Source organism: Ptychodera flava, chromosome 20 (genome assembly GCF_041260155.1).
Source record: "Ptychodera flava strain L36383 chromosome 20, AS_Pfla_20210202, whole genome shotgun sequence".
Lineage (NCBI taxonomy): Eukaryota > Metazoa > Hemichordata > Enteropneusta > Ptychoderidae > Ptychodera > Ptychodera flava.
Window position 1 is genome coordinate 28,817,982 of NC_091947.1, and position 72,089 is coordinate 28,890,070.

Genomic DNA, 72,089 nt, shown 5'->3' on the forward strand with positions numbered 1-72,089 from the left:
TGGTATCATATTAGGTCCAATGACCAGGGGTAATAATAATTGTAAAGCGCCTTGATCACATCTACTTGTGGATATGTGCGCTATATAAGAACCAAATATTATTATTATTTATTAATGTTCAAGTCTTTCTATTATTCCGCAAACGAACTATATACCTACCTACCTACCTGCCTAGACCTATCTACCTACCTGCCTACCAACCTACCTATCTGTACTTACCAAACTACCCAACTTTTTTTTAATTCGATACAAGCGTCGATCCCATTACGAGAAATATCGCTACAACCTGCATGGCAAGTTTTTCAGCTGCTGATTGGGTTAGCATCAGTTAGCATTCCTCATTTTAGCAAATTAAAGCTGAATAAAGCCCGCTCATGTATTTTGGGTTTCGTTCATACAGTTTTTGCCTAGTCATGACAGTCAAAATTCTATTATTAGAGGAAAAGAATAAAACATATATTGCAATACGGGTACACCTATCAATAATTCAAGCAATATATTGTTGAAACATTATTTTACAAATTATTTATTCTTGTTTAATCAAACTTAAAGTTAATGACTCAGCAAAAACTAGATGAGGCAAACCCAAAAATACACGAGCTGGTGTTGAATACTTCTGTAATTGTTTTTCCATTAAAAGAGATTTGTTGATAACAACTGCCTTTGGACGAACTTTAAATAGCAAACACTCATGATCTAGTCTATCATCGTCTTTAACTTTAATGACGTCATATGTTTCGCCGACGCCATTTTAGCTGCGCGTTTGCCTCGCTCTGTGACGTCAGTGGCAAGCATGGTATTTCAGGTATTTGATGTAAACAATACGGGCTTCTCTAATGTTTATAGTGAATGCAACAAGTTACAGTGTAACAGTAAACTGTACTTGAAGAATCGGGTCAACCCGGTGATGATTCAGACTTCCGTTGGTTGGTATTATATTTTGAGTTCGCGACCATGATACATCCTATATTTAGGTACCGCATTCAATTACGGTGTTTACGTTAGCTACACTGAGGACCGTAAGGACAACGCACCACGTATCGAAAACATTCTAGGCTCTATGCGTCAGCAAAAGTCAAACCAACGTGTAAATATTTCCTCCGTTAACCTCATTTTTCACATTGTCCCTTGCGATTCTTCGTCACACATCAAAAGTTATTTCATGAACATTATCAATAATCTGTTGTTAACTCCGTCAGATAAGCTTATTTGCGCCTTTTGCAGGGCAAATGTCGTTGAAAATCGTCAAACAAATTAGTACATGGGTACAATCAATGATTACGCAAGCGTCTTGTTGTCAATACTGGCTTTCTGAGAGTATTACCGAAGTCGGTCAATATTTGAGAACTAAACCACTTGTTGAATATCTACGTGTTTATACGATTAGGGACACGATCACTGATGTTCTTTGCCGTCATCGTTGTATTTTATTACCAATGAATATTATATATGTCTGATTTTGTCGATTAGATTCGTAAAGCACTCTCAGTTATTGGTAGCAGAGTGCATGTCGTAGAGTGGAGAGTGCAAATAAATGAAAATGCAATATGGGCAAAGTTGCAGGGACTTTTCCACAGGGCGGACTGGTGGAAGCAGGCCTAACTATGGTATGGTCAATGAATTCAGACGGATTTATGGTAGTGTCACTACGAATATATGTCGCTCTGGCACTTGTATGGCAAAGAGTGTTTGACAGTGGCCTACGTTGTGACATGGCTGTGTTGAAGGTAGCTTAGAAACCGATTATGCGGGTATTGTAATAGGAGGACAGCGCCCTGAATGCTTTTCTTGTCGACAATGACATTGGCAGTTGTAAGATTAAGTATTGACAATGCAGCCGCTCGACTGTCCATGGAGTATAACATTGCTGACATTGGCAATACAAAATTGTAATACTGTGTCTGGATGAACAATAATATATCTTTCCGGTGTTATTCATTCTTTAATCTTTCTAAAGCAAAATATCGGTTAAACAATGATGCAATACCGAGAGATCAAGATTGGTAAGCGACTGAAACATTTTATTTTGGTATTTTTATTGGCGAATACAAGATAATACATCCAAGGTGCACGGACGCGCGGTTACTGACAACATTGCGACGTCATCATGTAAAGATTAATATAGAAATTTAAGAAGGGCCGTCGACTGCAAATATACTCAAGCAAATGCCCTCATTTACGTGTTTGAACAAACTTCCCGCCATATCTAAAAAGCAATCACGTTTTTTTTTTTCAGGCGTTGTTCAGACGATGATATTACCGTCAACGAAATAAAAACTGATCTCTTTTAAAAGCTAACGGAGCCAAAAGAACATCAAAAATTCTGTAAATTAAATTACAAGAATCTTTTGGGTGCGGTAGCGAGCATGGCACGGTGCCAAATTTGGAGTTAGGTGCGGAATTGTGTCTTTTCCTGAAAGCCATTTCTAAACTACGTGTATTCCCTATGGGGGCTAAACTAGCTAAAAACGATAAACACGGCAAAAAAAACGATAATTATCACTTTCTAAATAGCGTTCTAAGTTTAGAAATTAGCTGTAGTTTAGAAAGTTTAGAAAGTCGGGCCTTAGGTTGAAATTTTTTCCCAAGGATATATCGGATAAAAACGATAATTATCACTTTCTAAATAGCGTTCTAAGTTTAGAAATTAGCTGTAGTTTAGAAAGTCGGGCCTTAGGTTGAATTTTTTTCCCCAGGATATATCGGATAAAAACGATAATTATCACTTTCTAAATAGCGTTCTAAGTTTAGAAATTAGCTGAAGTTTAGCTGAAGTTTAGAAAGTCGGACCTCAGGTTGAAAATTTTTTTCCAAGGATATATCGGATAAAAACGATAATTATCACTTTCTAAATAGCGTTCTAAGTTTAGAAATTAGCTGTAGTTTAGAAAGTCGGGCCTGAGGTTGAAATTTTTTCCCAAGGATATATCGGATAAAAACGATAATAATATATCACTTTCTAAATAGCGTTCTAAGTTTAAAAATTAGCTGTAGTTTAGAAAGTCGGGCTTGGAGTGAAAAAAGTTTCCCAAGGATATATCGGATAAAAACGATAATTATCACTTTCTAAATATCGTTCTAAGTTTAGAAAATAGCTGAAGTTTAGAAAGTCGGGACTTAGGTTGAAAATTTTTTTCCAAGGATATATCGGATAAAAACGATAATTATCACTTTCTAAATAGCGTTCTAAGTTTAGAAATTAGCTGTAGTTTAGAAAGTCGGGCCTTACGGTTGAAATTTTTTCCCAAGGATATATCGGATAAAAACGATAATTATCACTTTCTAAATAGCGTTCTAAGTTTAGAAATTAGCTGTAGTTTAGAAAGTCAGGCCTTAGTCTTAGGTTGAAATTTTTTCCCAAGGATATATCGGATAAAAACGATAATTATCACTTTCTAAATAGCGTTCCAAGTTTAGAAATTAGCTGAAGTTTAGAAAGTTTAGAAAGTCGGGCCTTATGTTAAAATTTTTTTTCCAAGGATATATCGGATAAAAACGATAATTATCACTTTCTAAATAGCGTTCTAAGTTTAGAAATTAACTGAAGTTTAGCTGAAGTTTAGAAAGTCGAGCCTTAGGTTGAAAATTTTTTTCCAAGGATATATCGGATAAAAACGATAATTATCATTTTCTAAATAGCGTTCTAAGTTTAGAAATTAGCTGTAGTTTAGAAAGTTTAGAAAGTCGGGCCTTAGGTTGAATTTTTTTTCCAAGGATATATCGGATAAAAACGATAATTATCACTTTCTAAATAGCGTTCTAAGTTTAGAAATTAGCTGTAGTTTAGAAAGTCGGGAATTAGGTTGAAATTTTTTCCCAAGGATATATCGGATAAAAACGATAATTATCACTTTCTAAATAGCGTTCTAAGTTTAGAAATTAGCTGAAGTTTAGAAAGTTTAGAAAGTCGGGCCTTAGGTTGAAAATTTTTTTCCAAGGATATATCGGATAAAAACGATAATTATCACTTTCTAAATAGCGTTCTAAGTTTAGAAATTAGCTGTAGTTTAGAAAGTCTGGCTTGAAGTTGAAAAATTTCTTCCAAGGATATATCGGATAAAAACGATAATTATCACTTTCTAAATAGCGTTCTAAGTTTAGAAATTAGCTGTAGTTTAGAAAGTCGGGGCTTAGGTTGAAATTTTTTTCCAAGGATATATCGGATAAAAACGATAATTATCACTTTCTAAATAGCGTTCTAAGTTTAGAAATTAGCTGTAGTTTAGAAAGTCGGGCCTTAGGTTGAAATTTTTTCCCAAGGATATATCGGATAAAAACGATAATTATCACTTTCTAAATAGCGTTCTAAGTTTAGAAATTAGCTGTAGTTTAGAAAGTCAGGCCTTAGTCTTAGGTTGAAATTTTTTCCCAAGGATATATCGGATAAAAACGATAATTATCACTTTCTAAATAGCGTTCCAAGTTTAGAAATTAGCTGAAGTTTAGAAAGTTTAGAAAGTCGGGCCTTATGTTAAAAATTTTTTTCCAAGGATATATCGGATAAAAACGATAATTATCACTTTCTAAATAGCGTTCTAAGTTTAGAATTTACTGAAGTTTATGGCTGAATTTTAGAAAGTCGAGCCTTAGGCCAGGAAGAAAAAATAAATTGTTGCATCGGAATCGCCGCTTCTACTTTGGCGTATTTGGAAATTTTTTTTTTTTTTTGATTGCGGCAAATTCTTACTTCCGCATTACAAATATTTTTAGTACTGCCGCTGGTGGCGCCCTACACTTTGTCGGGTTTTCGCGGGCACGGGATTTTGAATGAGACTTCCGACGTAGTTGACCGGCCAACACGTTGTTGTGACGTCTGAATTTGGCGAATCACGACGCAAAGTGGGTCGATTTGGCCAGAAATTTCCTCGTTTTGTAAAGGTTAGTACATGTCACATCGTGAGTATTAATTTGATCGCCAACATTCGACGTGATGGCCAACAGTTAGTTCCAAAGACGCTATTCAGTGTTTGTCCTGATATTACGTTTGGCGATTTATTCAACAAGATCGTGACAGCAGATGGACGGTGCGTCCGATTGAATGAAAATTGCATCGAAAGTATAAAAATTACGGCAATGACAAAACACATGGTTGCGTCGATGTTAAAGTACGATCTGAAAGATGACTATATAACTTCACTCCGATCACAGTACAGTGTTGTTAGACCATCGTGTAAAATGTGTAGAGACAGTGGTAAAGAGGCCAAAACATGGGGCCAAAGTAAAATGAAAAAACTCAGATGCTAGGTCCCACCAGGACAATATTAAAGGACAATACTGAATTGTTGGATTTCAGTAATTTGCTGTACATTTCAGTTTTATTCTGAGAGAATGTTGAAATTCTTGACCGCGGAGTGACGTCACTTTCACCTATTGCTAGCGAGTGAGGTGAATTGGGATTTGACTATACAGGACAGTGAACAATGCAGAAATCATGTGACAAAGGACAGAACTTAGTGTTTATCATTGACATAATGTTGAAACTTTGAATACTGGTGTAAAGGTTGAAAAATTCACACTTCAATATTTTGTTCTCACGGCAGTGTGACGCAAAAATGACGTAAAAACCGCAAGTTCCCGGATGTCCGCGGTCAAGAATACTCAGAATATGTTGTGCAAACACTAACTGTGAATGTAATGGCCTATGTTATTGTTGGGAAATATAGTATTGAATTCAGTTACCAGTATCAGTGTTTCTTGTCTGAGATATTTCTGGTAAAAAGGGAAACAATTATCTTGCCTTGTCTGCATCTGTGCAAAAATGCCAAAGGACCGCGTTTACCTTCGGCCTAAAAAAAAAAAAAAAAAAAAAAAAAATTTCGCTCGCCGCTCCAGGGACTTGGTCCAAAAAATCCGATGAACAAGATTTTTTTTTTCTCTGGCCTTAGGTGAAAATTTTTTTTCCAAGGATATATCGGATAAAAACGATAATTATCATTTTCTAAATAGCGTTCTAAGTTTAGAAATTAGCTGTAGTTTAGAAAGTTTAGGAAAGTCGGGCCCTTAGGTTGAAATTTTTTTCCAAGGATATATCGGATAAAAACGATAATTATCACTTTCTAAATAGCGTTCTAAGTTTAGAAATTAGCTGTAGTTTAGAAAGTCGGGAATTAGGTTGAAATTTTTTCCCAAGGATATATCGGATAAAAACGATAATTATCACTTTCTAAATAGCGTTCTAAGTTTAGAAATTAGCTGAAGTTTAGAAAGTTTAGAAAGTCGGGCCTTAGGTTGAAAATTTTTTTCCAAGGATATATCGGATAAAAACGATAATTATCACTTTCTAAATAGCGTTCTAAGTTTAGAAATTAACTGTAGTTTAGAAAGTCGGGCTTGGAGGGGAAAAAGTTTTTTCCAAGGATATATCGGATAAAAACGATAATTATCACTTTCTAAATAGCGTTCTAAGTTTAGAAATTAGCTGTAGTTTAGAAAGTCGGCTTGGAGTGGAAAAAGTTTTCCAAGGATATATCGGATAAAAACGATAATTATCACTTTCTTAATAGCGTTCTAAGTTTAGAAAATAGCTGTAGTTTAGAAAGTCGGGCGTTAAGTTGAAAAATTTCTTCCAAGGATATATCGGATAAAAACGATAATTATCACTTTCTAAATAGCGTTCTAAGTTTAGAAATTAGCTGTAGTTTAGAAAGTCGGGGCTTATAGGTTTGAAATTTTTTCAAAGGATATATCGGATAAAAACGATAATTATCACTTTCTAATAGCGTTCTAAGTTTAGAAATTAGCTGTAGTTTAGAAAGTTGAGCTTTACGTTGAGAAACAACTCACCGGATATGTCGGATAAAAACGTTGGTACAGCATTTCTATTGTAATGTTTTCCCAGTGTTTCAAGGGAAATGTGTGAGTTTGTAGGAGTAGTTTGTAGAACCAGGAAATACTATTAGTTTCCCCAAGAAGTAAGTTTTAAAATGCAAAGCTCAAATATGACTTGTCCAATAGACCCCGAGAGAGCATACGTCCTATAAAATTGACCATTGCGTTTGGCAAGAAGTTGAATATTACGAAGTAGAGAATGTGACAGTGAGTCAGCATAAACACAATTTGTGAAGAGAAATTGTAAATATTTGTTTTGTCCGTCAAAAACAAAGTCTGTCAAATAACCACCCGGCTAGACTACGTGTTATGAAAAATAAACCAGATATTTGACGTGGAGACGAATGTACATAAAAGTAACCATACTGCCACAGTTCAAATGACCGAGGTGTGTTGAGATTATCTTGATCGCGTCCATTTGTGCAGATTAAGTAATGGTGCAAATTAATGCTAATGGCCTTATTAAACGTGTTGCCCCTGTGGTTGCCAAGGTGTGTTGAGATTTGTCCACAACGATCGCGTCCATTCGTGCTGATTAATGCAAATTTATGCTAATGGCTTATCAAATGTGTTGCCGGCCAGGCCGCCATCTTCCAGCTGCGTGCTCACAGTAAAAGATTGAATCATTCAGAAAATGGGGCCTGAAGTGAAAACAATTTTCCTTGATATATCGGATAAAAACGATAATTATCGCTTTCTAAATAGCGTTCTAAGTTTAGAAAATAGCTGTAATTTAGAGAGTCGGGGTTGGAGTGGAAAAAGTGTTCCAAGGATATATCGGATAAAAACGATAATTATCGCTTTCTAAATAGCGCTCTAAGTTTAGAAATTAGCTGTAGTTTAGAAAGTCGGAGTCAGTGGAAAAAATTTTCAAAGGATATATCGGATAAAAAGGTTGATTCAACGTTTCTGTTGTCATCTGTATATTCCCAAGTGTTTTTATTAAAGTAAAAAGTGTGAGTATGTAGGAGTTTTCTTGTAGAACCCGGAAAATACTATCAGTTTCCCCCAGAACTAAGTTTTAAAATCCAAAGCTCAATGAGCTTGTCCAATAAACCAAAAATGGAACAATACTACCACAGTTCTGATGACCAAGGAAGTGTTCAATTACGATCGCGCGCGTAAATTTGTGCTTCAAGTTAATGCTAATGAGGCATTGATAAGGCTATTAGCATTAATTTGCACCACAATGGACACGATTGTCGTGGAACTATCTGACCCTCTTCTTGTCTGTGTCTGAACACACCTTGGTCACTGCGAATTGTGGCAGTATGGTTATTTACATTCGTCTTCATGTCACACATCTGGTTTATTTGTCATTAACACTAGCGGTGCTATTTGACAGTCTTTGTTTTTGACGGTCAAAGAATAAACATTCACAATTTTTCGTCATCGCTCACTCAGAGCCACATTTTTCTACTTCATGACATTCAATTCTTGCCCGTTGCAATGGTCAATTCAATAAGGGGTGCTTTTCTCGCGGGTTTATGGAAAAAATCACATTTGAGCTTGGATTTGCCGCTTGGCAAAACTGATACAGTATTTTCCTGATTCTATCCGACATATCCTCGAACAATTTTTTTTTCACCCAAGGCCCAATTTTCTAAACTTCAGCTAATTTCTAAACTTAGAACGCTATTTAGAAAGTGATAATTATCGTTTTTATCCGATATATCCTAGAACAAATTTTTTCACCCAATGCCCGACTTTCTAAACTTCAGCTAATTTCTAAACTTAGAACGCTATTTAGAAAGTGATAATTATCGTTTTTATCCGATATATCCTTGGAAGACATTTTTCACCCAAGGCCCGACTTTCTAAACTTCAGCTAATTTCTAAACTTAGAACGCTATTTAGAAAGTGATAATTATCGTTTTTATCCGATATATCCTCGAACAAATTTTTTCACCCAAGGCCCGATTTTCTAAACTTCAGCTAATTTCTAAACTTAGAACGCTATTTAGAAAGTGATAATTATCGTTTATCCTTGGAAAAAAATTTTCAACCTGAGGTCCGACTTTCTAAAATTCAGCTAATTTCTAAACTTAGAACGCTATTTAGAAAGTGATAATTATCGTTTTTATCCGATATATCCTCGAACAAATTTTTTCACCCAAGGCCCGACTTTCTAAACTTCAGCTAATTTCTAAACTTAGAACGCTATTTAGAAAGTGATAATTATCGTTTTTATCCGATATATCCTCGAAAAATTTTTTCACCCAAGGCCCGACTTTCTAAACTTCAGCTAATTTCTAAACTTAGAACGCTATTTAGAAAGCGATAATTATCGTTTCTGGCTAAACTTTCTAAGTTTAGATTTAGATTTAGACATTCTAATTTAGCTTTCTAAACTTCCAGCTAAACTTTCTAAAAACGATAAAAACACAATTCCCGCACCTTAATGCAAATTTGGCGAAAATTAGCCTTCATTATAATCGTCTTCAACGCTACGCTTTACTGTACGATTTGAGTCCGTACAAAGAGGGCATATAATATAGGGACTATTTTGTGCACCAATGTTTTGTGTGTAAATTTGGAATAGCCAAACCTGACGCTAGTTTCTTCAAATCTTCATTTCTATTACGTCATGCAGTCAACGGTCATTAACAACTGAGTCTAGGACATTCACCCTTATTGTACAGGACTGGTTGTATTCGTTTTCATTTAAAAAAAAACTAGAGAGAAACCGGAAACGTGTTTTCTTGGACACTATAAAATCACCGTCACAACAGTTTCTTCGTCATTTGAATTATTGTTTAAGGAAGATGATTAAAAATTGTACAAAACAAGGCGATCGATTCTGAATTGATGTCCAATCAAGAAATTTATTTATTTTTTTCCACGAATTTGTTCACGTCCGTCAATGGTGAAGGTTTTATTCTGTCAACTATCAATTGCGAGGGGTTTTCCATACTTGTATTTCGCTAACATTTATAAATTGTGGATAACGGACGGAAAAGATATAAGCCGGTTTTCTCACAAACTTTTGTACGAAGTCACCGGTCGACGTTTAGTCGCTGGACTAGTGCTCGGCTGGAGATGGGTGTTTGTTTACTTGCTTGGTTTGGTCGAGCGTACATGTTGTGTGCCACCTTTATCGATCCATCTCGTTACGATCACTACCACGGAGAGGGACTTGGCAGTGACGTCAGTTGATCACGATTGTTGGATCGATACATGAATAAGGGATTGTTACATCATAGACTGTGGAGGGAAGGCACACTGTTCAGGTTGCATGGGTGTTCAAATGTGACATATTTAAACAGCACTACACTGCAAATCCTAGGCACTGAAGTGGCATTTAATTTTGTCGCATGTCTTGTTTTGTTTTGTTTTGATTTTATTCATGTTGCCGTTAATACCCCCTAATAGCTACTGATTAAATGGAGATGCAGCGCGGACAAATTGATTGTTTCAGTTTCATCCGATCAAAGATCATAGGTTGTCTAATTGGCTTTATATCTGTATAACTCGCGCGCGCGCACACACACTCTCTGTCTCTGTCTCTGTCTCTGTCTCTCTGTCTCTCTCTCTCTCTCTCTCTCTCTCTCTCTCTCTCTCTCTGTTATCAAATGAAAAAGGAGATAAATAAGTATATGCAATGTACATATGTGTACTTTTGAAATTGTACGGCTGAGAACATCTAAATGTTATAATATTTACAAAAAAGAACACCGATGTGGTCGTCTCTTGCGTCGATGTTCACTGACGTTTTACATTACGATGGAATTGTGATTGTTTGTCCCGTTTTTACACTTCAATAAATACTTCAGTATTTTGATGCGCTGCCGAGATGTCGTGGATCAAAGCCAGGTAAACTATATCAACAAATATTAAGAAAGTTGGTGACGTAGTACTATGGCCATACATTGGAAAACTTCCGGTAGTTATTCCATGAATGATAATAGATATTATATGGACGCAATAAAAGTAGGCCTTTTTAATTTGTGTATTTTGCATCGTGATACTAACGTTGGGGTAGATAAAAGCGAGTGCAGAAAAACAATTTCCCCCAGAGATTGGCATCAACGACATGACAACATCAATTGCTCTTCAAAAATGTTAAAGGGGAAGTTCACCAAGGATGATTTTTACATATGTGGTAGCTCTGTGGTCATTTACCCAGGAAAAACTATTTTAACCATTTATAACTCGCAGGATTTTTTACAAAAAACGATAAAATAGTACAGGAAGTTGCCCATGTAATTTGAATCATGGGAAAAAAGCTCCAAACTTGGAGCTTGCATAATGTGATATGGAAGGGACCATCTTCGGACGGGTATGGTCCCCACATTGTCCACTCACAGTAACACAGTAGTAACAGCAACACAAATCTGACAGTGGACAGTTTATTATAAGTGATTCATTGTTATGCAAGGATATTCAGTATAAACAAAAGTTATGTAAATACGCACAGACTGGTTTAAGCATGGATGAGTAGACAATGCCATACCCATGGCAAAATGGTTCCTTCCATATCACATTATGCAAGCTCCAAGCTTGGCGCTTTTTCCCATGATTCAAATTACATGGGCAACTTCCTGTACTATTTCTATCATTTTTTGTAAAAAATCTTGCAAGTTATAAAAGGCGAAAATAGCTTTTCAGGGGTAAGTGACCACAAAGCTAGCACATATGTAAAAATCATCCTTGGTGAACTTCCCCTTTAATTCTTAAGCGGTGTCAAAACAATGATAAATTCACGGTCCCTATGTGATATAGGGAGCCGTGATTAATTCAAGGGAACCCAACGACATTTTCACTATTCTTGATTGGGGCAATGACCTCAACCACGACAAGTGGAAACGCCTATCTCCCACGGTTCAATACTCTACCCCAACTAGTAACTGTATTCAAACTTTGATTTGATGACCGAGTACTCCATGTTCTACGAAAGGAACACAATGGCAACTCGGTAAACACTTGTTCAGGATGAGATTAATCCAGAGTAAACCATTTTGATCTGCCAATAAATTTAGTACGAGATTTATGATTAATTACGTGTATGGGAAGACTCACTCTTCGACCAGGCTTTGTAAACTACTCGGTTGTTGTGTAAACATCCAGTCCTTTGCACTAGATCCGTTATGTTTTATGGAGTCAATGGCCTTTAATAGAACTGTTTGCACTTTAATTGATCTTTTTATCCATTTGATATCTTGAGCGTTGGCAGGGATCAGGTGAACTAAATAGAGCTTTTAGAGCTCTTCTTCCGGGAAGTTTGCCATGTCATGATCCCGAAGGTGTGTAGGTGATTTGCATAATCGATATTCTCTATGGAGTGGTGGGCCCCGTGCAGTGACGTGCATGTAACAAACGACCCCACCTCGTTAATAATTAGCGGCCAGCGGCAAGACGATAAAAAGACACCCAGGTAGCGACGGGAATCAGTTGAACAGCGATACTGACACGTTGGCAGGACACTTCTGAAACACTTCAATAACAAAGTCAAGTACGTGCAGCACTTTGAGTGGTGCGGCTGGAAACATCAGCAACATGGCGGATGAAGTAAGTGATGTGAGTAAGATCAAAGTGATTAAGTCCAATATTTTGGTTAAAAAACACGCTGAAACCCTCCAATCTCACATGGAACACGAACACCTAAAATGGAAGCGAGAACACAAAAGACAGGCACAGAAAATGACAGAGAGGCTGGAAAGACTTGGGCGGGAAAGTTTAAGACACGTCGATCGGAAAGATTCTGGTGACAGCCCGAGTTCACAGAACAAGGGCCTGGTCAACTCGAAGGAAAGCCGACTCACCGGTGCTCGGCGATCGCGTCAGAATGTAAACAGCCGCCACAAGAGAACCCTACAGAGCACGAAAGGACATTAACTGAATTTGAGGGGTTACTCTCAGAGGTTGGCCCAGGCAGCAGAAACTGCATTTCGAATCAACAGGTGTCAGGGAAGGGAAAAATTCCTGGGGAAAGCGAACCGCAGAAGACTGGAGAGAATCAACACAGCGATAAAAACGACCCCTCCTTGGATCTGACTAATAGCTACATCGATCGATTAAGAAAGTCGTTTGATGATATCGGACTGGATAAAGAAGTAGCCGGAACGATGTCTCCTTCATCCTCATTGCCAAATTCACCTAGGCTTTCACGTCACGATTTCCGCAAAATGAAGTCCTTGTCCGTAGACATCAAGAGAATATCTGGCATGAAATCCGACAGCCCCCCTGTTAGAAGCAATGCACTGGCCATACCAGGTTCCAACGAAAACGGTGTGTCGCCCGCTACCTCTCGATCGCCATCTCCGGCGCCTTCGGCCTTCTTGGCTTTGCCAGCGGACAGGAGTCCGAGGTCTAGATCTCCATCACCTTCTCCGAGGTCGAGATCGGACAATGACAGTCATGCGAAAACAACAAACGGTGCAGATTCACCAAGACAGCGACGACACGGATCTGAGATATTGCCGCTATATCTCAATACAAGCGACACCTCGCCGTCGCGGTCCCCGTCTCTGTCACGAAAAATCTCCACTTCTTCGTTGTCGAGCAGTCCGCAGGGATCAGTTACGCCGGTGCCGAGTAAAAGTCCTCTCCTCCACCGAAAAGCTTTACAAGAACCAAACCTAAAGCATTCTTACGACTCCCTTTTGCCTTCCAACAGTTCCAATACGTCGCTGAATCTTCTATCAAGGCAACAGCGTGTTCTTTCACGGTCTTTAGAAGTTCTCAACAGTGACAAAGATGCAGTGCGGGTCGCCAAAAGGAGCATTTCTACGGTTACTCCGCCATCACTGACACCATCAGCTTTATCACCGGCCACGTCTACCTCATCTCTTCATTTTAGCAGGTCAGGGTCTTTAGACAGATCTATCGACGGTCAGATTAACACGCCGCCACGACACACCCCTTCGTCCTCACCGAAAACAGAGCGCAGGCCGTCCGAGTGGTCAGACATGCGCAGACGGTCAAGTTCGTGGGGAACCACACGAAACAAGCCAACAATCGTTGTGGAAAACGTCACCGAGAAAGTGACAAAAATACCGATGCACAAGAAACACACCGCCGCAACCCGAAAGAAGAGTATTGGGCCGGCTCATTTTTTCATCCAGGCGCTGGATCTCCAAAGCCCCGCCGAACCGAAAGTTGCTGAGGAGCAGTACCCGCCAATGCTGTTGCCACCTGTATACACACAAACAACGCGTCAACTCACACCGCGAGACTTCAGCATCAGGCCGGTCACTCCCACATTTACTGGCGAGGAGATGGAAAACATGAAAGGTGTCCGATATTTACGTACACCGAACAATGGCGAATCGGATTTTATTGACCCCTTTGATTTTAGTGTGTAAATGAATCAAGAAACTGGAGAAGTATCATACTTCTCCGAAAGCAAGTGTACATTAAATGTAAAAGAAAAAGCGGATGAGTTTACATTTGCAGATTGAACAGACATTACTTTATCATCCAATTATCCCAAATTAGTTCAATCGTGTTTATGAATTTCTCGATAGCAAGTCTCACCCAGTAAACTACTGAGCATGTTGTCTTTGCTTGCGAGGCTAAATCGACTGACATTATGAATTTTGCATTGTTTTTAATGCATTATTGTACATATTTTATTTATTAATTTGCTTTGGGTGAACTGTCTTTTTGCAACCACGTTTTGCAGTGTGACTGTCTGTGACTCGCGATATTTAAATATTTATTCTTTTTATACCTGACCGAATAATGTAACAAGATTTTTTTCGTTGACATTACGAATAAATTATTCTTCCACAGAACCTCGTCACTATGCTCTTGATATTTGAGCTTTTAATACTTCAAATTTGATTCATTACCCGTGATACTGTTTGCAGGTCTCTTGAAAACCCAGACCGAGCAATTAATGTCTGGGTGGTAATTGGATGTAATGAGCGTCAACGCGTACTAAAGAATAGCCCAAAATGGTATTTTAACGTCGCGTTCTAAAAGCCATGTTTAAATACTGAACCAGAGTGCCAAGGACTTTGTCTTCTATTTGTAAGTGATCTTTTCGAAAGCAATGGCACAGAATTTACGTTTTAAAGCGGGGTATTTTCCGTTAAGGAGAGTGACAAATGCAACCAAGACTTTGAAATACTTCGTTCTCTCAGACTTCTCAGATCCTTGTGCGCATGTTTCATCTGAACGTCGTCATAAATTGTTTATAGTATGTAGTCGTTATTTGTTATCATGGCGTTCGCCTGCACTTTAGAAGATCAATTGATCAATTTTGTCTGGAATAATTTTCTGGCTGGCTTTCTTCAGACTTCTTCCCGACTGCAGAGCTTATTTAATGAAAATTCCAAGCCTTCACTCAGCGCTCCGGCGAAATGTCAGTACTACCTTGCCACCCCGTCCACACACCGAAAAGAAAAGTGAAGATGTGTGAAGGGGATATCCATGGTCACTTAATGCCATTTTTGCTGTGGGAAATGTAACTATGCTGTTCGTCTCTTAGGTGTCTGTGTGTGACGGTGAGCGTCAGACTTTGTATCTCACCTTCAACTAAAAGAGGTCCCAATTTGAGACCATTGTTCGGTTTTACGTTCTCCCAAAGAGCTAGCTCTGCGCAATTGTATAGTTGTTGAGAATTCTACGATCAAAACCGCCGTCGGAGGACAATTACATGTGATTAACTCAGGAATGAGAGATGCTTACCATAATGGAAACATCATTGAAAATGATCGAAACGTGGTAGGAATATTTGAGAACGAGGAGCCTATGAGGCCAAAAAAAATAATTCTTCCGATAACATGCATGGTTTCAAAATAGGGTAGGTAGGTCGACGTCGGCAGGAATTTTTTTTCCAAAATATTTTTATTTTTAAAAATGCATTTTTTCAGGGGTCTAGGGCGGTCAAATACTGGCCACAACATTTCCAGAAAAATGTATCATATATATACAAGGAAAAAAATCATATAAGACATCCTCATTCAAGCAAAAACCAAATGCCAAGTAGGCCTAACGAACGCCTGATTTTACTGGTTTTTTCTTTCTTTTTTTTCCTTCCGTGTTTACGTAGCTCTAAAAAGTTTAGGGTCGGCAGGTAAAAATAGGGTAGGTCGGGTTATTGGAACAGCACTTTTTTTTGTTCGGCCTGATATGAAAGTAGGCCATTTGACGTGAGGCCCGATAGTACACACCACGGTCCCTCCACAAACGTGTACATACACTAATAAAAATTTGCAAACACATGTGCATGTAGGTCGTATAAAGTTTCCGATCCGGATGTTGAGGATTTTAGCAAATAGAACGCGTGGAGGCTGAGCATGAATTACTCATTACAAAATGTTGCACGTTACGGCTTGCATATTAAAGACACTTCGTATGATTAATCCTTTCAGCAATAATAAATTTTGATCAATATAAATCTTCACTGAGTTTAATTAAGAATGCCAAAGATATTGATAATAGAAACAAAGGGTCTTGTTTGAAGGTATCGGTCACTTTATGTTACTTCCGAAAATATATTACGATCTTTGGCAGCTAGGTTATAATGTGTTTCTCGTAAAGTTCATAATCAAAGGTCTCGCAACTTTGTATAGATCACGTAATCAGTGTTTGATTGGCGTGACCTTCACAATTAGGCTTCATATGCACAAATTAGAGTTTTAAGACTTAATGATATAAATCTGTAAGTGTAAAAAGGTGTAAAAGTGGACAAAGTTTGATGAAGCTTCCAACAGATATTGATATTAGGACATGATGTAAAATATTCCATTATACCCAGTTTTGGCATTCTCAATACCATTTTCTGTTAATCTGTCCATTGTACAAAGATTTAAGAATTGAATATCTGCCACAGAGAGTTTTACTGAGCCAAACTTTGGTAAATTTCAGAGACTTGTAAGTTCTGTAGACTCGGAAATATTAATTAATCTTTGTAAATTTGTATACAAAGCAATAGACCTACGAAACTCAAAGATATGTAGTGTATAGACTTACGTATATATTTACTTATATAGTATATATTATTTACTCGTTAGCTTGCCAACATGTGTTCAACGTTTCCTTCCTTTTCACTCATTTATAGTCTTCAATATTATAGTTATGTGATTCTGAGCGTTTAAGTGAACTTAGAATTGTTCCCTCTTCTCTTTTCCCCCCTTGTATATGGGCTGGTGGCCTTAAAAAAAGCAATAAAGTTATTGTTGTTATTGTTGTTAGTATTCTCAGTTTCAGAACCGATATAATTTCTTGAGCTTTGCTCTTCTCACTTGTAGTCCACACAAGTTCCCCCCCCCCCCCCTCCCCGGACAAACGTGAAAAGGGACCTTTCATGTTGATATATCTTGCAAAGCTTTGATGTTTTACCCAGGAATCGGTATTTCCGGGCTCTGTCTATATCAATTAACAGCCGCAAGAAATAGCGGAAGGGATCCTATGATATGAGAGAGAGAGAGAGAGAGAGAGAGAGAGAGAGAGAGAGAGAGAGAGAGAGAGAGAGAGAGAGAGAGAGGGGGGGACAGACAGACGGACGGACGAGGGAGAGAAAGAGAACGAGATATTGTTAGGTTGAACACTATAGGCAAGACGGCGTAGAAAGGTGGTTACAGACCAGGTAAACGGACCGAAACAGAGACTGACAGACAAAGTCTCCTCCCTCGACTTGCATTCTCGATCGAAACCATGACATCCATGATCGAAACAATCGAACACATTTGACACAACACCCTTGAGCATGTGGGAGAGTCATACGAATAATTCTGTAGCACGTAAATTTAGTCTTATGAACTCTGTAAAGTCTTTGTAGTATGGGAAAGCATGGATTTCACACATCGCTTTCTAATTTGCGCTATGATTGTTTGTTGAAACATAGACCCTAGTTTCTTTGGAGACGTTGACTGTCATTAAGCTTAACGATTACAATTTACATTATGCCCTTTCACGTGCACTAAGTCTGTTTGTTATGGTATCGCCGTGGTTTCGCCCGCGTACACATCACTGCCAACCACATCATCCGGAAGAGAAATCGAAGGAAAGGTGTTTGTACAAGTCACAGATCACTCGACTTGACAAATCTCAACAAACTTGATAAATTTTTAAGCGTGTCCATTGTTTTCGTCAATCTCAACATGGTTTGATCAATTATTAAATATTTCCGTTTTCTTTGAAGTTGTTGTCCCTCTACCTCTGACGTCACCATCGGAAGATCGGGCGACATCTCTAGTTATAGATCGATAGTTTCCCCCCGGACATACTTTACCTTGCTCCACTTTCCGGTGTTTTATTCATACAGGCATTAAATTCCTGTAGTTCTAGAAATTGGTTTGTCTTTCGAGATCAAGACAATCGCCCGGAAAACAAGGCGTCCATTTTAACATTTCTCCCCTCTTTTCTTTCATGATCATACACTTCGTGTTTCTCGGTCGATTTTCCTGACTTTTTCACAGTCTCTATTTCAAACAATATATCAAGGCAGTATGCGCCTCGAAAGTGAAAGACCTAAACTTTTGCCCAAACTTTCCTAAAGGAATATTTCAACGATTTTCTTTCCAAATCAAGAATAGAAATTGGGGTTCACCCTTCAAATTTTGGTACTAACACGATTGGAACTACTTTGGGAGAATTGGATTTTTTAATTGTTCAAATTTATCAAATGGGTTAGGGTTCCTACAGCTGAAAGTTGCAATATTACAAATTACCCATAAAAACAAGTGTATTGCAAAAAAAGAGAAGCAGATCAGCCTACATTTGCAGATTAAACTAACATTAGTACTTAATCCAATTATCAAATTAGTTCCAATCGTGTTTAATAGCGAAACAAATTACTTATGATTTACCGAGATTTGAAATTCAATATGGCCGCCATCCCTGTGCTAACTCTATGGAGAAAAATAAAAATTTCAATTTTCGACAACTAAGAGAGTGAAAAGTTTTCTTACACCGAAAGCTTTAAAATGAACCCCAACAAGTGGTAGATATACAGAGATTGTAAAAGTTTGAGAGTCTGAACATTGAGAGTTCCCGAGGTGCATTCTAGCTTAAGGTTTTGTTTCGATGGCATTTTTGAGCATTCACAAATGTAGCACAGACGCGGAAAAAATGTTTGATGAATTTTATGAACGAAGCATTCCTGAGTCGCTTCATCAGAAATATGACCAGAGAAAGAATTTAAAATACGATAAAACAAAATGAGAAATCTCACAAAAGTGGCACTAAAGCGTTGCATCCTTGAGATTTATGGCATGTACGGCGAGACAGCATAATTAGGACTCCTCGGGTTATATCATCAATGACAACTGTACGCACGATTTTTTTTCCTGGTCCTCAATACCCATATGGGGAAATACTGATATTGATCCATTGCATCTTCCCATACTGCTTTGGTACGAGATTATAGCCACATCAGCTAAAGAGACTGTAACGATGAGTATATTTATGAGTAAGAAGGGCAGCTCTACATGTACGGTGTATTATTTTTTCAAAATACAATTTCATAAAGAATTTGGGTTGAGCGTTAGCCATTTATTTGGGAATGCTGAGGTGAGGATTTTGTTGAATGCCCAAATGATGGACAGGAATGGTACAACTCACAGGAGTCAAGGTCACGTATGTTGATGCTGCCAGCATAAACAAATGTCTTTGAGCCCAACATTTCATTCATAAGAAAGATATCTGTCATAGACCTCACAGTTTACATTTAAACTTTAATAAATTAACTGGTGTCACATTGTTTTTGTTGACTAATTAAGTCATACATTTTTTTTCTCACATACAAAGTCAAAGACAACATACATTTTACATTGAAACAGTAACATCTGAAAAATGTTCAGATTTTTGAAACCAGCTAGTATATCATATATTTTCTAGCTACATCTTGAAATGTGTTTTCTGTCTCTTTTTCTGCAACATGAATCTTTATTCAAGTTACTGGACCACACCTAACATGTCACTGAAAAGCCTGTCTCTGATTGGCTATAAGTGTAAACTGAGGGATATGATTGGCTAGTCAGTGGCTATCACCATGGTAACAGATATTTTACAGTTAGATTTACAGTCTAGATTGACAGACGATACTGTATGTGTGTTTTTGTAGTTTTGATATGGTATCTACAACATCTACATTGCATATTTAGTGACAAAACTTGGGTTATTTTCATATTTCAAAGCTATATTACATATATTCTCTATTGCTGTATATTGTATTCGTCTTACATATCAATATACACAAACACACATTGTCTCCTATCGAAGAAAGCACTGTATGAAAGAAGTGAAAGTCATGTCAACTTCACAAGAGTGCTCTGAAATAAAACATACCGGTAATAAAACAGAAAAATGCCAGAAAATCACCAACCACATTGTGTCTTGTAATTTCGTAGTGCATTTATACAGAGCAGAATTAATAGTTCAGCAGCGTTCAGATAAGCTGTCATGGTCGGCAAAGCACAATATCATGAGAATAAATTTGCTCCTTTTTACATCTTCAATGTTACTTCATTTCTCAAGAATAATACATGATTCACGCCGTGGCAGTTGTTGGCTGCCGTGACAAAAGAATTTGCAAACATAATCTTACACAACCAATGCTGTTAAATAAAACCTTATGAAACAATTTGTAACTCAAACAGTTCAGACATATCTGGCACCTAAAATATCAGGGATGAGAAGTTATCTCAAATTAGACAATCTGCAAAGTATTTTTTGGGCACTGTTATACATCTTTTCATCCAAATATAAAGTTGAATATTTTGCTCTGTAAATTATATGACTGGTTATTTGTGATTCAGGAGATCAAATCAGTTCTTGTGTGATTGGTCTGGGTTTATTTGACACGAGTGGAGTCCCTTGGGTAATATTCAGCTAAGACGTTCTGTGGAATACGCTTCAACATTTCCTTGGGGAAGATACGCAGCAGCTGCCAGCCGATATCTAGCGAGTCGAAGACTGACCGATTTTCATATGCTCCTGTAGTGCAGAGAAAACAACACGGAAAAAAAAATTACATGGTAGATTTCATTAATGGAGTTTGGAATTCCAATCTCTGCCAGCCTTTATAGTGTTTTGAATACACAAATGCAGGCTAGACAATACATGTTTCATCCCGAGTGTATCATACATGATTCATGATAAGGACAAGACAAAGACACCATTCTACATATGCAAATACCAGCCCTACATTCTACACTATTCACCAGAGGCTATGAGCACAGTATTTAACTTGGCTTCTCTTTAACTAATCGACCAAATCTTCTGGCTCCATTTGGAAAATAAGTGCATTTACAATGACTTAATTTGCAAGAGAAAGCGCATAAAAAAGACTGTTTCTTTATAAGAGGTGTTAAATCAACAGGTGGTTGTTTACATCAAAGAACTGGTGCTAGCAGGCAAAAGTGATTTTAAAGATATACAAATGTATTTTTGTGTATTATACATGTACTTAACTACAAATCTTGATAATTTAACAATTAATTTAACAGTTTCCACAGTTTTTGTTTACCCTCTTTCCTTAAACTGACCAAAGCTATTTTGTTATAGGTCTGAATTAACTGAGAAATGAATTGAACAAAGGTTGCCTCTTCCAAATTCACCATTACACAAGCAATGATTGTTGACTCTCTTTTCAATTGTTCAAACCTGTTAGCACTAGCACTGGATTTTCAACAATCATCTATATTCTGTACCTGTGTCTGTACCTGTGTCTGTACCTGTGTCTGTACCTGTGTCGTGATAGCACGTGAACTCAGGAATGTGACTGGAGACTGTTCACTCATCTAAAACAAATAGTCGCTTTCTTACTGTTTTACAAAATTGTCAATTTAAGCCATGCAAAATATCTGGCCAATTAATGACTGGCTAAATGTATATGTACTGAAATAAATGTATGATATTACCTTGTGCAATGAAGTTCTTTTCAAATTTTCCTAAGAATTCCAAATACAGTAAATCATCTGGGTGTCAATGCTTCTTCACCAACAACAGCCTTCATTGCTTGTACGTCTTTTCCAATGGCATAGTTAGCATACTGGTGGAGAATAGAACGACATGTGTCAGACGTCAAAACGATATGAGCAAGTGGCGTTTGAAGAATTCTGTGATGTGATATATTGACTTTCATTGTGTGGTTATGGGTCATGTTATCAGTCAAAAGCTGATGTTAGACCATTTTGCTCCCAATTATTTGATAAACATTTGAATAATTACAATAAAAATACTGATTCCATGTCACTCCAATAAGGTTTCCTTGGTATTTGCATAGTGGCATGAGATAATCCCTATAGTTTCAAAAACCCTTTACTCTGGTATAAAAATTTTTCATGAAAACACTGACTGAAGCACTAAACTCACCAGTTGGTTGGAGACATCAGCATGGTCTCTCCTTGTCATGCCTTCTCCAATGGCAGACTTCATCAAACGTGACAGTGATGGCAACACATTGACTGGTGGGTAAATCTGTAATCAAACATCAACAATATTGACTGGTCATATACTGGCCTGGTCCATATATGTATCTTGTCTTGTCATTATTTATAAACCCAAGTAATGAAGTAAACTTTTCCACGTATTAATGCAATATCAATCTTTTAATATTTCATCGATATTGAGATTATACTTAGTCTAGTAACACAGCTTGTATCAAGATATGCTTTTGTTGTAAACTGAGCACACACACTTTCACTTTTCTATCCACTTTAACAGTTTCCTTGAAAATATCATCATCACTGACACTGAGAATGTTCTGCTGAATAAATCCATAGTTTTCAATATATCTCTTATGTTCTGAACTTTAATATTGTTTGTAAAGGAGTGCCTATTTTTGATTGAAATCTTTTGGTCTGAACTTCTGCATACCATAATTTCAGGATAGGACAATATCTCATTATTTGGATGTAAAAATTTGATATTTAATTTTAGGTATATATCCCTGCTAATTGATTTTTCTCTGAATGTTTAAATAAAATAATGCTGTACCACAGAGGTCAAAGTTTGCTATTTCTGAGGATCAATTAAGGTCTTTCCTTCATAAAATTGAATATCTCACCTGTCTGTTGTGGAGCTGTCTGTCAACGTAAATCTGACCTTCTGTGATGTACCCAGTCAAATCAGGGATAGGATGGGTGATGTCTGAAAATCAACGTGTATCACATGTTAATATCTACTGTCTACTGAATATATGGGAGAGTCAAACACCACCATTGCCTTTACTTTATATGTGATTAGTTTCAGAGTCCACTATACTCCTTGATAAAATTGTTATTGTTTTCAGATTCACACTTTACATAACAGATTCTTTGCGCCTATTTTTGAGATTAGATCTCTGCATGATGTCATAGGTTACCAGGGGTTCAAAGGAATAACCTCTTTACCCCCAATATTCCAGTAAACAGGTCCATGATCACCATAGGAAACAATGGTATGGTCCAAACCATGGTGATGGAAGGGTTGAAAAATTCAACAATATTGACTGGTCATATACTGGCCGGCTCCATTTGTATCCTGTATCTCAATTCATTATTGGCTGTAGTTGATGTACCATTTGTTTTGTACTAGATATAATCTGGACTGTGTTCTCACCACAAGGAAATGTATTGTTCAGTACACTCCTTAGAGAATTCCCCATTTGTGAAGATACTCACCATCGTTAGGCATAGTTAAGATTGGAATCTGAGTGATGGATCCGTTTCTTCCTTCAACTCTGCCGGCTCTCTCATAGATGGTTGCCAAGTCAGTGTACATGTAACCGGGGAAACCACGACGACCAGGCACTTCCTCTCTGGCGGCTGATACCTTTTTGACAGCAAAGATGTCACAAATTATGACAATATATGATTCCAAACCTCTGATTTGCAAAACTTAATGTATGAGTACAAATAATCGAATATCATGAACTTTTTCTATATGTTCATCTTCATACAGTTTGCCTGTATTAGCTTACAGTTACAGCTAGTTACAGTGCAACTAATACAGTTTATCTTCTAAGCCCACTGCTAATCGCAGTGCAACTAATACAGTTTATCTTCAATACTTACCTCACGCAAGGCTTCAGCATAGGAACTCATGTCAGTAAGGATGACCAAGACGTGTTTCTCACACTGGTAGGCTAAGAACTCGGCAGCTGTCAATGCAAGACGTGGTGTGATGATACGTTCAATGGTTGGATCATTGGCCAAGTTCAAGAACAAGCACACGTTTTCCATGGAGCCATTCTCCTCGAAATCTTGCTTGAAGAACCTGGCAGTTTCCATGTTGACCTGTCGTTGTTGAATACAAAGGAAGGTTATCATTCTCCCAGGATACAACTGCATACCAGAAGTATCTGTCCTCATTATGCAAGAACATACAATTAAATCAGTTGCATACTTATTCAATATCTTGCGTCATCATTTCGGTTTGTAGGACAATGTTTTTCCAAATTCTAAAAGGACATGAATTTATTGTATTGTACATGATATGCAATACCATTTTTCATCATTTGGAGAACATGATGAACTAGTTTTTGGCTAACATTAATTAACAATGTCATTAATAAAAATACATTTAATTTCTCAAAGTTCCATGTCAAGATGCAAGGGTTACAATTTCTTTGACAATTTAACCAAGTTTTGCTTTTTACTGGAAATGTTTCACAGCGGCTGATGTGGTACTGGGTACCAGTGCTTTCAGAGTGGCATGGTATGTCTGTGTAGGGCGCCACCTAGTGTTGATATGTGACAATACTTACACCCATGGCAGCGAACACGATAGCAAAGTTGTCTTCACTGAAGTCCATCACATCCTTTGAATGCTTGACTAAACCAGCTTGTCGACAAATCTGGGCAGCAATCTAGTGAAAAACACAGAAAGTTATGCTGCTTTAATGACAAATGGTGAATGATAATACACTTCAAATGTAGGTGTTATTTTACTTCTGTCAAAAGTTTAACAGCAGGAAGAACAAACAATCATGCAACAAATCTGAATAATTTACAACTAAATGTAAATCACTGGAACAATTATATAACTGTCTCCATTGAATTGAAATATGAAGATACACGCTTTGTGAATGGCATCAGGTAATGAAAGAGGTCAAAGGTCACAAAGATTCAATATTAAAGCTGTTATAATGACCGGGCAACAAAAAACTGGTTCTTTTCACTGCAGGGTAGACAACTTTTTGACAAATTTCTAGGTTCAAATTTTGAACTGAATTCCTCCTACAAGTGAGGCCTCAAATTGCCCCATAGGGAAACCAAGAACAGTTACAGTGAGCATGGCACACACATTAGGAGACATGATGGTGTTATATTTTTAGAAACTTTAACGGTTTCTATGATATACAGGTACCCACACTGATGTCCTTCAATATGCAGTGTCAGTTCAAACAACATATGGTGTTAATTTGTTGGGCTGTTCTCTTGGGCATCCCAATACTTGCAATCGTAGATGACTAGCAAGAAATTTCATCTAAGTATCTTCAATTTATGTGATATTTGGCACTTGAGAGTATATTAAAACTGTAAAGCTACTGTTGGCAAAAGAGCATCACAACATGTCTCTGTGGAAGAGAATTAAATGACACCAAATTCTAGAGTACGATACTGCATAAGCACAACTGACTTAGTCAGAAATGGATCTATGAATGAAAAGATACATACAACAGAATTATACTACATCGTCTATACAAATGGCTGCTTTTGCAATATGAAATGAGAGTTGATAATTCAAGACTTACTTCATTATGAGGTAGACCGGCAGCTGAGAAGATTGGGATTTTCTGACCACGGGCAATACTGTTCATGACGTCAATGGCAGACAAACCAGTCTGGATCATTTCTTCTGGATAGATACGTGACCATGGGTTGATTGGTTGACCTGGTGATAGTGATGAAAAGTATGAATATTTCATTCAACATTTGCCATGGTAACATAGGAATGCAAAGAGCTTTCAAACGAAAAAATGTGAAAAGCCGGCTAGTAACACAAGCATATAAAAATACATTTTACATCCAAATCTGATTGAAGGCTTATGACAAGATGCATCTTAGCTAGGTTGAGACAAGACATCGAATAACTTCTTTATTACTTAACACAAAGTTACCATGTCTATTTACATGGTCAATTTGAAGCATGTGATGAAATAAATCTTTTACCTCCATAGGAAGGAAATAACAATGAGATCTTTTTGAAATATTTAAGGGTATAGTATGTTACAATCAGCGCTCTCCAAAAGTGGCCTTTTAGGGGAGGGGCCAACCCTGTTTTGAAAAAACCTTTCATATGTTAGTAACTGTAATATGAAAAAATATATTTTCCCAAACAAAAGATATGCAAATTATACATGGTTTTGTAAATTGTCACCCCTCTGTTTTTTTCCAATCTGTAGAGAACACTGACAATAGTTGTCTGAAATAAAATTTGTATGTACCAAGCTATCATCAAAATGAGATTAGTGACCACTTACATACATGTATTAAAATCAAGAGTTGATGCTGCCAAATGGTGTTAACACCATTCATGATTTAGGATATCATAGATGAGACTAAGATTATCCCATAAATGATGAAATATAGGGAGGATCAAGAGGTTTATGAAAAATACTGACCCATGATATCTAAGAAGTCTTCTGCCAACACTGGTGGACCTTTGTCGATAGCTTTTCCTGATCCATTGAAAACACGACCTACAAAAATATGATCAAAATTTCTATGAGTTTCAAAATGTGAACGGATATTTGGCATGACAAAATGTCAAAGACACTTCTCATTGTTTGGGTTACATGATATGTTTCACAGACAAAGATGTTCAGATTTTTTAACTTTAACAAAATGACAGCACTGTGACACTTTTTTAAGAAAATACCCTCGATGTACAAAACAGTACTTATTCTGTTACTCAACCTACCTAACATGTCTTCAGACACTGGTGTTCTGAGAATGTCTCCAGTAAATTCACATTGTGTATGTTTTGCATCAATGCCTGAAGTTCCTTCGAATACCTGTTGTACACAAACAGCATGTAAGTCACAATACACATACTTCACATTACCCATTCCATGAGCCTACTCATTGAAAACTATTGGATTGATGCCAAGCAAGGAGGCAAAAAGGTCAAAGCGGTGATACAAGAGAGCTGGAGACCCAGTTGAATATACTTCAGCAAGATATAAACTGTGACCTGAGACAGCACTCCTCCACTCAGAAAATGCCTGTGCATATTTAATTGCCATCAAACTGTATCTTTTAATCGTTTTTCAGAGTCTGAGATTACTCTGATACTCTTAAAATCACACAATTCCTATGATTATTAAAAACTACAAGTAGTCTTGCATCAAATCTTTCTTAGCTTGGATAGCTCCCTCTGTGGTGAAATAGAGAACTTCACCTTGATTCTGTCCCCCTCATAATATGTACTCCTTCTAATTGTTTTTGAGTAAATTGTGTCTTTCCTCTACTGTAAGTTATCAATATTTCCTTACCTGTACCACGGCCTTGGATCCACTGACTTCAAGTACTTGCCCACTTCTCTCAGTTCCATCTTGCAATGTCAAAGTTACAATTTCTGCATATTTGGGAAACTAATCAAAGGAAAGATGCGAAAAATGCATGAGAATTTCAGGACATCTTGGCCCATCTCAATTTGAAATGCAACTCTAGTTTTAAATGACATAACACTTCTCAATGTCTATGCTTTGAACTTTAGAGTGATCTACTGTGACATTCACCTATATTAAGGTTTCTGGTTTCTTGATTCACTATTATTTATTATCATAGTAGTATTTCTCAGTTATGTCATATTTCAATTCACATAGGATAGCTTTAACTTTTCTGACAATGTATGTTTATTTTCCGAAGATAACTACTTTTCCATCGGTTCCTCTGTTGTACAATCCAAACTTAAAAGGATGGGTTTGAAATTGTGACTCACCTCACTATATGAATTTTTATTTTTGAAATGTAGTAAATGAAATGAAAGTGACCCATGCGGGACTCGAACCCACATCGCTGAATACATTTCAGATGCTCTACCAACTGAGCTAACGGAACAGTCGGAATTACTGTGGTCAGTCCTGTCATTTAGATGGGGCTCTTCATTTCATGTGCGTGTAGAGTGAGTTTGGGCTAAACTCATCAGCTTTAACCCTTTCATCCCCAGTTCCCTGTATACAGGTCCAACTTTACCATAGAAAACAATGGATTTGGGACAAACCATGGTGGTGAAAGGGTTAAGGCATTGATTTCCTTACTCATCATTTACTACATTTCATGTACTACATTTAAAAGTATGACAAAGTTTTCTCAGTTTTTGCAGATTTATTTGCCTTGATTGTTTGCCTTGATTGTTTGATAAATTGAACATGATTCTGTTTACTGCAATAAATGCTATAATTCTGTCACTCTACATGGGGATTTATAAGCAAATTCATTGCAAACAATTTGTTAATTTATGGAGGTATTCAAGCAAACCTCAGTTACTGATTAATTCTCCTCTGTGATAAAAATCTTTGGGTCAAGCAAATTACAGAGGAGTTGGTACTTGGTAGTGTTGTCTGAACAAGTAGAGATACACAGGTCAGATCAATAAGGAATAAGTCATGCTATCATAGAATTTGGAACCACAGAAGGTACACTTTAAACTCTTCAAGCACAGGGATTGAAAAAAACAAAGCTTACACAACGTAATTCAACTTTTACATGTGATGTGATGAGAAGTTGTGGTGAAAAGAGTTCTTGATAAATTGTTTCTGCCAAAATCATAAGCTTGATTACAGACACACAAGATTTGAAAAGTCTCCTTGACATATTTTGTGCTGTTTTTATACTGTCAGTGAAATCCCCTGAGTTATGTTTACAATTTTTGGCTTCTATTTGCTTTGTTGATTGAATCATGTGTGAAAAGGACCAGTTACACGACAATTACGGAAAAAGACAAGGAAACATGCTGCCAATTACAAAAACATGAAAAGTATGATTAAAACGACATCATATTGCTGTGTTAGTGGGGAAATGAAATTCTGATGAAACCATTCTCCATCAGAATAAGACAAACTCCAAGGATGTATAATCTTTGCCTAGGACTATGAGCGGATGTTCGTTACTATACTGTTTCACTGTTATTTATAATGTACTTGCAAGATACAGAAATTTGTAGTCATGCACTTGTGAGATACAGAAATTTGTAATTGTAACATTCCTAGCCTGTATGCAAATATTTACCATGGCTGATATCGTTCATTCTGTTAGATCTCACTGAAATCATTGAGTATCAGAATAACTGTTACATTAGCTAAAATGCTAAGGATGGAATCCTTGTCTAAAACTAAAGTAAATACTTATTACCGTACAATTTCACATTCATGTGATGACTGCTGATATTTAAGAATTCTCTTTTTAATGTGCCTATAAGGTATAAAAATGTGTAGTTTTCATTTCTTCCCTGATGAAATGTTTAAATCATCATGACTGATATATTTCATTGTATCAGATCTTACCTTTACACTGTCAAGAATAACAAGAGGGCCATTGACACCAGACACTGTCTTATACGCTGTAAGAACGAAACAAGAATAGAGTTAACATCACACACAGCATTGTGGATGCCACTCTGCTAGCAAATGAAAACAGCACAAATAGACCTGTACTAGTCAATGGTAATCAGCCAGTGGCAGAATGCTCTATATGATTTCAGAGACACTGTCAACTGTTTCTGACAGGTTTCCGGTAGTTAATGGGGGCAATGTTCAGGGGAAAAAATGTTAATGTTTAGGGAACTGTGGTAAATTTCTGCCCGCGCTGAATATGATAATATAAATGCACTGAGGAAACTCTGGTGAAAACAATTTACTGGCTTCCTGACATTGACAAGAACACAGAATAAGGGTCTGAATGAAATTTTAGTGACATGTGTCAAGGTTGGTGAAACTATTACAGAAAATTTGCATTTTCTGAAAATGCAAATTTTCTGAACTAGAATACAAAATGTTCTTACAAAACTGTAATAATACGTGATATAGTAATAACTGATCTAATTTTGTGTTTCTGTTCTCTAATCTATATATTCTGCACAAGCATGCAAAGTAGCTGATAAACACCACTATAAAACTATGGTTTTCTGAGAGTGAAAGAGGGAGACAACATTCACACGACTATCTGCATCTCACTGATGATGAAACCATTATTTTTCAGATAGATATGTCACAACATGACTGGACATGATCTCACAGGATGACATACAAAAAAAGATGCATTTCCACTCTTCACAAAAGCCTTTTTTGCTAAAACCTTTTTTTCCCTTTTGAGTATAATTAAAATGCTATTATTTTTAATTGCTCTCCTTTCATGTTACTTTCATAAGTCAGACATTATTTTTTAAAGTGACTCACTTGAACCCAGATAATTCCAGTCATTAGGAAAAGTATCATGTCACCTGGTTCCAGAGGATCAAATCATAGATTGCTAGGTGAAAAGTCAAATACACTTGATCACTAAATCTATACAATAATTTAATTTTTCCTTTAATCCTTTCACAACCAAGAAAATCTTCAGATGACTATATTTACATTTTCACTTCTTGTTTTCCATTTGTCTACTTAGCAATTACAGATCAGCCACGTTATTTAACTTGGTCAGGTATTTTTGACTCTGTCCCCTTTTCACCTGATTCTTGAAATAGCATTTGATACTGAGGTCAGGTCACCATAAATTGAAATGTATCATGGGTAAACTGTTCACAGCTTTGAAAGAATGGGCAAAAGTACAGAATGTCTTCAATAAAATGATGTTGACAGATTCAAATTTGTCAGCATGATTTACTGTATTCCTAATATACCTATCATTATTTGAAGTTATACTTTGAATATACCTACTGAATTGACGTGTTTCCTTCCTCAATTCTCCATGTTTGTAATAAACCTACATTATTATACACCATGCATGAGTTGAGATTGAGAATATCATGGTGAATGTTGTATATGATTTGTCAGCCAATAAGGACAACTCAACTAACTGGACCAGGCATCTCTACTTCCTGACACAGGAAGAGATAGTGGCAGCTTTGAGGTATTCACTTTTTTATGCTGCACATATTTATTTCTATGGAACAAAACTCTAATTGCCTGAGTCTGAAATGATCTGATTTGCAGATGGACGCCACATGTACAGTACTATCTCTGTCAGTGAAAGGTGACACACTAACACTGACAACTGACCTATTGTGATATATTCTATAAATACATAAATGACATAACAGGAATATAATTATCTCCCTCATACCTCTAAAGTTACCAATACATTGTTTTTTATACTAAAAGCACAACTGTAGCATTTCTTCAGGACATTGATTGATTATATTTTCTTTGACAATGCAGAGAGGAATAACAAGGCAACAGGTACCCTGCCTGAATGGTATTAAGGTTTTGTGTAACACACAGATAAATTTCTGTGGCACTATGGCTAATGTCTTAACTTTAACGTAATAGAAACAATGTAGTCATGTTTTGTTGGACTGAATTGGTGCAATTCAATTCATTTCAACTACATGCATAAACTAACTGTATCATTCATACCGTACTTGACGTTGCTGAAGCACGAAGATTAGTTTTCAATCATACTGACTTGATGATAATCCGCACTAAGAATTCAATTACTTTTGGCATTGAACATGTTTGAATTTTACATAATAACACCAAAGCTTTGTGGATGCACCATGCATTTACATATGGAGGTCTCCCATTGATCTTCACTAAGCTGAGGATTTCCTCTCAGAGCGATGGCGTAATCAACAAATCTTACTATTTTCTCAAAATTTTCCCCCAAAAGGGCCCCACATTTATATCCACATTCTGACTACAGATAATTCTGTCAAAATCAAAACATGCTTGAAAATCCCTTTACTATTCAGTTACTTACAAAGATGCCCCTATCAATGAAAGTGTATGCAAAATTTATCCACTGAATTTACAAACAAATTGGTTTTCTAGTTCCTTGCAGGATTTTGTACATCGTTTCAAATATTCAGATCAGAAATTATTCGTCATATTTTTGTAGTAATGACTATTCTAACATTATGATTAGCTTCAATGAACAAGGATAAAAATAGAATTCTCATTACTTTTACTGGTATTCGCCATCCAAGTCACATTGTAAACCTGAATACTACCAACTGTGGGATTGTACAATGGATATGATTGTATATGATCAAAATTTTCAAATGAGAAACACTTGCCTAGCGAATGTCTCACTCAAATTTAAAAAGGAAAAAGACTCTTTTGTGTATCTTAAATTTTGCACAAATGCAGTATTTTATGTATTGTGCTACATGTTGTACCATAATAGCTGTGCTACAACTTGCTATTTGCAATCACCAGCTTAGCAAGTTTTATTAATTTATGCTGGTCCCCTTAACCCTGTTGCCGACAACCCATGGGCACACCCTATTGTTCTCAATGAGGAGTTAGATCCCCCATACGAAATGGTACAGAAATGAAATGTTCAAAAAGAAAAGAGTTTGCTTTGATGAAATTCAGTACAGTCAACAGAACTGGAGGACAGAACTTATTCTCACGCAAGAAAATAATTATTGCCAACACCATTTGTAGGCAAAATGATCCTAACGCTAAAAGTTATTTTAAGGACGCTGACAAGGTATCACTCTATCATGATACCTTATGGGGCATATCAGGCACTGCTGATTACCTTTTGAGAAATTATTGTCTTGTTTTTCAAATTATATCAGGTGAACATTGTTGCTTACATGGCTGAAATCAGAGGATTAAGGTTTTAATCTCACTGTGAACAAACATGAACTTTTCAAAGGTTCAAATACGCTGATGCAAGTTTATTATTTTTTCAAATTATATATAAAATATCAAAACAGTTCCCAATGCTAATATGTACAGTACTCCATCATGATCTATGCATTATTTCATCAGTTCATCACTCAAAACTTGTCTTCTATAGAGCTCCAAAAAATCTAATTTATACTGCTGCACACGATGGAAAGGTTCCGTAATTTATAAAACAAAATATGTACAAAATAATCAAGACAATGTTTTATGGTTGACCCTGGCATATTATACAATGCAAGATGCGAGGTACATGAATATTCCGCATTGATTAAGGGTCATTAGCATAGAATTTTAATACCGAAACAATGCTCATTAGTGTAATCTGCATATTTGAATATCATTATACCTCGCATCTTGCACTAATAGTGGCATGTCCCATCATAATTTAGTTACGACATGATTGAATAGCAATAAATATTAATTAACAAAGTCATTAACACCACTTTCTATGAGCGGTGCAAGCCGCCCACATAACAAACCCGCTTTCCACATAACACTTGGCACTCATCTTTCCATTTTCCTGTGACATTTCACGCACAGAACGATAAAAATTTCGAAAAATTCGGCAACATTCATCTGTTGCCTAGCAGATCACTACCAGATAATGGGAATAGCCCCGATTAGAATAGAATCCTTATCGGTCACGACGGGCACACAGAGAGACCTCTGACACAGTGCTTGTAAACCCTGGTACACAATTACGTTTCGAGGCCGTTCTACAAAATCTGTGTATTTTCTTTCCCATATACCGTTGAATCCACGGCGTTTCAATTTATAAAATTACACTGATATGTGAATCTGCTATGCAGTACTTTCACCTGACATTTCAGGACGTAATTAAAGGGGTTCCGGAAGTGGAGGCGGCCCAGAGTATAGCGATGTGATATACGTACAGTGATGGACACGATCGACCTAAAATTCTCATAAAATCAACATACAGCATCGGAATTTTTCAACAAGAAGTATACTTACTTAACCTCGGTTGTGATATATAGTCCCTCTGTACTGCTAACGCATGTTCCTTACTTGCAGCTATGATATTTTTAGGGGAATTGAGATCCATCAAATCACCATTCATCGCCATCTTGCTGTAGGCTGCGAATGAGACAAATCATGTGATCGCACGGTATAGGGGTCAGGTGAGATTGACGTCACTGCTATTTGCTGAGTGATGGCGCTCGTCATATGAGCACTCTCATCCTGAAGGTTCTCTGATATTAAATATATACAAACATGACGCTTGGTGTCGATTGTGACATATCGGCTTTAAATGTTTTATTCGTGAATAAATTAAAAGGAAGGACATGAGGTAGCTCAGTTCTACTCACAATGTAGTAATGAAATGCACTTGCCCCTTTCGTGTACTTGGTATCATACAAAGTATTCTCGGCGGGTGGCTTCTCAATAAATTGAATATTTAAAATCAGCACTAATATCCATTTCAGAGTGACTGAATGACAACTCAAGCATTGGTATTTTCATAGAGCTGGTACGTAGCGAGCATTCAATGTTAAATATTTACAGTTTTTGAACGATCATCAATATTTCATAATCCATCGACATTACGATGCTGATTGACGATTGAGTCGGTTTTTACAGAACAGAAATCACAGTAACACATATTTGAGTCACCTATGCAAAATCGCAAAGTAGTAAGAAGTTTACCAATTTTTGAAATCTGGTTAATTTTTTAAATACATATCTTCGGTTTGGCCTGTTCCCATGACTTTTGGTCTCGAAACCACTGGCATACGGCTCGCGTGATATTTGAGAGGTCTGTAAATTAGTGGCCATCGATAATTTAAAAGAATAAAAAAAATATTGTCTGTCGTATGTGAACAACGCTCTCTCTCTCTCTCTCTCTCTCTCTCTCTCTCTCCCAACATTTCCCCATCTCTCTCTCTCTCTCTCTCTCTCTCTCTCTCTCTCTCTCTCTCTCTCTCTCTCTCTCTCTCTCTCTCTCTCTTAACATTTCCCCCATCAATCACTGTATTCGACCGAACATAATCCCCGCTCGTACATAAGGCCAAAGTAATTAAATTCTTTGTTTTGCGTCCACTCTAAATGGGAAAAGGTACGCGTGTAAGCGGCTGAAAAACACACACAAGAAAATTAACACAATGTAATTTGATTGCAGCAAATAAAAAATTGTAACAAAATTTTAGTTCAGAAAAGCTAAGCGGTTATGTCCTAAAATTTCCTATTCAAATACACTGTGTGTGTTTTTCATGAAAACCTTAAAAACCTAAGCGGGTAGGGACGCAAAACAAAGAATTTAATTACTTTGGCATAACTAAGCTACTTCACTATAATTTAGTGGATTTCTGAAAATGATGTACTGTGTAAGTCTGTGTTCTAATGTGGGTTTGTAAGTTCTAGGAATCTTTCATGAATGATCATTATTATCTGTAATATTATTACCTTTTAGACAAAAGAAACCAGTAAAAGGTGTTACAGGCAAATCTGGTTGCACTGCACTGTTAGCATTAGCAACAGGTATACTGTAGCTCAAAAGCACGTATATTGCATTGGAGCAGGGTCGTTGAAATTTCAATATTGTACTGACTTGCCCTTTTTTCAAGTTTTTGGATCACTTCTTTTGAAACACTAAAAATCAAAACTTTACCTATTATTCACTTTTTACAATGCTGTTTTACAAACTGCGTCAGATCATCCAAGAACACGAGATGCGTTTACGGTCTTTTGGGGGTAGTTTCCTTCACATCGTCTTCAAACTTTTGCTATTCTTAGACTTCTCGCAATCGCTCACAACTTACGCCAATATATTCTGTGCTGAAGTTCTCCATTGCTTCTAACATGCGACATCAATGTAGTATGCGCCTCAAAAGTTAAAGAGTTGAACTTTTGCTCAAACTTTCATTAAGGAACTGTCAACTACCAGAATAAAAATATGGGGTCACCCTGCAAACTTTGGTACTAGAGTAACAAATAGCCCGAGATTTACCGATATTTGAAATTCAAAATGGCCACCGTCCCTGTGTTAACTCTATGGAGGAAAATAAAATTTTCGATTTCCGGAAACTGAGACGGTAAAAGTTTTTCTTACACCGAAAGATTTAAAATGAGCCCCCACAAGTGGTAGATCAGAAAAGATTTGGAAAAGTTTGAGTCCAAATATCTGTCCCAACGGCTGCACTTCCAGCTACGGCCAAGCAACAGCGCCAGGAAACATGACCGCAAGAACATTATAAACAAACCGAGTGGGTTGTAACAATAACAAAAAATCGGCCTGGTTGACATGCCTCTAAAATTGTTCGGATGTTCACTTGTAATTAACAGCATCCAGAAAGCGAAAAAAGATTTTTGTCTCTGTGATCGCATTTGCTAATAAATTAACTTGAATACACGTTATGTAAATTGTGGATATCGCTGCAACCCTTATTTTGTTGCATGCAACATGAATTACGATATAGGTCTCGCTGAAGTTTTCGCGGATTCGTTTTGTTTTGTTTTGTTTTGTGTTTTTGCCTAATTTCATATGTTGTTTTATTTAAAAAACAGTTCAACGTTTACGTAGAACTATAACAAGTTTAGGGTCGGATGGTAAAAATTTGGGTAAGATTGGTTGACCAGAATTAGAACAACTGTAATACGACTTTTTAGGGTTTTTTCGTTGTCGGTGCCCGAATAAACAGTGTGGCAGTGACAGTGTGGACTTGTAGCAGACAAAGGACGCCACCATACAAATGGCCTAGATCTACGGTTTTTTACATCGGCTAGTTGGCAGTGAGACCAGGACTGTGATGCATCACATCATCACAAGGAGTTAAGGTCCCCTCACTCTTCCCTTCTCTACGTCGCTTTTCTCCCCATACAAATTTGACGGGGAAGACGGCTACATATCTGTAAATGCCATGATAGGCCCGCCTATTGGCTAAACAATAAAAAGTTTGACAAAAAGTGGCGTCGGAAGGAAAACGACGCAATATTAAATGACTTCGCTATTAAAAGAAACTATGATTGAAATTCACACAATAGCAGGGGTTTCAAAAGGCGCAGTTCATTTAAACATGTAAAAATTAAACCAATTGTAATTACGATCACAGAGGAAACACGAATTAAAAAAAACTAAAAAAATCTCCGCTTCCCTTGTGCTTCTAGTTGTATGGAAGGCAACAGCAATTCTCCAAACTATCATATGACGTCTTATCCTGGTCAAACTATGAAAGCAAGTAGACTTTGAAGTGGTCACATATTGTGTTGGAGCTTTAATTTTGATGTAGTCTGATTAAAATCCTATGTAGAGATGGCTCGGTCTCTTACGCTGTCGTATTACGCTCACTACATGTCGTGGAGGACCGCAGAAAGAAAGAGCGAAAACGACCGCCCCATCTCTGCATTGGATTTTGATGAGATTGGTTTTGATGCCTCATCCTTATGCTGGAAAACTTGCTATGAATATTTCAGTATTAGGAACTGGGATGAACGAAATCCAAAAAGGCGCTCCGTAAAAAGTACTGACTGACACTTCAAAAACCTAAGTACGAAAAAAGTGACCCTCCAAAATGTTCATGCTTAAAAGCAATGAGCTCCCCCCCCCTCCCCTTGCGTTCGACTTTTCAGATTCTGAGCATTGCACATCACGGTTCTAAGCCTAAGGGACTGTTCAGAATTTACTTCAGGGGGAGGCCGGAGGATTTTCTATTTTCCTGGTGATATCTTCCATGCCGCCCCAGCAAATTATGGAGAAAGTCTATGGTCCCTCTCATATTTCCTGGGACTTTTTCCATGGTCCTCCAATATATACATACATGCTTACACACTATAAAGACACATACAGTATCACGATACTTGATTTTTAGACAGAATCATAATTATACGTTTTCCTATGGGAAAAACCCACATGCAAAAGTGCTGACTCAGTATTTTTAAACAATTTTAATATATTAAATATGTGACATCTTTGTTATTAGATCAGTAACTTCATACTGGCTTGTATTGGAAATACTACAGGTAGAGGACATTTTAGGATCAGAAGTGTAATGAAATAACAAGATTTTTATCCACCCTGAAAGGATCACATTTGCAATAAAGTCATGTACAGTGCTCAAAATCATGCTGTAATGGGTGACTGAATGTAAATTATCTCAAAAGTAATGTGGAAACACCCATTATATATTCTGGCCATTTTTTAATCCTCATCCTTCTACCTACAATAAATGTGATCGCTAAAAAATGACTATATTCTTGATAATGGGTAGTCCCTAGACTGAAAGATCCGTCGCTCGAGGACGCTCTCTACGCTCCCCTCCTCTCTGCCTCCTGAGACGGGGAGCGTAGATAGCGCCCTCGAGCGACGGATTTTTCAGTAGGGGTACCGCAACTAAAGGGACATTTGCTGTAACTTTTGGCATTTGTTCAATGTTTTATTTTCTGTGTATCAACAATTGTTTCTTATTCTATCCCTACATAGAACACCCAATGCTGTATTTAGCAACATACTAGTACATACATACGTAAATGACCATTGTTATTGTTGACAAATGAATTCTAGTCTGGACTTGATTCGAGATCTCTTTTCAACAATAACAACGCTGACTGTTCACTGTATGGTCTGTGTTGACAAGCTAAATACAGGACATTTCATGACGCTTGAGGGAGGAGAACAAGATACTGCAGTAGATGCATGAAACATAGCACTCTGAATATTACCAAATTGTGCAGTTAAAGGAGTTTAAAATACACTTGTGGAGTTTACACTACTTGTGGAGTTTATCTGTCACCTAGGTAGCACCGTGGTTCTGTAAGTAGATCAGAACTTTTGGGCAAATATTGAATTGATGTGGGTTTCCCTCAGTCCCCGCTAAAAGATTGTGGTATTTTTGTCTGGTCCCCCTAATTTTCCTTGGGAGAATGGATGGTCCCCTCTTGGAAATCCTCCAGGCCCCCTGGAAGTACATTCTGAACACTCCCTAACTGTGGAAGGGGCACGTCTTCACAATCATGCTTATTCAGTCACTCAAATATTTCTGATATTATAATTTGGCTATAGCGTCAACCTTTTATAGTATTTTCATTATTTCCATTCTAGAAGAGAAACACATTCGCATTAGGCTGTGTCGGCTATGGTTGAATGCCCAATTGAGATAATAAAGATTTTTGATTGGTTTGATTTTGGAAGTAGAGCAATATTTTGCAAGCAGAAAAAACTAAACAACAGAAAATACATGAAAAGTTTCACAATCGAGCTTAAACTCAAATTTATAGACCCTGGTCTTCAGTATGTATGCTTAAATGTTAACAAGTCGAAAGTAAAAGCCTAAAGTGTTATCAGTCGTAAGAAATGATTTGGACCCCGTTTAGGTCACGCCTTATTGATGATGAAATTTTGCTGTGTCTGAAGTTATTGATGTTCGAAAGTTTTCTACTGAGATTTTACAGAAAAGAAAGTGGGCGAGACATAATGCTCCGAATTTGGGATGGAAGTGATACGACCTCCGCCATCAGTCACGCCCCCATCACTGTCCAGCTCAAATCGACATCGGATTTATAGTGCCTAGGTCGAACGAGATAAGCTTCTACGCTTCGGTGAAAAGAAAATGCAGTTTGCACTTAGCTTTTAACATGCAGGCGAATTTGAACTATTCAAGTTTACTTTTTTGGGGAGAAAAGTATTGTTTCGACAACGTGGGTTAATTTCGGGAGATTCCCTAATCCCCACCAGTCAAAGTTTTCGGCTGCTGGTCTTACGCCCATAACTCCTACAGCTGGCACGCTCTGTTGCGCGTTGCGAAACAACGCACAAACAAACTACAATATGGCGACGGTCGATACGTCGAAAGTAATATCAGCGGGAAACAAACTGGAAGCTAGTTTAATCGACGCCACAACTCAAGAAGAACGAGATGCTGTAATTTATAAGTATATCGACAAGATTGCCAATAGTCAAGACAAAGTCTATGTGCCTGATTTCAAGTCAGGTAAGTTGTTTGAAAAATTGTCGTTTGTCAATACTTCAGCGGTGATGCAAGGTCCCGAAATATAAACAACGCACACTGCATGGGAAGGACTTCGTACGTAACGTTGGACTGCTGCAATGACACTGTTGGACTTTCGGTCTTTGATGTTTCAAGTGCGACATCAGATTAACACTTCAGCCGGGATAAGTTTTTAATCCTGCAGTTTCCAAGAGAAAATGTTATCCTCGGCGTTAATTCACGCCGGAGATTGGGATGTCGCGTATGTGCATGATGTGTGACTGTACTTGTATTCTTATTTCCATATATGGTCATATTGTAGGTATTGCTCAGATCCGCGATTAGATGTTGGCAACAATCGACCCTTGGGAAATGATACCGCGGCTCGTGTTCAATATGTTCAGTACATTATCATAAACACTGGGGAAGCGCCTTGCTCTGTCAGACTCAGTCTAAATCGCAAAGCCGTCTGCTTTTGTAGCTTCTTCCTGATTTTCGCAGCCGCACGAAGTCGCTGTTTCAAATGTTTTCAATGTTTACTGCTGGCTGACTCGCACCATGGAGACTTCATACGTCGCAGTCGAAGCATATTGTAGGTAGATGGTGGAATATCAGGATCCTGGCATTGTTCAAGCTTCCTAGCTGTTGACATTTCAAATAAACGAAGTACTAAAATAAATCTCTCAGAAAGTGTCCAGTCAAGATTATTTGGCTTTCGTAGTTGAATTTAATTCCCAATTTGTTGACTGAACTAATGCTTTAATATTCTTTATTTTTTATTACTCTGCTGACAGTTGATACCTCGCTTAAAATCACAAAAAATGTCTTTCGCAACAGCTAGAGTTGGACTCTGGTTACATTTGGGTGGCTGTGCTTGTACCAAGGTTATGAGAGTACATAACCTCACATACAGCTGCCAAATGTTATGTTTGTACTGTAGCAAATATACATTCCACAGTTTTAGCTGTGTACTTTCTCATCTCTCTGTGAACAGCAAAACAAAATAAAACTTCTGTTTGATTATTAAATCCCGGATGCAAAATTGAAAAACCAACAACACTTCAGCATGAGTGAACAGACACGATGCGAGTATACATACAGTCGTAAATTTGCACGATCTGCTGTTAAATTTAATTATAAAGAGCAAAATTGCCATGCAGATGGCATTGTCCACTGGCACGGGTCCATCTGATTTTGAGGAGCATCCAGCCGCCCGTATAAGAGAATTTGGCAAGCGAAGATGTGCAGACAATGACATCTCATTTAATGTAGCTGCTGTTTTTATTCATATGACGCACATTACACTACTGTATCACAAGTCAGAATTTTGCAATTTTTTATGCAATGACAAACCACAAAGTGTAATTTCACTGTATAAATTGTCTGCTAGGTTTTTCACTCTTAAATAATGCATGTAGAAATGAAGTTAAGGTGTTTCTCATTCTTTACAGTAACACAAAAGATAATTTTCATCTATATCTCCAGTGTACTCTAGCAGATCTGATCTGACGTCCACAGTGGCATGTCATTCTTCAGTGTATGTTTCTGCAACAAATTTCAGAGAAAGGAATATCACATGATATGAATATTAATAAGTCATGTTGATAATTTTAATTCATGGTGATACTGGACTGTGCTTAATTAAATGGATAAAACTGCTCTCTTATTCCGAGGATACGAGGCAGAAGAAATGTAGCGTACAAAGATGAACCACAGACATGCATTGCCACAAAGGTAGAGAAGTAAAATTGTACATGTATTTCTGTTTCAAGTTTCAGATGAAATATTGCTATAAATTCAAGTCTTGTGATTCATCAACATGACATTCTTAAAGTGTATGTGATGTTTTTGTATAAGTTTCCGTGAAATTATTTAGATGCATGCAAAGACAATAAATTTGAATAAATTACTAAAAGCCATTTTTCATGGTTTTACAAGTATAAATTGTACAGTTAGCAACCTACATAGCATGAACAAAAATCAGTAGCTGATTATTGCACCTTATTCTGGTCATGGGCCAGCAACAAACAGAAAACTTTATCACCATTTTTTTGTGGGATTAATATTTATTGTATTGATTCAAGACTAATCTCATCTCAGACTCAGTAGCCTGTCATTTTGTTCCAGTTTTATGCATATCTGTTTCTAGGTAAGCCATAATTTTTTTTTCTAAAGTTCATCAGCTATCAAATATCCAATAAATTACTATGTATGATATGAAGTTGCAGTCTGATGTTTTTCAGTTGTCAGCCCTGGATGACTTTTGAACGATAAGGAATCTGTAATATGAAGTAGGCCCAGCACTATCATTTGCTTTCTTACAGTCATTCAAATGATTTATTGTGAGAAGGCTAAATATTCTACAAGTAAATCATGCATTAAATATGGTATACTGATGGCAATGAATTTTGAACTATGGAAATGTAATGTTCATGTTTTGCTAGTTACAGGCTGATGAAAGAGCCTCATGTGCAAATACTTTTACCAAAGAACATTACAAATATGTTGTGATTGGTACAAATATGTCTGAAGGTTTTGCAGAAATGATCAGCACAACTACAGGAAAGCTCATAGAATTATATAGAGCAACTGAAAGTTGGTGGGAAAATTGTAAAATATTGTTGATTTATTCTTCCTGACAGCCTCTATCATTTCCCATGATGGTTGTGAAAAATTGTGCATCTGAGAATTGAAATGATCAAATATTGAATACACGGAGTCAAATATAGCAGTGCCAATACATGCAGAGAAATTTGGGGTAGGAATTGAAACAGCCATTGAGAGTTTTATTAACCAACACACAAGCATAGCTTGTCAGCGAATAAATACAGGCAAAATCACAAGCTTTTTAGAAATGTGCTGATGCCCCTCGGTTCACCACTCATACACTGTTATTGCATTATTCTGAAAGATTCACTCATATACATTATAAGTAGCTGCTCATACAGTCAAAGAAAAAAGACATCCATGATAGATCCATTCTGAAGCTGACTGCTACAGGACACTATAGTACAACTGCAGTACCATTCATCAATATTAACAATGGCATCAGGGTGCCAAAATATTAAGATTAGATACATTCAGGAGAGGAAGAAAATGAAACTTCCAGTGGACATTCAGTTCTCAATGTGCATTTTGACCAAGAGTTGATCTGAACCCTTGACTCACAAGCTAATGTGTGGCTATCTTGGTCTGGCATATTGCCCTGGTAATTTTTCCAATATGAGACATTTCTAAGTATTTTAATAATGAGTCCCACCATAACAGTTACATGCCAGCCAGTACCCTGTGTGGCCTTGTCTTTTGTGTTTCTTGTTTTCACATTGTACAAATCGTTGTTCTAGATGGTTGAGTGCATACACTGTACAATTGTGACAAACATAGTCTGTTATTTTGATAGGTCCCAAGGTGATCTAGGCTGCCTCTGCATATGCTTTGAATAAGTAATAATATCACGTTATTATGGTTATACATTATTTCTCATATAAATGTCATATAATGACAGTATGTCTTCTTTGTGACTAGAATTTGTATGGTTGACATTATCATGTATGAAAGCATAAATGGTAGTCTCGCTTCTGCTGTCTATGATGAGAGCCAAAGCATTCTTTCCTATTAATATTTTTGTGACATCCTCACCTTACCATCCATGTTCAATAACTATACTCTAAAAAGCAACGGAAGAAAACAAACGTGAATTCATTTGTAAATACAAAGAACTCAAAAAAAAACATCAGTCATTGCTATGCAATTGCATAATTTTATAACAAAAATGAGCAGTCTAGAGATTTGAAGGTTTCAAATACTTTAAAAAAGGGAAATTGAAATTGCGGCATTGAGCAAATAAAAAATGACAATAAGTGGTGGATAAGCAGACTTTGGAAAGATTGTGAATTATATCATGTAAACAATGTTGCTTGTGAGCAGGGTGATAGCATTTGGTTTCTATGGTGATTGCATATGGTGTCCATGATGATTGCATTTGGTGTTCCAAGAGCATTGTAAGCTCTGCGGAAATTAGTTGTTTCCAAGTTATACAATTTCTCCATGAATGATCTTGCCGTGCTGTTTAACCCTTTTCCTGCCAGACAGTTAAATAACTGTATTACTTCCCATCAGCCAAGTCAGTAAAAAGCGGTATTGAGCCAAAACATGACGTATTTTCTTTTCACCCACTTGGCTTGGTATGTTATAGCATCTTTTGTCCAAAAAAAATTAACTTTAAATACAGTATTATGTTTTCAACAGCCTTCAAATGAACAGTATTATGTTAAAATACATCATATGGAATACGTTGTGTTTCATTAATTTTAACCATCTTGACCTGGTGGTGAAATATGGACTTGGCAGGAAAAGGGTTAATAGTGAGCCAATCTTCTTCAAATGTAAATATATGCAGGTGAAAATACTACCAGGTATCTATCATACAGGAGAATCAAAACAAGAGAAAGTTTGACACTAGTAATCATGTCTCATTTTAGTGATACTTATTTCAATGCTGGGAATAACTGCCTGCCTGCCTGCTTTAGGCTGGTGAAGTTTTTGGCAGGGCAGGCAGAAAAAGTGTCAGATTTTGGTTTGCTCAGATCAGACTCAAGACATATGGGTACAGGTGAACAATATTGAAAACATGATGTACACCGTAGTTATTATCAGGGCAGGCACTGGTTTGCTTATGGCCCTGTCACACCTTGACAATTTAGCCCGCGTATGCCAGCGTATGAAAAATTTGGCATTTACGCTGGGTGTTTGTGGAATACATTTTGGGTAAGTTTGTATAAGTTAAGAGCACGCTGAAGCACCCTGGTATACGTCATAGTACGTTGAGGTCGTGGAAAACTTTTGTGCATGCAAAAAACTTTCGAGATATGCCAGCATATGGCTCATACGTCCCGCATACGCGGGCCGTAAGTTGTAGGTAGGTTATGCGCTCGTTGACACACGTTCACACACATTACTTGTAAATGACTCATAAGTCGAAATGCGTCAGATAATTGTCTGCTGTTCCCCATTATGAATATGCTATGTATACGCCCAAAATTGAAAAATACCGTGTTAGTTCAGCGAGCCAGTGTTTGATACGTTGGCATATGCTGGCGAAATCGTCAAGGTGTGACAGTGCCCTTAGACAGGCAGCACCTACCCAGATGTCTGGATGTCATTTTCTGAGAATTTCACACACAAATTTCCCATTTGTTCCTAAATCCAAAAACCACATCTGTGCCAAGGCGGAAACTTTCATTCAGAAGTCATAAACATGAAGACCTGTAAACAGCTACACCTTAGCACTTTGACCCTCTCCTGTAATTCTGAAGATGGCTACTTCAGGAAGACCAATTGCGTCAAATTTATGCAGACCTAATTTTGGAATGTGGGTTCATCAAACTGGCTGCTATTTAAACTAACTGTGCTGAGCAATATCTTCATTGTACTGTTTGTCAATTCTATCACCTCAATACATATTGAATGTATGAACATATTCTTCAAGTTACAAAAACCATAGACCCGGCTCCGTTTTTAGGGTCTAAAATAGTAAAAACTCTGCTAAAACTCTGCTGAAAGTAACTCATTGTACTAGTGTGAATTTATAATCCATAATTGCGTAATTAGTAATGCTCATCTAGTGATATACATCACAAGTGTTTGCACCTGCGTACCTTTAGTCGCGTATTCAAACAAACACTTGGTTGACCCCTGTTGTGACCCAATCAATGGAGTGTCCTTGCTGTAACCATCTGATAGTTAAACATGTAAAAAACATCAGCAGATAGACTGTTTCCACTACATGTAGTTGTGTTCTTTTACAAAGAATTTATCCTTGCCTCTGGCAGAAAGCTTTTTCACAGGAACCGCTGGTCTTATCTTTGGCTAAATGCTGATTTAATGATAACACTGGCTTCCAGAAAGTTCTACAGACGTGAATGTAGTTTGAGCTCTCTATTTTGTGAATATTTGTTGTCAATACACAATAGTTACTTGCTTTTCCTGCTTATGATTAGTAATGAGAAGGTTAAAGATCAATTGTAAAAACAAACAACTCAAAAATGTTGGTTTTGAATTATCCTAAAAGCAAGGCAAGCTTTATTTGCCTGTTTGTCACACTTTGTCAAAAGTTTGTAAGGTCAGATAGTAGCTTACAAGCAAAGCAATTGTCTTCCTGTTTTAATAAAGCTTCAAAGGGATTGTTGCCAAAAGCTGATTAGATTTTGGAGTGTTTAAGTGACTGATAATAAAGCATTGCTGATTACGGGTAAACATAATTATGTCAGTTTTTACGATTGTCTGCTTTGCCCTTATAACTGTTTAAAGTTGTCTGTAGAGTATGGGTAGTCGTTTGTTTACTGTGGTGTGCTGTCTGCAACATAGTTGCTCCTGGACAATTCCAGCAAGTTCACTCCACTTTCTTATTGAACCTGAGATACATTTCAAAAAAATGCAAAATTTAGTTTTGTTCATTAAGAAATTACTGTTGACAACAAGTTATAACACTTTGTCTTCCAGGTCTTATGTTGACGCACATTTCTGAATTTTTTTTTCAGGTTTGGAATGGTTGAATACAACACAGCCATTATCGCTACACAATGAACTGCGGGGCAAAATTGTGATCCTGGACTTCTTCACGTACTGCTGCATCAACTGCATGCATGTGCTACCAGACCTTGAAGCCATCGAGGAGCAGTACAGTGTTGAAGACGGTGTCGTCGTAGTCGGAGTACATTCTGCCAAGTTTCCCAATGAGAAGTTGTCGGCCAACATCCTGTCGGCCGTGTTGAGATACGATATCTCACATGCTGTGGTGAATGACCCAGAGGCTATACTGTGGCAAGCTTTACAGATCCAGTGTTGGCCAACGTTTGTGGTGGTGAGTCCCGAAGGAGAAGTTCTCCTTACGTTGGTGGGCGAGGGCAACAGAGAGAAGCTTATGGACTTCATCAGAATAGCTGTGGACTGTTACAAGGCCAAGGGAGCCCTCAGTGGCCACAGTGTCCCAATTTCGCCCATCAAAGACTCCTTACCGCCAACGCCACTTTCGTTTCCTGGCAAAATCAGTCTTGATTCATCAGGAGACAACCTGATCATTTCCGACAGCGGACACCATCAGATTCTCATCACTTCTAAAGAAGGTGTGGTTAAAGAATGCATTGGTAGTTCCAGTGGTGGATTTAATGATGGCAACTTTGAAGAGGCAAGATTTCACTCTCCTCAAGGCGTTGTCTATCATGAAGATTGTATTTACGTAGCTGATACTGACAACCATGCCATAAGAAAGGTAAAATACAGCATAGCTTTTGATTCCCAAATATGAGTTACAAAAATGCAACAAGACAATATTTTGTTTTTAGACCACTTTAGAGTACAATCAACATATCTGACAAAGGACAGTTTTGGGCATTTTTATCACAACAGACGTGTGAAATACTTCACAGAGAATGGTTCTCGACAAGGTTTGTCAATTAAGCAACTAATGGTTTTGTTATAATGAACATGTATGATGTTGAATGGACCGTTCAAGGCCACCTATGATGAGGATATGTTTACAATGAAAATGATATGGACATCCACTGACTTGAAAGCAGTTTGACAAGAGCTCAAAATTGCTCTGATATAGTTGTATGAACACACTTTTACATAAGGAATATCACATGATCAGTGTTAATGTGATATTATTGAATATGTTAGGACTCTGGTCTGCTTCCATTGTAACATGATGTTGGCTTTATCCGTTCTGTTAGAGCCACTCATATGTGACTTCCTTTGATTCTTATTGATCTCGATAATCCATAAGTCAACTGGTAATCCCATTCAAACCTGTCAAAATACCTCTGCTTTCCCTTTTAGATTGACCTGAACAACCGTGAAGTGACAACACTGGTTGGTACTGGGGTGATCGGCAATGACAAAGAAGGCGGCGCCATTGGCAAGCTTCAACCAATCAGTTCGCCCTGGGACCTGGTACTTGGAAGTTCACCGGGAAGTGATCACATTGATATTCTGTACATAGCAATGGCTGGCACTCATCAAATATGGGTTTATTTCATGGATGATGCCAATTGGCTCAAAGGAAGGTAAATACACTTCACTAAGTTTTTAAAACCCTGTCACTGCACCACCAACTTTTGCTGGAAACCTATTGCTCTTTTATGACAAATTTAGAACTATGTCAGCCATGTACAGATTCAATGGATTTCGCCACCATTGTTTGGCCAAAATACACTGTTATCAATGGTGATTGTGGACTTACGGGCATTGGGCTGCAAAGGTTAAGGAGTATGCACCTTGAAAATGAAAGGCTTAAACTTTTGCTCAAACTTTCCTCAATGAAATTTTCAACTATTCTCTTACCAAATCAGGAATAAAAGTCAGGGGTTACCGGGCAAATTTTGGTAATAGAGAAAAAATTACCCTTGCATTTACTGGTATTTGAAATTCAAAATTTGTGTTAAACTCTGTGGGGAAAAATAAAATTTTTGATCTTCGAAAAACTAAAAGGACCAAAATGTTTCTTATTCCAAGAGCTTTAAAATGAACCTCGAAGTGGTAGAACAGAAAAAAATTGTAAAAATTTGAAAGTCCAATTATCTGTCCCCAAGGCGCATTCTACATAAAGTCGGTACTGACAGACTCACATAATGCCTGTCAGCCCATGTTCGTGAATCATGATCCAATCAAAGTATCAGCCACAATTTTCCATCATTTCATCCTTAGCTAAAGCTGAAACCAAATTGCCAAGCCTCAGTACCAGTAATATTGCTTCAGATTTTCAGAAGTAATGTTATGTTATTATTATATCTGAAAAGTTCTCATCACAGTACAAATGACACAGACCATTACTTTACATTCATGCTGTATTACTGTTTCCGTTCGTGTATATATCTTTTTCTAAATAATTTGATCAAAAATGTTATGGTGGTAAATATTTTCACTGAAGTCCATCTTTTACATTCTCTCTTCACTAAATGGTATATTTTCTCTACAGTCACTACAAGAAAGGCAGCTGTATAAGATTTGCAGGGAGTGGCAACGAAGAGAATCGTAACAACAGTTATCCTCACAAAGCATCATTTGCACAGCCGTCAGGACTAAGCATGGCCACAGAGGAAAAATTGAACTGTTTGTTTGTGGCTGACAGTGAAAGTAGCAGTATCAGAACTGTGTTCCTGAAAGATGGGGCAACCAGGGCTGTGGTGGGAGGAGCTATGGATCCTATGGTAAGCAACGTGATGTTTACCTGTTTCGCACTGGAATTTGGTTCAACCCCACTGTTTGCAGTAGGTTAGATGGACCTATGTACTGGAAAATGTGGGTGTAAGGGTTAAATAATGCCTTCAAAATTATCACAGTTGATGCCTACAAAATTCTAAAATCTCCCAGTTGTACATTTCTCTCATTATTCGTACACCTTGTTACCAGTGTGTTATCATAGTGTTCAATGTTACATCATCACTCTGTGTTCAAGCTGTGTAACATAATAAGAAGGATTGAGATATACCTGTCCTGGTAACAAACACCAAGCAGTTCATTTCAAACCATAAATGATAACTTTACCAGTTGATGCAGTAACCATTTATCCAATAGGCCAAACCCGGAATTCGAATCAACCACACTATAAACAAAGCCATGTGCGCAAACGCACATAGATGTACGTGTATTTCCATACGCGTTAGTACACATGTAGGCTTGTTTGTACCGGCCTCACATGATTATTGGGGCGTACTGAGTCTGTAGAACGCATCGCGCCCTTTTTATTCCGGAGTAGAACCATTGGTGATTACTTCCTATGTCATGGGTCCAACAAACAAATGTAAGGCCAAAATGTCAGCAAAATGACAGAAAATTGAGTCAGATACATTTCTTATATTTGACTAGAGCCATTTCATTGTTGTTGCAGGATTTGTTTGCATTTGGTGATGTGGATGGAAAAGGGCTGGATGCTAAGTTACAGCATCCGCTGGCTGTGGCATGGAACAAACATGATGAGAAACTTTATGTGGCTGATTCATACAATCATAAGGTAAGAAACGAGGAAATATGTCAACAAGAATGTTTCTCTGTGTGTCATAATCATCAATGCTTTCGTTTCTTTTGTACTACATCAAGTGATTCTGTCAGGGATGGTAAGCTTATCAATGATAGCAGGGTTATCAATGATAGCAGGGTTCTCTTGTCACCCTATTGGATTTCTCCATGATAATTAATACGAAATAAGAGCAGCAGTATTACCAGGGTTCCCATATCACTTACATCTTTTCCCTGAGCTTTATAGCATAAATGCTGAGCTGTCAGAAGGCGGGACTTGCAAGCAGGGGAGCCTGTCACCAGTGTTACTGAGAAGTAACTGTCAACTGTTATTGAGTAGGGGTGTCCATTTCAAGGGTCAGGGTTAAAGAGAGGATCGGTTTAGGAATGTAATTGTAAATCTGAAACATATCCTGTTGATGAACACATTTGATACCTACTTCATACTGGTTCTCCTATTTGTAACGCGTGCTCTAGACCAATAATCCCATTGATCAAATGCGCAGGTCTACATTTTAAGGTAGAATGTGCCTTGGAGACAAATATTCAAACTTGCAGATTTTTACAATTCTTTTCTGAGCTACCACTTTTGGAGAATCATTTTAAAGCTCTTAGAGTAAGAAAAAGTTCACTATCTTAGTTTTTCGAAAATTCAAAATTTTATTTACCCCTATAGAGTTAACACAGGGATAGCGGCCATTTTGAATCTCAAATAAATGATTGGTGAATTGTTTCTGTGGTGCAGAACTTTGCTCTGTGACCCCTGAATTTTGTTCTTGATTTTGTCGAAGAATGATTGAAAGTTTCATTGAGGAACGTTTGAGCAAAAGTTTTAAGTCTTTCAATTTCAAAGTATATACTATCTTAAGATGGCAACCTCTGAATATGTGATTTTTGTGAATTAATCTTCTGAATGAAGTTATGCTACAGTTTAGGTTTCGAGAGAGTATAACAGTCATAAAGTGCATTCAACTTTGTCTTCTCAGATCAAAGTTGTTGATCCATTCCTGAAAACGTGTACCACATTGGTTGGCAGCGGACAGGCGGGTCTCAAAGATGGCTGCGAACCTGAGAGCATCGAGTTCAATGAACCAAGTGGACTGTGTCTTAGCCCCGATGGAAAGCTCTTATACATATCTGATACCAACAATAACCATATCAGAACGCTGGACTTGGAAACCAAACAAGTTAATCAGGTGAGTGAACTGAATTATTCCACTCCCCATCTTTCTCTACAACGTCAAACTACTCTAGAAAATTATAGGCTCATACTAGTATTTGGTGATTTAAGATATGAGTTTGTTGTTTTACATGTACATGTAAGTCTGCTCTTGATAGAGATGATAGAGATGGTGGTTTTAGGTCTGTCAAGTTGCAACTCTCTTGAAAAGTGTAATGATAGTACCGTAATAATGATGGACTTTTGGCAGTAGTGGAACAAAGCACACCAATTCTAAATTTTACCGAATAACAAATACATGTTCTCAGATTAGGAAATCTGTTTCGTATCTAGCGAATTCTTGGACCAGTGTGTAGAAAATCCTATGGTCATGAGGTAACATGCACCCTGAAATGGAAACAATTAAACTTTTGCTCAAACTTTCCTCATGGAAACTTTCAACCATTGTAGAATCAGAATCGAGAATGAAAGTCAGGGTCACCATACAAAGTTTGGCTCCAGGGAAACAAAGATTTGGAATTTAGAATGGCCACCATTTTTGCGTTAACTCTATGAAAAAAAATAGATTTTCAATTTATGACAGTGAAAACTATCTACTCCAAGAGCTTCAAAATGAACCTACACAAGACGTAGATCAGAAAAGTATCGTGAAAATCCGAGAGTCCAGATATCTATCGCTAAATTGCATTTTACCTTAATATTCCCACATTCATTCTTTATCAGTCAATGCCATGAATATTCACCATCATGTTGACAAATTTACTGGTCTTTGCAAACAGCATGTGCAAAGACCTGAAACCCATTGATTTCCTGCCTGTCTTGGTACCATCAGATTTCTAACCCATTGTGTACTCAGATGACCAGTATGATTATGCTAAATGTCTACTGTTTCTGTCTAAGCATTGAAATAATGTTATGAATGTCAACATGCAGGGATAATGCTAAGACAAAAAGATAATTTAGTAAAAATCACAACATGCTGTTGAAATTCAGGTATGAATATGAACTGACAGTTTATCATTAAAATATTGCAACTGCTACTCCAAAGTATAGCTGTGTAGACCACCCACTGAATGGGAAGATTATTGCTTGAGGCTGTGTCATATGGTTTCAATGGAAACCATGTTTCTGTACAAAACATGACTGTATAATGTGTATTTTAAACCTTCAGTTACATATAGTCATGCCAGTGCAACCATCAGAAACTGAGGTTGATGCAAGTGGGAGCAAGAAGAAGAAGCGCCTGACACCGGCCAGTACGCCTGTCACGAGACAGGATACAGTCTATGTATGCCCGCTGAGTACAATTGAAGTTGAGTTAGATATTGAATTATCTGCCGACTTGGCATTGACTCCTGGTGCACCAACTGGGTGGCAGTTACTCCTGGAAAGTAAGTTTGCGTCAACACTCGTGGATGTGCATCCATAACAGGAAAGAATGAGTCATAGTTTCTAGTCTGTTTTGCACAGCATGTAATGCATCAGTCCCAATAAATCTGATTTCTCAAATAACAAATCTAATCTAATCTGTCATATAATCCATTTAAAGAAAATTATTACAAAATTATGCCGTGCCAAATGTTAAATATAAGGCTGTTATTGTTAGGTACATCTTTCTATCATGCCTTGTCTTTATGCTCCTGGTATCAACCCATTTTGTCTTTTTTCCACCTCCGTTTTAAATTCAGAAAAACATTTTGTAGAATAATAAACGTGTGCTATGCCATTTGAATAACAAATGTTACAGTGTTATTTATAACAAAGATATTCCCAATATAACTCAGCTCTTTGATCCCTGTTTCCCCTAGGTGATTCTGCCAGTCTTTTGGTTCCTGAGTCTCAGAGAGTGAGAGGTAAAATTAACAAACTTAACCAACAGCCAAAGATCAAACTTGAAGTCCCTGAACTACTGTCAGGCAGTGAGACGTCCATCAAATTGGAGTGTATGCTCTACTTCTGTGAGAAGACTGGTAACTGTCACATTAGAGGTGTCATCTTTGAACTTCCAATCAGCATTGGTGAGAAGACAGACGATAAAGCACCATGTCTGGAAGTCAAGTTACATCAAGAAATCACGCTGGCTCAAGAGCAGAAGTGAAAAACCAGTGGTCAATTAATATACCAAATTTCAGAACCTTCATTATTAAGTTACATCCAATCTTTTCACTACTGTTATCAATAATCGTGTAAAAATTAAAAAGCAAACCATGGTAGAATTAGGCAAAATTGCTCTGATTCACCACTCTTTACTTTACTCCAATGATAGTTGGCCATGTCGATGAACAGGGGTCAAGGGTCACCAGTCAAAGGTCAACATTCAAGTAAGTGACTTTCATTTATGATTTTTCTCATCTTACTGAAAGCCTGTCAGTAGCATGGAGGAATGAACTTTAAACTTCATTATGCAAATGTAGTCACAGAATTCAACTACAAAGTACTCTTTTTGTTAACTGCCAGGTCGCAATATTTTCACATCAGCAGCAATTTTCACAGAAAGCCTTAGATTCATTCCAAGCTAACATTAGCAGAATAAACATGCTATTAATATGCACACGAACAAAACCAGAGTTATTAAACTACAGGGCTACATAGTCGCCAGATGAAATACTCAGTATTTGCACATTGAATTTATTTATTGTATTGCCACAGTAAAGCAGCTTATTTATTTGTTGGGGAGACGTTGTGAAATACCGTTGGATTTTTATGAACGATATATTGTTTTATTGAAGTGAATATATATTGTAAAATTTAATTACGAGCCAGGAGTGAAAAATTGAATGTTACAAACAATTTGTATACTCTATTCATTTCATGCTTCAACAATCAACATATTTTGATTGCAGGTTTTGTAACAATTCTGGTCAACAAGAAAGTGTAGTAACAAAATTAAATTGTGATTTTTACAATGACCGAAGTGTTTTAATAAGCTTTTTAATTCTGCCAGTGGTGTTTGGTTTGCTGATCACATTTTACATTTCTTATTCGGTGCTACTTCCCCTCCTCTTCCCTCCTCTCCCCCTGCCATTCATCAATAACAGTATGATATCAACATTGTGTCACGTCATAGTGAGATGCCAACCTTGAGCCAAGTAGCTTTCGGTAGAGTTTATTTCCAAACTTGTATCCATGACTGCCATATGGTATGTGCATGTGTTAGATCATGGTCAGAGGGACCGTGGTTAGATCTGTGCCTTTCTGTTGACATTGGTAAACATAGGTGATACAGCTTCATTTGCATATGCGTTTAATTGGTCACTCTTCGTTTAAGTTGGCAGGTAGTTCATGACATTTTGCAGTTTGATAAAATTTTCTGTAAGTATCAAAGTTTACAATCATCAAACATTTTTACAAGTTATCCATTTCAGATTATCACCCTAATCGTTGCATAATATTTGCACATTGTTGTGTAATTGAAACTTTTTAATTATAAAATGAACAAATAATTACACCTTATCATATTTGAAATTTAACTATCAGACAGTAGCGCATTGATCAAATGTGATACCTGTTTTATCTGTAAGTTTGAAATTTGAAAGTACTTTTTTGTAATCAAGATTGATAATTATATATGTTTTGTAAGTTTTATTTCAAGAAATATTGTACCAATGTGGGTTTATTTTGATTGTAAGCAAAGCTGTGTATGTAATGTAGCCATTTGTGATGGTACGTTAGGTGTGTTTGAACTGTATATCCAATTTATTACAGGGTAGCTTGTAATCTTTATCAGTCGCATTACATTTCCATAACTGTCATAAAATCAATTGTCGGAATGCCAGGTCTCAATTAATTGGCATGTAAGTATGTCGTAGTTTGATTTCTAGTTGGCCTGTGTTTGAAAATTAACCCTTTCACCCCCAGTTCCCTGTATACAGGTCCAACTTTACCATAGAAAACAATGGATTTGGGACAAACCATGGTGGTGATAGGGTTAAAACAGATGATTACATATATTCTTCCTTCTCAACAGTGTTTCACGTAGAATATGAGTGAACATATACGTCATAAGTGTATCACTTCATTGCTGTAGAATGCTGCTCAACTTCAGTACTACAGTAATGTCACTTTTCATCCAGTATCTCTCCCGAATTCTCATCAGTCACCAAAGCTGCAAGTATTCCCAGGTGTAGTCACGGTATTTAAACCTTCAACTTTAAAGCACAGATTTTTGGAATTCTGTGTATTTTATGTCCAATATTCTTTATTCTTGTATGTTTGTGACTGTTAAGAGGCTTTGTAATTTTGCATCAGTATTTTATTATGTATTACATCGTACGTCTTTGATTGTAATTTGATGTTGAGATTCCAATCATTATGTGTGTATGAGTCTGTAAAATCAAAGTGAATAAAAACCTTTCTATATTAGAAAGATGAAGTACACCATCAGTGTAGTGTGTATCACTCACTTTGTGAATTTTATTTGTGCATTTTGTTTTCAGTATTTTCATTATACTGTAGGTACTGTTTGATTTTCCATCAAGGATATCCCTCCTGGTTTAGTACATGTCTTTTGTTTTTATCATGAAGTACATTTACCACTTCAACTGTAAGTATTAGGAAAAATGTCTTTGTGTTTCTTTTTGTATCACCACATGTATAATCTACTTATTAAGTGTTTCATTGAGTTCAAAATTTTGCCATGAGTGTCTGTCCACATTCAGGTAACCGAGTAATCTTGAAGCCTTCCTGGATACAAAACCACTACCTCGAGTGGAAGGATTCGCAGGCATTACATACATCACCGCTAGAGGGCGCACGTATCAATTACCAGGAGAGCCTGAGAACAGTGCAGAGTTCTTCAATGTGATAAAACCCGATGTTAAGATGGGTTGGTCTTTTACGCAATCGTTGTGGCATTTCTTTCCTCGGGAGGACCATAGAAATAGACTAAAACACGATTGCTTAAAAGACCGACCCATCTCTACATCGGATTTTAATCAGATTGAAAATCCTTGGTTTGCGAACTATTGCATGTTGTCTTCTTGAACAGTTACTGCATGCAATGAGGTTACATCCAAGCCCGGGCATCTAAGTTTTTACGCAAACCTTAGGGAATATTGATTATTTACTTACCGGGACCGGGAGGAATTCCAGAGAGAGGCGTCAATATTTCTTCAAATAAATTATCGGTTTGCTAAAAAAGCCACAGGACTGTACTGGGGTAGGGAGGGGTAGTACAAACCCATACAAATAATGGTACGGTGGACAAAGAACAAGTAACAAACTTTACTGGTTTTTAAAGGGATGATTCACATAAAGCTCAACTATGTCCACATGTACATGGTCAAAGTGCAGTAATTACGTAGTGCTGTGTTAATGTTAACTTTGCCGGCAAAGTATTCCTTCGAACTCCAACACAAAAAATAAATAATAAATAAATATTGAATGTGTAATAGTTTGATAAACACAAGCCTAGACTGTCAGCCCATCGAACCCTCACCAGCTCTGCACACGGTTTGTGGAGCGACCGTGTAGCATTTCTTAGAAAAGACTACATCTGTTCCTTGCCCACCCTAACCTCCTTTATTGGTCCTACCAGGCACCAACCACTTCTGTGTTTCTTCACCACACCACTCAGTGATTATCGCTTTTTAAAAACTTTGTAATATTATAAAGGTGAAGAAATCACTTCCAGGAACTTTGCCACATACAAGACACACATCCCCTAATCGGCAAAAATATCCACCCTCTAACTCCTTGGGAATAATCACGTTTTTATGCATTTGGTAATATTTTTCCAAAAGACATTTGTGCGTTTGGTATTTCCTAGCTGTGGAAACGCAGCTATCTGTTGGCGGGGTAGCGTGAGTTGCTATGCGGGTCACCTTTGACCCGCATAGCAACTCACGCTACCCCGCCAACAGATAGCTGCGTTTCCACAGCTATCACAATGAATGATTGTGACAAATACTCGAAAAGCTTCGGCCCCGTATGTTAAGCAATGCAAAATGTTACGGACGTGGCTTATTCTCCTATGGAGTACACAATATTGTCGGGCTACAGGAACTTTCTTGCTATATAACATTTTGTTCTTGACTTTCCACTGGCCGGTCAGAAGAAAAGTCAGGCCAAAGATAATGAAAACAGTTTACTTATTTTAATAGGATCACGATAAAGTATTAAGGGAGCCAACATTGTTCACGGCCGGGGTCGGAAGAACGGAAGGGCTTACTCGAAAAATTATGAAAAAAAGGAGATATGCAAAAAGTGATAAACAAACGAGGTTATTCAAAAACATCAATTTGTGACAGTTGTTCAAAGTATCCAAAAATCTTGCTATTTTAAAGTCAAAATTTCAAAAGTTTCTGTATCACGTGAGGAGACCCCTCCTGACATCCCCCTCTCGGGCACCATGCACTGCAATAACTGCTTAAAAACACCTTATCATCAGCCACACTTCGGTATAAAAATGAATATTTCACTTCACACACAACGTCTGGCTAAAAACTGTCCATGTGTTTCTTGCAGTAATGTGGTTGCATCTCACTGCTAGAGGATACTGGGTGAATTTAAATTGAGATAGATCCTAAGTGTTTATATACAAAAAAATAACATCAAATGAATAAGTCGATGTTTGACAGCTGTAACACCTATCATGCCGGGCAGTATTTCTTCCCAAATACAAAGTCAGGAAAAATAACGGTAGTATTGAATATTTTCACCTTATTGCCCTGGTACGTGATAGCGGGTTCAGTCAGTGAAAACTATATGAAACATTATTATACATCTACCATCGAGAACAATAGAATTTTGAGTGCGCTAAAAAAGCCGTACGGAACGCCCGTTCGGTAACACGTACGGTTTCAAGGCGCCCCATTCCCTGCGGCTGTATGTGCACGTTCACTGTAGAACGGTTTCAAGGGACCCATTGGACGAGTGCCAGAACAAGTCTCGCGCGCGCTCTGTACGTGTGTAGTGCACACTCCAAAACTTGCAGAAGCGCGTCCGAGGTAGCGTTCCACACTGGCGCGATAAAATCGGAAGAAAAATTGTTGACATTGCACGAAAACGGTCACTACTCTGACATTTTGATGCCCCAATCAGGAATGTAAGATGTATAATAATAAGGTTATTACGAAAATACCGCAAAGGATGCACTCGGACATTGGCGCCGCGCATCGCCCTCCGCTTCGCGTCGGGCGATACGCTGCGCCAATGTCCTCGTGCATCCTTTGCGGTATTTTCGTAATAACCTCATATTACACTATGTATGTTTTTAGAGGCCTTCAAATTAAGTCTATATTAAAGTGCAACAAATGGGATATGTTGCGCCCCAAAGCTTTTGACCAACTGAATCTGATAGTCACGGGTGACATAAGCATGGTCGGATAAGGCTTAAAGTTGTAACTGGGCTAGTGGAGGTCAAATGTGATTTTGTGTTCTAGATATTAACTAAATGACAGTATTTCAACATTATATTTTCAAAAGTGCAACATCAGGATGGATATTCCCCTTCCAGGCCTCCTCAGCCTGGTTATCTCTTCAAAGCTTCTCGCTTATCAAGCATGAGTTAGGGATATTTTCATGCTTGCATGCTTAAAGTTACTTTAATGGAAGTAGGGAACTACGCAAGGATAGTGCGATATCAGCCAACGCCATTTGTTTGCCTGGTAGACATTTAAGAAAACGTTCTTACAATGTTGTTATTTCTTGAAACTTTCAAATAAGACTCGGAATGCGAAGTCATTTTGAAAAAAAAAAGTTTTACGAAAAGTGTCACTTCGTTAGATTTCAAAGTAAAATTGATAGGTCATTCCTTTCTGCCTGCTAAAACCTACTAAACTGCTGACTCAGCAGTTTCTTTCCTTTCTTTTTTTCTCTCTCCATGAATACATCATTGTGTGCCTTCATTGCGTGGCCTGGAAAACACATTTTTCCTTGTACAATCTGAAACTCACTCATATAGGAATATTTCCCATTTTGAACGGTAAGCTTGTGTATTCTGTTGCCCTGAGGATGCCACACGTTTTATTACGGGGGCCGACGGCTGCAGGCCGGGAAAGTGATCCAAGCTTTCAAAATATCAGCATCCATTGACAATCCATGAAAACATACCTACGAACACTGACTTCCAATGGTTCTGTCGCATTCAACGTTAAGCATTCCTACGTAGGAGTGGAGCATTTGATATCGTGGGAGGGAGCTTGGAATATTTCACGGAAAAAATATTCCTCTGAGAGGGGAAGTGAAAAAAAGATTGGAAATTGGAAAATTATAATTCTAGGTTAAGCAGAAAAGATCCCAAGATTCATACCATTGTACAAAATTATTCTATGACGCAGGTAAGTAAAAATAATTCCGAACAATCACTCTTCCAACTCCCCTCAGAACATCAAATGGTCCATTCCTAAGTTTCTAATTCACCACGTGGTAGATTGGTTAAAGTGTCAGTGTTATACACTTTTTCAGTCTTAAATGGTTCTTATTCAAAGAGAACTCTTGGAAAATTCAGGAGATTTTGAGATCGGTTTATTACACAACGCAGTTATTGGGACTTTAACTCTTCTTTCATCGATGTTGTTGATGACCCTATCTTAGGATTGGCAGTCAATATCTTGCGATGAATTCAACCGTAAGTTGGCCTTATTTTACAAACGAAGGCAATGTTACCGGTTATTTTCATAAGCGCTTCTGTGATTCACTTTACCATTTTGGATTTTATCGTGAGCAATGTTATTCACAGTGACTGGTTGGTGGTTGTTTTAATACACTCAATGCTTGAATGTCCCTTGGAAACGTCGGATTTGTATGAATTTACGGAAATACCATTACGAAAAGTTCGTGACGAACTGTGTATGGTGCCTGCCGGTCAAGGGAATATTACTGCTAATTCGTAGTATTCGCAAAAAGATGTATCCAGGCCTATTGTAGGTGGAACTATTACACTTCTAGAAATGAAAGGTGACAAAAATGTTCAACGCAAAACTGGATCAAATTATAGTAAATCGCATTTGCGTGCATCTTTCAGATTAGAAGCAGGCGTACTGCCAATTCACAACAGAGATACAGACTTGCAGCAGTATAGTACCTATCTGCAGACCGCCATATCGATGACCAGAATAAGATCTGCTATTCACAAAAGTACCAAATCTGTAATAAGCTTAAGGCCAAGTGGGTTGGCTTCAACATTATTTTAGATACGTTTTCTTTCTTCCATTGAACTTTAGGTTGGACCAGGGATGATTCAGAAAAATCAATGAATCGAATTTCAAGCCATAAATGCTTGATAAGATGTTTAAAATATATAAATGACAATTTTAGGTAGGAAGTGTTTTATAGTTTCGTTGATTTGCTCACAGACAAAGAGAAACACAGACTAGAAAAGCGGCACGCCGTTTGATGTCATGGTCGTCTCGATAAACTATGGCCTTTTCATATTTAAATGAGCTTCACAGGTGTTATACTTTTGGCAGATTTCGTGCATGGCTGATAATTGCACGATATTATGCGAAAAAGGAGGACGAGATTTCCCGGAGTCGATGGCGTCGTGTGCCTGTCGCGTAGCAACCATGCTTACTTTGTGTGCTCCATGGGAAGAAACACTGTTTCACGCCAATCAATGACGAATCTGTAGAAGACGATATGACTGACCGTAAACCAATGAGTAAAATCTGACAGTATCGATAAAAGACTTTTAAATTTGGTCAAACACACTTATTATATATTCATAAAAATGTGAGAGGAATTTTTAAAATGGTAAAACTAACTTCTCTCCGAAACTCAAACCTTTTCCCTTTTTCGCCAGCACGCCAATTCCGCTCAGCACTACACGACACGAATAACACGAAAATAACTTTGCCGAAATTTGACAAAATTTGACGAAAATCTCAGTGCATGTTCGGACTCTTCGGAAAACAGAGTCGACAGCAACCTGCGGGGAGGCGTACATGAAGGGGATAATGCAACCTCTTCACACCTTTCTGGTCTGTTTGTGTGTGTGTTAGTGTGTGTGATTTGCTTCAATGATCAATGGGCGTTTTCAGATAGATAGTTTGTGAACTGTGATTGGACGAAACTGGAGAATAACCGCCAATGATAATCATCCTGCATTTCAAAGGCCCAATCACAGTCCCCAATTCCTGACACACATTTTGAGAGACAGTGTGTACCAGCTGTTCTCCCGTAGCCTCCGTTGTTGGACGTAGGTATCTCGGAATCTCCCTATACTCGCCGTACATGCTTCATGGACACGTCCTGGAAGGACATTATGACAACACCACGCTGACTTTTGCTTCTATAGTTTGGACAGTATTGTGGCATAAAGACTGGAATTTTTACTTCGATGTTTTGCTTCCCTGTAGCCTCCGTTGTTGGACGTAGGTATCTCGGAATCTCCCTATACTCGCCGTACATGCTTCATGGACACGTCCTGGAAGGACATTATGACAACACCACGCTGACTTTTGCTTCTATAGTTCGGACAGTATTGTGGCATAAAGACTGGAATTTTTGCTTCCCTGTTTTGCTTCCCTGTAGCCTCCGTTGTTGGACGTAGGTATCTCGGAATCTCCCTATACTCGCCGTACATGCTTCATGGACACGTCCTGGAAGGACATTATGACAACACCACGCTGACTTTTGCTTCTATAGTTTGGACAGTATTGTGGCATAAAGACTGGAATTTTTACTTCGATGTTTTGCTTCCCTGTAGCCTCCGTTGTTGGACGTAGGTATCTCGGAATCTCCCTATACTCGCCGTACATGCTTCATGGACACGTCCTGGAAGGACATTATGACAACACCGCGCTGACTTTTGCTTCTATAGTTCGGACAGTATTGTGGCATAAAGACTGGAATTTTTGCTTCCCGTCATGGACGCTGTAAAATGGAGTTCTCTGCCACGCATATTATCTTGGCAGCCACACACAGGAATTAGTGGAAGTGACTCAGGTTAGCAACACTGTCACATGGCCGAGGGTACGGGACTGTTCACGGAGGCTTCCCGGATCCCAGTAATGTTCAGGTAAGACTTTTCTCAGACGACTAAAACAGGAAACTTCGAAAATTACGATAATCCTTTATTCCTACTTTTAGATCTCTAGTCCTGAAATGTGTTTTCTCCTTCCATATTGCACAGTTCGAATTATGGGCTATGTTACTGTGAAAGCAAAGTTCGAATTGTGGGCTATGTTACTGTGAAAGCAACGATATCAAAGGTTAAATACAAGGTCGAGGTCAAGGGTCTATGGTTTGTATTACTGACCGGCATTACTGGTGTAGTGAAATGCGGTCTGGTTCCCTGACCCATTTCCCCGGTAGAGGGCGTGGGGAAATATATTTCCCCACGCCCTCTACCGGGAAATGGGTCAGGGAACCAGACTATAGTGAAATGCGGGCTTTCGGCCGTTGGCGGCGCCCTCCTGCACAGGTGCTGCGCCGCCGTTGTATTCATGGAATGCCAAGCCTCGCATGTACATTACGCATTTCCCCTCACCAACAGTAGAATGATCCATACCGCCGAAGCCTAAAGACGTCTGAACGTAAAGCCTCTGCGGAACCACCCAGTGCGACAAAGACTTGGTAAGTCCACCGAGTTTAATACACTGGGTAACACTATAATTGGCGCTGCGACTTTTCCGAACCTTTGTGGGAAAAGGCGAGAAAACTTAGAGTTTTATTTCTCTAAGTAGAAGTCGGAGTACCTCACGGAAAAACTCGTGACGTGGCCTTTCACTTGAAAGTGATACGAGTAGAGTTACATGGCATATTCATAATTGAAAGTACGAGTATACGAGTAGGTAGAATACGCCAAAGTGCTTGGAAAGTTTTACGAGTAGAGTTGGGACGCCCAAGTGCTTTTTTGATTTTCAACACTTGCCCCAAATAAATTAGCTGTAGCACAGTTTCTTCGGGTGAGAGACTTAGAAGCTAGTGGCGGCTAAGAGAAAATCAAGAACAAGCTTCCAGGTGTTGCAGTAAATCTTGCGACGGAACAGGGGAAGGCAACCTCGCTGTAACTGTTTTAAGTAAGTTTCTTCATCTGGGTGTAAGTTCACATTCGCTCATTTTTGGGTGAAATAAATTGTTGGCGGGAAATTTTTGTGTGGTATTTCTGTGGTGGCAGCCAGATTTCCTCGCACCTTTTTCTTGCTGACAATAGCCAATTACGCACACCACGTTTGCACTGCGCATTTTTGTGCGGTTAACGAAATATTCACCACCAGTTTCGGAATTCTACCATTCAGTGGTGCAAAACATAGCGTAATAGGGGAACATTAACATCTCAAGTTCTTTTTTCATTCTGTGCTCACGAAACATCAATTATAGACCGGTGACGCACAGTTCTTTGGTCATTTTAAGGGACATTTATTTTTCCCTTTTCGTGTCTCGTTTCCATTCTTTCGAGACATCGTTTTTTGTATTTTTGTATTTTTGTGCCTCGTTTCCCGTTTTTGTTGTAAAACACCTTTTTATTTTCGAGTTTCCAGACATTTTTAAAAGGTCGTTTTATAAAGAACTGAATTTTAGATGTGTTCCGACCTAGCTATTGTGCATTTTATTAAAGAAAGAAAGCACTTTCCGTCAATTTCTCTGCAAAGTCACGTAACGTTTTGCTGACATATTGTGGGAAATTTTAGTAACACTCCGACAGTATTACATTATTGTTACTCTGTATTTAATTGCGAGTAATTGTATTTTACAGTGCCAATTACTATATATATATATATATATATATATATATATATATATATTGCCCTGTAGTGTATTGTACTATATTTGTGTACTGTATTGCGGGCAGTAAACGTTTTTATTTATTATATATTACTCTGTATTCCATTGCGGGTAATATTTGAGCATTTTAAATCATCTCTCTTTATTACTCTGTACTGTATTGCGGGTAATAAACGTTTTTATTATTAGCACCAGTTCAACGATAGAACAACACAAGTTTTTGCCAGGCAATTATTGTTGGCATATCACATATTATTGTTTGTGTTGAAATAGAATACTGGTGTGTAATTTAAGTCCATTTCCTTTATACTCCGCTATTTCCGATCGTTTCTTCTACAGAACTACTATATAGAAACCATCTAAATTTTTCTACCCGAAAAAATATTTACGATTTCAAATCATCGAATTCATCGGAAATTAACACCGCTAAATAATTCAATGGTCGAATTCATAGGACCATAATGAAATTTACACGAGATATGTTTTTTATGTGGAGACTGCTTCAAGGCATTGATCGTGACATTTTTGAGATCTATAAATTCAGACGAAGAGTAAGTTGAAATTGTATGCCGGTCCTTGGAAATGTACAATTACGTAAAGTATAGCATTGACAGGCAGGTAAGATAGCCCAAAGGCGTTTGGTGCATTAAGCTATATTTACAAAAACAATAAAAATGATATAACCGATCATAAGAAACTTGGTGTTGAAGAACTTGGTTTTTTGAAGACAAGACTACGGGTTACATTTCTGTAAGTAGGCCTATTATCCAACTTTAGCAAGCTTGTCAAATCAACATCTGAAGAGTAACTTAAACACCTTTGCTTTTGTTCTACTCTGTTATAAAATAACCAGGACTTAAACGGTGTACCTCGCTCTACTTTTTATTGAGCACTTTGTATCGGACAAGTCGAACCGCATACTTGTACTTTGTATATATATATATATATATATATATATATATATATATATATATATATATATATATATATATATATATATATATATATATATATATATATATATATATATATATATATATATGTATATATATATATGTATAGGATAAAGCCCGAGTATGAGGGCTCTTCTGGTATATAAAGTCCAACCCAACGATAAAATGTCGAGGCCGCAGGCCGAGACATTTTATCGTAGGGTTGGACTTAATATACCAGAAGAGCCCGAGTACGAGGGTTTATCCGACTTAAAAACTATCGCCCCTAACTGATATATTTTCGTTTACAATGTGTTTTACGTCAACCGTCCCCTTTGTCAATGTAACATGTTTAGGATATGAATTAAAACTTTTATTTGTGAAATAGCCTTCCAATGTAATGGAACATCCTATAAATGCCCTAGGGCACATTATATAAATGCCCAAGGGCACAGCAGATTTTGTGTTGCAGCTGGTTTCCGCTGTGTTACCAAATTGAATATTAAAACGTACCAGATGTCTACAGAATATGACATGTTCACTTTGATTGGACAGTACTTTACTACGGCGCTGTCATTCGTTTCTGGAATTTGGTGACCAAGGCTTTACGAGTAGATAAAAACCCTGAATTGAGCACTCTGATTGGTCAATCAACAGTAGATAGTTTTTAAATATATATATATATATATATATATATATATATATATATATATATATATATATATATATATATATAATATATATAAGTTAATTTATAATGCTCTGCTTTAGCATCGAGCACTGTAATTCCCACGAGACCATGAACATCTGTATATTTATATATATATATATATATATATATATATATATATATATATATATATATATATATATATATATATATATATATATATATATACGAAGTATGCGGTTCGACTTGTCCGATACAAAGTGCTCAATACAAAAGTAAAGCGAGATATATAAGGGATGCTGGAGAATTGATTTACAATTTCATCTCTACAACCAGTCTAGTCTCCTGATGAGTGAGTTTCGCGACTCACGAAACAACGTTGTAGAGATAAAATTGTAAAATCAATTCTCCAGCATCCCATATATATATATATATATATATATATATATATATATATATATATATATATATATATATATATATATATATATATATATATATATATATATATATATATATATATATAAGTTAATTTATAATGCTCTGCTTTAGCATCGAGCACTGTAATTTCCCACGAGACCATGAACATCTGTATACTTATATATTATATATATATATATATATATATATATATATATATATATATATATTATATATATATATATATATATATATATATATATATATATATATACTGAGAATCTAGGAACTTGTAGTTGTCACTCTACAGGCTGTTTCATGCGCTAAGCAATCATCAGGAGTGAGTATTTGGCGGGAATTGGACTGTTTATATTGTGTTGCAGGTGAGTATGCATATTCAAATAAGCGGTTGCGGCCAATGGCAAGTCAGTTATTAATGAGGAGGAATTTGCTGCGGTGTCTGCATTTTGAGAGGAATTCTGTTCGTTTGTTAAGGGTTGATTTGCTGTCTGAATAAATTATATGGAGCTTTTCTGTTATGCAAAGGTTGCAGCGTTTGGTTTTATTTGGCCTGGAGAGTGACAACTACAAGTTCCTAGATTCTCAGTATTACCGCCCTGCAGAAATGCATTGAGCACTATATATATATATATATATATATATATATATATATATATATATATATATATATATATATATATATATATATATATATATATATATATATATATATATATATATATATATATATATATATATATATATATATATATATATATATATTTATGTTCGACTGTGGTTTTTCAGGTTGTCCCCAGTGTTGTCGATGGCGTGGTTATGATAAATTCGTTTGTATGATATTACACACGTACCAATCTGCTGGTTCAAATAGTTTATTATATCTCCACAACGTTTCGTCCTAAAAGTAGGACTTCCTCAGGTGCTACAGATCAAAAAGTTTCAACACGGAGTAAGTTACAGTGATATTTTTCGTACAAAAGTTACATGTCGGAGAAAATACTAAGTGACAGTATGGTGAAAATTGAGTTGTTTCTTACCTATTTGAATGGCTCAGATGTTGAATGGCAATTGGAAGAATGTTTGATTTCTTAGTTTGGCAACAACTTCTGAAAATAGACTATAGATTTGTCTAATTGCGGAGCAAGCTTACATAGACGGCCAAGCTCGACTTCCTTCGAGCGACTCAATGCCTTCTTAAAGGCGAAATGTTACGATACACATTGAATACGACGCAAAGAATATGTCAAAAGCAACGTGCCTTTATGATTTGCTTTCGTTGTATTTAATATTTTACTTTCATTGATGTATTTATGAGCCCCCATGAAAATTACTTTACCAGTAATTCGGCCGCTCTCTGGCTATAAAAGTGTAAAAAACAAATAAAAAATAAATAGATACATTATAGAGCATGCATGCATGCAAACAATGCTGGTTTGGCACTGTTGATGCAACAGTTATTGTACTTTATCACTGGCTGCATAATACTTCCGTTTTCTTTTTAGCACTTTTGTAAATTTAAACAGGGATATCAAGGCTAGCTCTACTACTGAGTAGGTGTAACCCCCACCCCCCCCCCAGTAAAAGCCGTGCCGCGCAGGTTCTTGAATGACGCGCGGTGACCAGAAATCTTTTTGGCGGACTGGGGGAGGGGGCCATTAGTTATGATACATTTGAAGGTTATAATTGTTTTGACATGCTGTTGTATTACTCGTTATCTCTCTGTCAACATTTGAAAATTGCTGTCATACCGGCTCGTGTTGGAAATACGTCTTAGGTTAGTATATGAGAAGCTTATGCTCACATCAGCTTATGATATTAGCTAAAACTACATTGAAAATACTTGGTTTATCGCGTCAAGTTGCCGTACACAAATGTTGCAGAAGGTACACGGGTTAGTAGTAGCTTTTCAGTCTCCGTCATTTGCAGTCTGTTTCATCTGAAACGGCAGTACTCATCAGCTTGAAATTCAAGTTGAAAGTGTAGATGTAGTTTGGATCTATGACAGCTTTCCTGAGATATTAATGTTTTGACTTAAGAACGTGAAAATGAGTTCAATCAATAAAAGAATCATTAAAAAAATGATAAAAGCCAATACTACCCAACCAAGAATTTTTAGCTCCGCTGTCAGTGACGCGGAGCTTATCAAATATGTTGATTTTCCGTCGTCGTCCGTTGTCGTCGTCCGTCTTTGAAATTTTATATGCAGTTCACTTTGGGTGACCTCACTTAAGTTTGTCCAGATCGTGGTGAAATTTGCACATTTGTAGTTTTGGGCATTTTTTGCTGTTTTTGGTAAAAAAATCTTCTTCTCTGAAACCGCTTGTCTGATTGCTTTGAAATTTGATGTGCAGTTTACTTAGGGTGACTAAAGTCAGATTTGTTGAAATCGTGTTGAAATTTGCATATTTGTATTTTTAAGGCAATTTTTGTCGTTTTTGGTAAAAAAATTTTTAAAAATCTTCTTCTTTAAAACTACCAGTCACATAACTTTCATATTTGGTACATAGGTCCCTAGGGATGATCTATTTCAGATTTATTCAAATTAGGCAATTTTTTGCTATTTTTGGTAAAAAAATGTGTTTCTCAAAAAGTACTCGTCTGATACCTTTGAAATTTGGTATACAGATTTCTATACATAAACCAAGTAATATATATTGAATTTCTGATGAAATCTGTAATTTTGTGTTTTTGGGGCAATATTTGCCATTTATAGTCAAAAAATGTGTATTTCCAAAAGTAGTCATCTGATACCTTTGAAATTTGGTATACAGATTTTTCTATAGATGAACTAAATAATATTCATTGAAATAATGACAAAATCTGCAATTTTGTATTTTTGGGGCAATTTTTCCAATTTTTGTTCAAAAAATTTGTTTCTCAGAAACTGCGAGTCGATAGCTTTGATATTTGGTATACAGGTTCCAAGGGATTATTGTAATATATGATATATTGAAATTATGGTGAAATCTGCAATTTTTATTTTTAGGGGCAATTATTGCCATTTTTGGTCAGAAAATTTTATTCTCAAAAAACTGCTCGTCAGATAGCTTTGGTGGACATGTTCTTAGGAATGATCCGATGTGATATATTCAAATTATGATGAAATCTTCAATTGTATATTTTTTCAGCTATTTTAGCCACTTTTTTCTGGCCACTTAAATGAGCTATCAAAGATTTCCACCTTCTTCATCGACATGTGTCAAAAATAGTTACTCTCTGCATAAACACAGCGGAGCTATATCGGCCGCTAGGTCGCTTGTTATATTTTGGCAGAAGACTCTTAGGCCTACAGCGTCGCAAATCTAAGTTTGTTTAAGGTAGAACGCACCTCGGGGACAGACATTCGGACTCTCAAACTTTTACAATTCTCTTCTGATATACCACATGTGGGGGTTCATTTTAAAGCTCCTGGTGAAAGAAAACTTTTTACCGGCTTAATTTTTCGAAATTTGTTATTTTTATCTATAGAGTTAATACAGGGATGGCGGCCATATTGGCTCCAAATATTTCTGTATATTGTCGGTGTCTGACTAGACTAGCCCCAAGTTTGTGGTATATAAATATCAAAATATCAAAACAGAATAAACTGAAGAAATTTGAAAAAAATAGCGTCAAGGACACTGTAGCTCCTCAAGTGTGAGGCCAGTTGAAGTAGTTGGTTGTTGGTAAGCAGTAATTGACTTGGAGTCATGGGGCTTGGATATGGGATACACAAGATTTGTGTTAGATACATTTAATTGTATATATACGGCATGATTTGGCGCATTAATATAAAAATAAGTTGCATGCATTAACACCAATCTATCCTGATGGGGTATGTGGCGGTTTATTATTAGGCGACTAGTAAAGTGAGTAAGCGCCATTTACTGCATTGGAATGCAGGAGAGCCACCGTAATTTCTCTGTCGGCACTCTAGTGAAAATTGCTTCATTGTGTTTTTCAACATTTAAATTTGTAGTATACAAGTGAATTGCATTTCACATTGATCTGCTTGACCAGAAAATTCATCAGCCTTTTGCTTAAGTAGGTTTATATCTTCTTGTGTATATTGACCAACTCTGAGATGATTAAGTAATTCTGCTAAATGTTTACCATCTTTCTGTCTGCACAGGCGCAATAGAGAAATAAATATGCAAAAAAGATGAAAGGATACAGTAGTATTTGTGAAATCGAGCTCAAAGGTCATCAAAGGCATGTGACATTTTGTAAAAAAATATTGTATCCCATAGTTATCCCTATATACCAAAAATCAGACCTCTAGCTCTATTGGCTTGCCCAGAATTAGATATGTGCATAATTAATGAGGTACAGGATATGGCACCATACGGTCTCCCATCATACCAAATGTGAAGGATGTAGCACTTGTGGTTAGGTCAAAGTAATTAAATTCTTTGTTTTGCGTCCCAACCCGCCTAGGTTTTTAAGGTTTCCATGAAAAACACACACAGTGTATTTGAATAGGAAATTTTAGGCAATAACCGCTTAGCTTTTCTGAACTAAAAATTTTGTTACAATTTGTTATTTGCTACAATCAAATTACATTGTGTTAATTTTCTTGTGTGTGTTTTTCAGCTGCTTAGACGCGTACCTTTTCCCATTTAGAGTGGACGCAAAACAAAGAATTTAATTACTTTGGCCTTATTGGGTTATGGCCATATATGTATATTTGGGTTCAAAGGTCATCCAGGTCACATAATATTTTGTCAAAAAAATTGTATCTCATAGTTATCCCTATATACCGAAAATCAGACTTCCAGCTCTATTGACTGGCCAAAAATTAGATACATGCATAATTAATGAGGTACAGGATGCGTCATCATTAGGTGTCCCATCACACCAAATATGAAGGGTGTAGCCCTTGTGATTACTGAGTTATGGAGAAATATCTATATTTGAGGTCAAAGGTAATTGAGGTCACGTGACATTTTGTAAAAAAAAATTGTATCCCATAGTTATCCCTATATACCAAAAATCAGACCACCAGCTCTATTGGCTTGACCAAAATTAGATACATGCACAATTAATGAGGTACAGGATGCGTCATCATTAGGTGTCCCATCATACCAAATATGAAGGGTGTAGCCCTTGTGGTTACTGAGTTATGGACATATATGTATATTTGGGGTCAATGGTCATCAAGGTCACGTGATATTTTGTCAAAAAAATTGTATCCCATAGTTATCCCTACATACCAAAAATCAGAACTATAGCTCTATTATTAAGCCCAGAATTAGGTATGTGCATAATTTACACAGGAAGTGGCTGGTCATGTGACATTTTGTCGAAAAACTTTGCTCCCATAGTTTTCTCTATGTACCAAAACACATTGAAGTTGACAGCCAGTTAGAGTGAAATCTGATCAAGCTGCAAAACTTAATTAGCCAAGGTATTGTGTATCAGCGATTTTTACGATATTAACAGCTGGGCTTGATGTGGTCTTGCTTATATCTTTAATCAGCTACACCTCTCAGTTACACATCACACCAGGGCCACTCCACAGTACACCAGACAGAGAAACATAAACAAATCACTACACTTTGCGATGTCATTATCTTTCTTTTTTATTTGTGATGAACAAATGAGCTTGAAAGTTCAGGAAGGTTTTGAAATTTTCGCTTGTCCAGTCTCAGTGAATCTACATATTAAACAATTTTGGAAATTCCTGACAATTGGACACAATAATAAGTTATCTGTTGCTTACAACGGTCTAATCATTGCAATCCTAGTTCTTACAAATGAATCGAATCATGAAATACTGTGAGGGAACATTCTCATCACAGTATACCTCAAAAACAGAACGAAAGAGAAAGTACTAGAGCTGTTACAACTTTAAAAATACCTTAAAGCTAAAAATAGAAATAATAGTGAAAAATTTGTCTAAATGGTATAAATGAAATGAGCTACAAGTAATAGAACACATCATAATCATGTTTGCAAGTGTTTCAGTGAAAAGGATGCCTTGTAACAAACTGTCTTTTTTTACGTTTTATTAGAATCGTTATGTTGAAAAGGTTCTTGCAGTGCACCATTGAGTCCAATCAGGAACTCCACGAATACATTTACAAATGTATTTTGAACATGTAAGTTTATATGATGCTGGTCTAGCCGGTCAATTCCCAAAGCTACCTGAACTTTCACGCTCACTTGTTCATCACAAATAAAAATGAAAGATACATGACATTGCAAAGTGTGGTGATTGTTTATGTTTCTCTGTCTGACATTCATGGACGTGGCCCTGGTGTGTTGGTAACTGAGAGCATGTAGCTGATTAAAGATGTAAACAAGACCACATAAAGCCCTGCTGTGTTAATGTCGTAAAATTGCTGATACAAATCTTTTAAGACAACACCTGCAAGCAATTAGTCGGGTTGGAAGGTAGGGTTCCCATGCACCCCATGGATGTATTTTTTTAACCTACATTTTTGTAATGCTTAGGGTCTATATTTAATGAATTTTGATGTTCCCAAAATCAAATAGTGTCCCATAGGTTTCATTTGGCGCCATCTTTGCCGCCATCTTGTCCGCCATCTTGGATTTCAACAATGGGGTAGGGGTCACGTATTTACCGCTCGACAGAAACAGAAACAATAAAATACTATAAACGTTACATTTTTAGAAAGCCAAGATCATGGCCTTTTCATTAATATATAACTTAATAGAAATTAATTAATAT

At 37.2% G+C, this 72,089-nt stretch overlaps 3 protein-coding genes across 3 annotated transcripts; 2 read left to right on the forward strand and 1 right to left on the reverse strand.

Moving 5' to 3' along the window:
- The first annotated feature begins 12,953 nt into the window (after window positions 1-12,953).
- Window positions 12,954-14,132, forward strand: LOC139119549 (serine/arginine repetitive matrix protein 1-like). The gene has a single exon (XM_070683392.1). The coding sequence runs from the start codon at window positions 12,954-12,956 to the stop codon at window positions 14,130-14,132; it is 1,179 nt and encodes a 392-aa protein (XP_070539493.1).
- Window positions 14,133-19,440: 5,308 nt separating this feature from the next.
- Window positions 19,441-33,712, reverse strand: LOC139120523 (V-type proton ATPase subunit B-like). The gene is given in 14 exon segments (XM_070684988.1): window positions 19,441-20,715; window positions 21,642-21,702; window positions 21,704-21,772; window positions 22,096-22,200; window positions 22,790-22,872; window positions 23,385-23,535; window positions 23,778-23,999; window positions 24,470-24,571; window positions 25,460-25,599; window positions 26,330-26,407; window positions 26,629-26,722; window positions 27,203-27,301; window positions 29,216-29,271; window positions 33,542-33,712. Coding segments are annotated over 14 exon segments (1,515 nt in total). The 5' UTR covers window positions 33,654-33,712; the 3' UTR covers window positions 19,441-20,572.
- Window positions 33,713-39,229: 5,517 nt separating this feature from the next.
- Window positions 39,230-55,087, forward strand: LOC139120524 (NHL repeat-containing protein 2-like). The gene is made up of 8 exons (XM_070684989.1): window positions 39,230-39,510; window positions 46,047-46,777; window positions 47,347-47,573; window positions 48,485-48,716; window positions 49,397-49,519; window positions 50,511-50,720; window positions 51,876-52,095; window positions 52,513-55,087. Exons 1-8 carry the CDS (start codon window positions 39,348-39,350, stop codon window positions 52,800-52,802), a joined length of 2,196 nt encoding a protein of 731 aa, XP_070541090.1. The 5' UTR covers window positions 39,230-39,347; the 3' UTR covers window positions 52,803-55,087.
- Window positions 55,088-72,089: the final 17,002 nt, after the last annotated feature.

Coding starts and splice junctions, on each gene's coding strand:
- LOC139119549 (XM_070683392.1), top strand. CDS start 12,954: ATGAAGTCCTTGTCCGTAGACATCAAGAGAATATCTGGCATGAAATCC.
- LOC139120524 (XM_070684989.1), top strand. CDS start 39,348: ATGGCGACGGTCGATACGTCGAAAGTAATATCAGCGGGAAACAAACTG. Junction 46,778..47,346: donor ACAACCATGCCATAAGAAAG/GTAAAATACAGC, acceptor TTTCCCTTTTAG/ATTGACCTGAACAACCGTGA. Junction 50,721..51,875: donor AAACCAAACAAGTTAATCAG/GTGAGTGAACTG, acceptor TTAAACCTTCAG/TTACATATAGTCATGCCAGT.